Raw genomic sequence first — 65,057 nt, 5'->3', positions numbered from 1 at the left:
TAATTTGTCTCCTTCATACTTCCACTGGTGTCCAGCAGAAGAACATGGAGAAACTCAGAGTTACGAATAACTTGTTTGGTTCAGTGGTAGAGTCTGAGCATCAAATCTTCAGTCTGAGCTGAGTTCAGTCAGTGAGTTCTGCTGCTCTGTCCATACCTGAGAGTCTCCAGTCTCCAGTCTGGACTCTTCAGTCCAGCAGACAGCTTGTGTCCTGGTCCTACTGGATTATTGAAGCTCAGGTCCAGTTCTCTCAGGTGGGATGGGTTCAAAGTCAGAGCTGAGGCCAGAGAAGCACAACCTCTCTCTGAGACCCGGCACCCTGACAGACTGTAGTGAAGGATAAACAGAGTTTAAGGAGATCATGAGACCAGAAGAACCGTCCAGTTGTGAACCAGAACTGAAGAGATAAAATGATGTTCTGACCTGAGAGTCTCCAGGTGACAGTCTGGACTCTTCAGTCCAGCAGACAGAAGCTCCACTCCTGAATCCTGCAGGTTGTTGTCACTCAGGTCCAGTTGTGTCAGACTAGAGGATGGAGAGCTGAGGACTGAGGACAGAAGTGAACAACTTCTCTCCTTCAGTAAACACCCGCCCAGCCTGTGAAAAAGATGAGTTGTCATCAACAAGTGTGACTTTTTCAATTCTCTATTTGACAGTAAAAAAAATAGGATCATTAGGATTTAATAAACATGTGACAAACACATGGACAGGATGAGGGTAACAACAATGTTGAAGTTGTGTTTTATGTTAAAGATGATTCAAAGTTATTTTCCTCTCTAAAATAGTAAATATTCACTTGAAACAAACAAACAGATGTTCAAACAAACTACTGAGATGCCATTGGTTCATGTTGAATTGTTAAAAACGTTAACGAGTATCTCAGTGAACATGTTCATGTTAAGGTTGACTTGATTTGTATTGACTAGATAATATTTAAAAAATGTTTTTCCATATTAAGTTCATGAGCTGAAGTGACAAATATCAACATATCATCTACAAACAAGTAAATCTGGCTCAGATAATAAATCAACCAGGAAACAAGAGGACTGTGAAGACACTGGTCTGGTCCTCCCTAGATAAAAATATATATATATATATAGAACTGAAGACAGGAGATGATGTTCTGACCTGAGAGTCTCCAGGTGACAGTGTGGACTCTTCAGTCCAGCAGACAGCAGCTCCACTCCTGAATCCTGCAGGTTGTTGTAGCTCAGCTCCAGTTGTGTCAGACTAGAGGACGGAGAGCTGAGGACTGAGGACAGAAGTGAACAACTTCTCTCCGACAGCTGACACCTTCTCAGCCTGTGAAAGAGACGAGGGAAATGAACAAGTGTGACTTTTTCAATCATCATCTATTTGAATTTAAACATTTTTTGAAGACGACACAAATATATCTTTGGTGGTTGTGCCCAGGAATCTCAGCCATTAAAAACCGGTAAACCTTGACCACTTTCCAAGTAAAAAATCTGTGTACACACAGTGTGCAACACACAGCCAAGTTCGGCTTTAACTACTTACTGTAGAAAAATAAAGATTTGAATTCTAAACGTATTAAATATCATTTAGTCATTTTTTACTTGTAAATACTGTACCTTGAAAAAAAACCTGTACAACATTTATTAAATATCAAATGGTTATTTACATTCACATGCTTTAGGTGCCTCATTCAACCGCTTCCTTATTGGATTATTTTGTTGGAATAAAAAAACTTTAGTGACGCCAGTAGACTAAAGTGCTGATGTTTACCCAGACGGGGGACCACATTTCCCATGAGCACCCGCTAAACGTCCCAGTTTGCAGCAGTTGGACAAATTTTCTGTTTCCAGACTTCCATTGGCTGAATGAAGGATGGATATCGATGAGGTAATGAATCAGATTGTGGATAATGAAATATGATTTGCGTTACGACGGCTTTGTAAAAACATAATCTTGGTTTTTGTACCTTAGTTCACCCCTTGGCTTTTGTTAAGATCAAGTTTCAGTCTGGCTTCAGCAAACATCACTCTACAGAGACAGCTTTACTGAAAGTATCCAGTGACATCATGATGTCGGCTGATTCGGGTAAATGCACTGTTCTGGTTCTCTTGGATCTGTCCTCAGCCTTTGACACAGTTGATCACCAGGGGTTCTTGTCATACCTTTCTGGGCGCAGTCAGTGTATCTGCCAATCAAATATGGTCTGAATCAGCGGATCTGTTGTGTGGAGTCCCTCAAGGTTCTGTTTTGGTTCCTTTTTTATTTTTGATGTACTTGATTCCCCTGGGTAAAATCATTGAGCGATTTCCCAATGTTTCTTATCACATTTTTGCTGATGACATCCTGCTCTATTGCTGATTTAATCCAACTGAGCCCCAGAGAATGAACAGCTTAGTGAATTGTTTGCTAGAAATCAAAGGCAGCAGGCTTTCCCCTGATCTTCTGAGACTCCTGTGTTTGTCTTATGTGTATGTTTGTATGAAACTTTGTATTTTTTTTTATTGTTAAAGCGGTTTGTGATTCTGGTAGAAAGGGGCTTTACAAATAACCATTACTTGCTTACTTACTTAGATCAAGGTTTGTCAGTGTAGGGTCATCAATCCCGGTAGTCTCCGCCTTCATGAGACGATAATTGATTGATTGATTATCCCCTGACAGGAGCTTGGAGAATGGTGAAATCTGGTGGGTGATGGTTCCCATTTTGTGGCCATTTAGGGTTTGTGCAGTGCTTGGGTTGGTCAGTGGGATCATAGTCCCAAATGCAGAGCCACCTTATCTCTAATCAGACAGAATCTGCTCCAGAGTCGATGAGCGAGCCAAGTGTGAAAGCGATCACGGAGAAGCAGGCGGGCTTGGAGCAGGTGATGGCAAGGAAAGGAGACTCAGTTATGGAGTTTCTCCTCATCTAAGGGCGAGATCTGTCTTTTAATAAAAAGTAGGCAACAAAATGTCGTTCATCTCCACAGTACAGGCTGAGCTGGGCAAGGTGACGTCTTCTCTGTTATCTATTCACGAGGCAGCTTAGAAGTAGTTGCATTGTTTTGTTTTATTCAGTCTTGGGTTCGTAGACTTTTGTGGCCTGGCCGGATACCTCCATAATGTACCCTAGGTTTTTTCATGGCTTGTCCCCTGGCGTCATGCCTGCACTCAGAGATCAATGTGAATAGCAAGGCCTATGATGGGGTCAAGGGAGGTTGGGATCTCGTGTAACACCAGCTCATCATTTATGTGAATGGCTAGTATAAGTGCAAAGAAGATCTGGTAAAAGAGTGGATCTTCAGAAAAATGTTCATTTTCTAATGTAAATATTTAAATCACAGATAGTTTTCAACAAACAGACACATTCTGATGAATACAATAGAGGTCCAAGATCTATTTAAGATAAACTTAAATCAACACATTAGTTGTCTTTTAATGCCATGATTGATTATGTGCATTGTCACACAGAGAATTAATAATGCTTTTTTATACCTCAGTTGCTTCACCTGGCCTGGTGTAATGAAATGTTAATGTTTCAGTGATATTTAATGCCAGTGAATGGTATCCTATTTTGGAAGTTTCCCGGATACAAGACGTTTTGTCACTGAAAAAACTTGTCTGCAGCTGTGTTGAGAGTTAAGAGAAAAAATTGTTGCATTCTGCAGTGAGACATCAAGTGGTCATTTATGGGTGGAGATTTATGCTAATGACTCATTACCGTGAGCTGCTCTGACCTTTGAGATTCATCAAATATCATAAGTTATCAGCGATGGTGTAGTTTTGTCTTGTCGGAGAACTTTGTATGAAAATCTGCGCAAGTAAGGATTTACTCGCAATAATTCACATTTTTGCCTTTGATGAAATGAGACTAAGCTGGAGAAATCAAAACTGGTTCTAAAATGTATATGAAAAATCCCAAATAATGCTTTTTTCAAACTCACCTGTTTCTCTGGAAAACAATCTCTTCAATCAGAACAGAGCTCTTGAGCTGGTTACCAGTTTTAATATCTGGGATTTGGTATTGATTGGGAGCTTTCTATCAAAAATCAAGTTAGAAATTTCTGAATTAAGGGTTAGGCCTAAGTCATATTTCTCTCTCAGTTATGAAGGTACTAATATTAGCAACATATCTTCCAATAGTGGACGATGGCAGTATGGTCTACATGTGTGCCTCTAACACTGTAAACTGAAGAACCAAGGCTTTCATGTACACTCTGCCTTTAAGGCAATACACAGACAGGATGCCTCTGGTCTATCAGGTTCTTCTCGGCTTGGTTCCTACTTATTTAAGCAATTTTCTATAGCTACCCAGAATACATTTTTACTTCTGTTTCAATGACAAGTTGCACATGTCTGCTCCACCGGTTATGACCAGAATGGGAAAAAAAGCTTTCAGTTTCTTTTCTTAGAATACGCTCCAAACTAATTTTGAATGGAAAGCTTTTATTTTACTGGAAACTGAATGAATTAATGTTCAATATTAAATAAAATGTGTTACTATTTAAGAAAAATAGATCATAAGAACCACCCAGTTGTGGACCAGAACTGAAGAGAGGAAACAATGTTCTGACCTGAGAGTCTCCAGGTGACAGTGTGGACTCTTCAGTCCAGCAGACAGCATCTCCACTCCTGAATCCTGCAGCTTGTTGTCACTCAGGTCCAGTTGTGTCAGACTAGAGGACGGAGTGCTGAGGACTGAGGACAGAAGTGAACAACTTCTCCCTGACAGGAGACACAAGCTGAGCCTGTGAATGAGACGAATGTAATCAACAAGTGTCACTTTTTCTCTATATAACAAGACTTTATTTGAAGACAGACTGAATAACTATTTATATTCATAAGGAAGCTGCAGATAGAAAGGCAGGAAAATAACAACAACTTGTCCAAGCCTGTCAGGGGAAGGGATGGACAACATGGCTTATGACATTGGAAGTTGGATGAGGAGGATTCCCAGCTCAATCAGCATGGGATCTAATGGCAAAGGTTGGACTGAGAGACCACTTAAGAAAAGCAGCCGTTCCAAGGCTGGGAGAAGCATCTGAGAGAGTCTCCTGCTGGCGAGAGAGGGCACAAGCCGGAAGCCTGGCCGGGGAGGGGGCAGTAACCCGGCCATTCACTGCAAACCTGCCAACTTTATGGTGTTGTGTTAAGGGTCAAAACACCCATTGAAGGTCAGGGACCACCATATGACCTCTCTTCCAGGCCAAGGCTCAGGGGAACACTTCTTTAAGCTGCCATGTGAGAATGGGATCTCAGAGACATGTAAAACTGCACTGGCTGTGTAGAGGATTCTAGGAGGTCTTGAATCGTTCCTCTAATGGACTGCTCAATGGAATTATGGCTCTGTGTCAGCCTGGCTACAGTGCTGAATAAGAACCTGGGGTTATTCTTATTCTCTTCTATAAGTGATGACTATTAGTCGGCTTTGCCTGCCCTGAAGTGACTGACCTGATCTCAAGGTTGTATGAGACATGCTAATAACAATACTTTCAAAAGAGTTGAAATCAGATTGTGGTCCAGTAGAGGCTGATAGACATGAGTTGATGATAGCTAAGACCCCGCCTCCTCCTCCACCGAAGGAGGAGTGTCGAAGGGCATTAATGTTAATGTGGCTGGGTGGTGTTAATCGATTTAAAGATACATAATCATCTATAGACAGGTTCCCCCACCCTCCCACAAAAAAATAGCCAACACCTTATATAAATAAAGATGACTTACTTACTTACTAACTTTTGCGGGGTACCACATCGATAACCAGCGATTTAATGATAAATAGCAACTAAACGTATCATCACTGGCCATATGTTTGTGTGTAGGCACACACCGACTAAACATTTATTTTGGTGACCGTAATCGGGTGACATTGCTGACGACATGAATAATTATCCAACTGTATTTATGTTTAACTTCAGCCAGCAGCTTTAAATTTGATTCAATGTCCCCCGGGCTACTTTCTGCACCTTGGTGCCCGCGGGCACTATGTTGGTGACTACTGCTTTAGCTCAACCACCACAACAACAATACAACAATGAATCATGTTTATTTGTATTGGTTAAATTAACTTCAAAAGCTTATAGGTCATGTGACCCAAATACTCCAGACCACGAACAAATATTTTGCGTATATAAATGCAGTCGGTATTTAAGAAAATAAGACCAGATGAACATCCATATATTTGATTAATTGCCTTCTACTATCATTATCACAGACCAGAACTGATAAGAGGAGAGGATTTCCTGACCTGAGAGTCTCCAGGTGACAGTGTGGACTCTTCAGTCCAGCAGACAGCAGCTCCACTCCTGAATCATACAGCTTGTTGTCACTCAGGTCCAGTTGTGCCAGACTAGAGGACGGAGAGCTGAGGACTGAGGACAGAAGTGAACAACTTCTCTCTGACAGCTGACATCGTTTCAGTCTGGAAAAAAGTAAACCAAACTTTCATGCTGACTTCATAACATCAGAGATTTTTCAGTATTTGATCCACCTACAGAACTTTATTTGCAGCTCGGACCACCGGCATCAACCTCACAAGAACCTCCTCTGAAGCAGAGATTTTCTTCATGTCAAACACATCTAGAGGTTCCTCTGAGGACTGTAAGATGAACGCCAGGGCAGACCATTGAGCAGGAGACAGTTGACCAGTGGAGAGACATCCTGATGTTAGCTGCTGTTGAAACTCCTCCACCAGAGAAGTGTCCTTCACTTCATTGAGACAATGGAACAGATTGATGACTCTCTCTGGAGACACAGTCTCACTTATCTTCCTCTTTATAAGTACTGATGTTTCCCGATTGGTCCAGGAGCTTTTTTCTGTTTCTGTCAAAAAACCTGGAAGAAGACTCTGGCTGGTCGGCAGAGAAAGACCCAGAAGGAAACGCAGGAACAAGTCCAGATGTCCATTGCAGCTTTTTAAAGTTTCCTCTATTGCTCTCTGGTAGAACCTTTTTGTTTGATAATGGTGACTGAAGAATATTAAAAGTGTCGATGTTGGTTTTGATTCCAGCAAGTTGACTCCAGACAAGAACTTCAGATGGACATGAAGAGCAGCCAGAAACTCTTGAACACTCAGGTGTATGAAGGAGAACACCTTGTCCTGGTACAGTCCTTTCTCTTCTCTGAAGACCTGTGTGAACACTCCTGAGTAAACTGAAGCAGCTTTGACATCAATGCCACACTCTGTGACGTCTGACTCGTAGAAGATCAAGTTTCCTCTCTGCAGCTGCTCAAAAGCCAGTTTTCCCAGTAACTCGATCATCTTCTTGCTCTCAAGATCTGAAATTGCATCTGTTCCGGCTCCTCTGTCGTACTTCACCTTCTTGATTTTGGAATGAACTACAAGGAACAGTATGTACATCTCAGTCAGGGTCTTAGGCAGCTCTCCTGTCTTTTTGGTCTCCAAGATGTCCTCCAGAACTGTGGCAGTAATCCAGCAGAAGATCGGGATGTGACACATGATGTAGAGGCTTCGTGAGCTCCTGATGTGAGACATGATTCTTCTAGACTGCTCCTCATCTTTGAACCTCTTCCTGAAGTACTCCTCCTTTTGGAGGTCAGTGAACCCTCTGACCTCTGTCACCAGGTCAACACACTCAGGAGGGATCTGATTGGCTGCTGCAGGTCGTGTGGTTATCCAGATGTGAGCTGAAGTAAGCAGGTTCCCCCTGATGATGTTTGTTAGCAGGACGTTTACAGAGGTGGACTCTGTAGTTTCTGTCAGGACCGGACTGTTGAGGAAGTCCAGATCGAGACGACACTCGTCCAGGCCGTCAAAGATGAACAGAACCTGGAGTCCTTCAAAGTCACTGAGGCCTGATTCTTTGGTTTCAGGAAAGAAGAGATGAACAAGTTCCACTAAACTCAACTTCTTCTCTTTAAGCGTGTTCAGCTCTCTGAAGGTGAAAGGAAACATGTAGTGGAAGTTCTGGTGGGCTTTATCTTCAGCCCAGTCCAGAGTCAGCTTCTGTGTCAGGAGGGTCTTCCCAATGCCAGCCACGCCCTTCGTCAGGAGCGTTCTGATTGGTCGTTCTCTGTCAGGTGAGGCTTTAAAGAGGTCTTCTTGTCTGATGGTAGTTTCTGGTCTGGTCTGGTTCCTGTTTGCTGCTTCGATCTGTCGGACCTCGTGCTCCTGGTTGACCTGGTCTGTGCCCCCCTCAGTGATGTAGAGCTCAGTGTAGATCTCATTCAGAGAAGTAGACTTTCCTGCTTGAGCGACCCCCTCAGACACACTGTGGAACTTCTTCTGAAGGCTTCTCTTCAGTCGTCCTCCACACTCCGCACTATGACTTCCTGAAAAAAGAAGGAAGTTGCATGACTCAGGAGAAGAAGGTTAAGCTGGATAATGAGCGTTCTTCATCTTTTTCATTTTTGCATGTTCTTACTGCTCCACAGACACTCGCCCAGATTCTCCTGCTCCATGTTCCTCAGGAAGTGAACTGTGATCTTCATGAATTCTTCTCCACTGCTCATCTTCCTCCTCAGTCCGTGAAGGTTCTGAGTCATCTGGGCTCAGAAACCCCCAGACTCTCTTCAGCTCCTTCTGCACATAGTTGCAGATTGTTTCCTGCACTGACTGGAACGTGATCACAGAAGAGAAAGTCAGAGTGATAGTTTATCAGCTCAAGAATCACAAAAACTGTAATTTTTAACTGAAGGAACCTTTAAATCGTTCATGTACGTACCAGACGTATGGAGTTCAGATGTGGGAGATGTTGCTGAGCACTGAGATGCTCTGAATTCTGATGGTTCACTCTGAGGAAAAGAGATGAAGTCTGACTGTAAGTCTCATCTTCATGTTGAAGGTTCTAAACATCAATGTACATATCATCTAACTAGAGCAGCTGTGCCCAATACATCGGTCGTGATCAACCGGGAGATCGCTGAAGCTTTTGCTAGTAGTTGGCATGACATAATAAACTGGACTGACATGCATGACATATGCGAACCACTGCCTCTAAATCAGCCTCCATGTTTGGCCAGCACACATTACTGCAGGCCAATGATTTCACCCAGGAAACTCCCAGATGTGCTTTGTGGAGTTCTTCTACTATTCTCTTTCTTCCCTGGGTATTATCACCCTACTTCCCCACAGGATACACCCTTCTTCGACACTTAATTCTTGTTGGTGTCTGACTTATGGCTGCATCATTGGATCAGTACACACTGCGGGCCAAGAATATTGCAACAGTTATTGCTTAACTCTGGACAAAAGGTGGTCCTGTCAAGTCAACTCCTGGATCTGTTTTACTTGCAGTGGTGTGCTCCATAAGCATTACAATCTCCCCTTCACAAGGAATACTACTGGGAGTAGTTGGCAATGGAAGTCTGCTCAATGCATCCACATTGCCATGTTTACCACTTTTCTTGTACTCTAAGGTATACTCATATGCTGCCAAAACCGTATGGCACATTTGCATTCTGGCAGCTGCAAGTTGCGGTAAGGCCTGATCTCTCCTAAAAGCCCTAGCAGTGGTTTGTGATCAGTCATGATAGTAAAAGGTTTGCCAAAAAGTACTGGTGAAACTTTTTGAGACCAAAAATGATGGCTAGTGACTCCTTTTCAAGTTGGGAATAACCTCTACTCACCAGTAGCTGGTCTGATTGCAGATTTGTTTTGCAGCCTCAAATGCATAGCTTTGGTGTTTACTCCACCTCCATTTTCTCACATTCGAGATATTTTACGGAGGAGCTCATGTACCTGCTCCAATACAGTAGAGATATTGGGCAAGAACCTGTGGTAATAATTAAGCATCCCAAGAAATGCTTTCAACTCTGTCTGATTTTCTGGCTTTGGGGCAATGGCTTCAACCTCATAATTTACTGGATAAATCAGATTATCATTATTTTTGTGGCCAAGATACACAATCTCTGCTGCCATGAACACACACTTGTCTTTCTTCAGCCGGATGCCGGCCTTTGAGAGTCTCCCCAGTTCAGTAAATGGCATGTGTCGTCCTTTCCCGTCACCTGAATGTCGTCCACTCTCACCACTGCTTGTGGAAGTCCTTGTAGCCGGTCGTCCATAGTGCGCTGAAATATGCCTGGGGCCGAAGACACCCTGGTGTAATGGAAAAGTCCACGGTGTGTGTTTACCAAAATACCAGGTTGACCGGGCTGACACAAGTCTCTCAGTACTGCGTATACTTTTCCACCACATGCGCTCAGAATAATAGCTCTCTTTTGTTCTCCATGGACATGCGCAGGTGAGCAAGCAATTCTAATGACGCGATCAGTCAAAGCGCTCAGTTGTGATGATGATGTGAAGATTAAGTTTCTGATTACCAGTTTTATTCTGGTTAAACTTCATCTGAATACATTTAAAATAAGCCACTGGTCACCTCTGTAATTACAGTATTCTTGTTAATAACTTTGTATGTAACATTTACACCAGAGCTCGTCTGAATTCATTTACAACAGTGTGATTCATGTCAGAAATGTTTAAAATAAACAATCTAAACTGTTAATTCAGTTTTAATTCATGGTTTCTTTTGTTTTTTTCTGATCGTGGAGAGGAAAATATTGGGTCTGTATTTCATTTAAACATGATTTATATATTCAAATAGGTGGGGAAAGGGATGGATGGACGCATCTGTATTCTATATCATTATACGTACGTATTCTACTCTTGATTTGGATGAAAAAAAGAAAATTCGTGTCACAGATTCAAACATGAATATTTTTGTGCATCATTTTCTGGGTTTGAGTGAACGTTTGTTTTTGTTAGGAAATCCGTTTAATTCTTAGTACATAAGGCTCCTGAACTTGCCTGCAGTGGAGGATGAGATTTTAACACTACAGGCTGACACTGAGCTTAAGGCCAGGTCTCATGGACACTTTTGGAAGTTACTCTCAGAGGAAAAGTATCCAAATATGAGGAAATACTTTCTTGACTGCAGTATCGAGTTCTACTTATTTATGCAAGTCAGCCTTTTTCTGTAAAGCTGATTAAAACTCAACCCCAGACAACATTATAAAATTGTAAAAACCCTTTTATCCTATGTATTCAATAAATATACATGTGTGTGTTGCGCAGGTGAGCAACAAATTCTAATGACGCGATCAGTCAAAGCGCTCAGTAGTGATGATGATGAGAAGATTAAGTTTCTGATTACCAGTTTTATTCTGGTTAAACTGTCTTTTGAATATATTTTAAATAAACCACTGCTCACCTCTGTAATTACAGTATTCTTGTATATAACTTTGTTTGTAACATTTACACCAGAGCTCGTCTGAACTCATTTACAACAGTGTGATCCATGTCAGAAATGTTTAAAATAATCGTATCTTAACTGTTAATCCAGTTATAATTCATGAATGTCCGTTTTAGTAGGAAATCAATGCAATTCTTAGTACATAAGGCTCCTGAACTTGCCTGCAGTGGAGGATGAGATTTTAACACTACAGGCTGACACTGAGCTTAAGGCCAGGTCTCATGGACACTTTTGGAAGTTACTCTCAGAGGAAAAGTATCCAAATATGAGGAAATACTTTCTTGACTGCAGTATCGAGTTCTATTTATTTATGCAAGTCAGCCTTTTTCTTTAAAGATGATTAAATCCACACATCCTTCCATCTTGACTGATTATCAGTCCATTTAGTGTCAACAGAGTAAAGTAAGTACTTACTTAGGTTGAGCAAATTTGAATATTAAATCTTTTGGGCTTGATTATTTTAAAAGTAGCTTGCAAAGCAACAGAATGTGGGCACCCCTGGACTAGAGGGTTCCTCTCAGATCTGCATGCAGGACCATCTCAATAAGAACAGGGATCATGTCAAAGATAAAAGGTTCATGATTCCAAGATGATTAAGAGTTTGAAATGTGACTTTATCTCTCCCTACCACACTTTTAAACTCTCAACTCAAACCTGAAGACTCTGCTCTTCCTCTGAAGTCTATACCTATATCCATTGAACGATCACTCTTCAGAGACACACAGCTGGGTCCTGGTCCAGATCTTGGTCCATGTCCAGCAGGATCTGGCTGCTGCTCTGATCTTTAACACAGAAGAAAAATTAAGTGAGAATGAAGACATAGAGGACAATCTTGGAGGTCCAGGTCTCACCTCTGAGTCCTGGCCTGTTGATCATGGTCCTCACTCTGATGGTATTGAAAAGGCTATTTGTCCTCACCATCACTCTCAGCAGAGTCTTCACCTTCACACAAACAGTCTAATTTAGCTTAAAACGTTGTTCTCTCTTCATAATTTTACATTTTTATTCTGCTTTTCTTGTTCTTTTTATTTACTTCCCGTCCAAATCTTTTCAAACATTGAGTGTGAGTAGAGAAGAGGGGAAGATTTTCACAGAGACTGACGTTTCTCCTTTAAAAGGATAATCTAAGATCTAAACCAGGAAAAATAAGATTTTCTTCAGGTGTAATTTAATCTATTCATCACAATTCCCATCAGGAAGTAAAACATTTATTTTAAGTCAGATTATTACTTTCTGTTTCATCATTTCTATATTTAGCTGCTGTTGTTAAAACATCTGAAAACATCCAACAAACATCTAAATGTATTAGTTATATCTGATTAACCATGGTTTATAGTTACATTGACCTGCTGCTGACTTGTGTAGCGAGTCAGAGAGTCACTGACCTGTCCATGTTTTTCGTCCTCTCTGTGGTCTCGGGTCCATGTTGTAGCAGAGTTCAGCTTCTTCTGACCATCATTTCCTTCAACCACACGTTACTGCAGTTATAGTCGGTATTATGTTAATTTTTCTTAACTGCACTGCCCTGATTAACTGCACTGCCCTTATTTGTCCTAATATTATCTGCAGTGGATCATAATCATTTTATTAGTCATAAAGTCCAAAGTTCAATAACAGTAATGTGCTCCACTTTGTGGCAGTTGGGTTTTATATAAAACAATCTTGACAGGTTTGCATCTCTCCCTTCGATATCAGTCCTTTTACATGTATCAGGTCAGAACAATCTGTGTTTAATTTTTTAACAGTACGGAGAGAAAATAGTTACACAAACTACTTTACCTCATTGCAATCCAAATACTTTACTTTCTTTCAACACCACAAACAATCATACAACAAACTATGCATTGTTTACAATATCAGCATTTCTGCTGTTTGCTCAAATAGCAATAATAATATGGAGAACATGAATTGTTATTTTTCGTATTTTATCAACATCTCTTTTTTATAATTCATCTTTTTTCATTGTTTAATTCTATAATGGTAGCAAAAACAATTATTGTATTGTGTTTACAGCACTGGAAAGTTTTTGATTCTGATTCTGAAGTGCTCATCAAGATGAGATGTTTGAACACAGTAGAATTCAAGATACAGTAAAGTGACGGATACTGATCTTTCGCAACAAGCATTGGTGTCTCTGTGTCGTCTCAACAGGTGTTAGGTTAGTTACTTAAATGATGCTTCGCACACCTTACACATGGCCAGACCTTTATCTAACTTTATTTAGAAGCTAACCATGTTTTGGGTTTATGTCAGGGATTTTCTCCCGGACAATCGGAATGAGAACAGAGACAAGTGTTAGAATAACAAACAGAGTCAGAATCTATATTTACCACCAACAAGGAGTGGAGGCGCTTCTCACGGCTCGTCCCAAACCACTGATGTTCCTCTCTCCTTGCTGGCTTTTTATTCGAAAGCTCATAGGATGATGTTATAAGAATTTAAGTGATCAAAATGTTTGTCCCGCACAAGTCGGTGCCTCGTGACTGAAAAAACCTTTGCCGACTGATAAGACCACATACCATGACGTTTAATCAACAAACTGTAGATGGTTCTTGTCTTATTTCTGCCAACCGAAGATCAACCCCCGCCAGCGCGTGTGCTCCTTCTAATCATCGTTCATCGTATCTGTAAACCTGTTCCAGCCTGGTTGTGGCTGATGTAGCTGTGAAACTAAATAAAAAGCGGAAGGGAGACACAGATCGTTGGTATTCACTGAGATTGTTTGGGCGTGGTCTCTACGGTCTGAGTGTCTCCTCTCACGAGTAACAAGTTTTGACTCTGGTTGTTGACAAATGACAATCTTGAATACAAACAGTTTGTGCATTTCTTGGTGAGGTCACTGTATCTTAATGCACTGAGAACCGTAATTTCTCAAGAAACTAAACTCTAACTGGGCACATTCAGATTGTGCATGATGACTCGGGTATGAGGAAGTGTTGCATTGTGAGCCACAGCAAGCATGACTAGAATAAAAAGAAAAGTTTAAGATCCCTTGGAAGTACAGGTTTAATTTTTGATAAAACTTAATAAAACTTTCCCTAGTGACAGGCAGGAAAATTCGTAAATGTGTGAATAACGTTTGTGCGGACAAGAAAGCGTTTAACAAGATATATTTACAGTGTGTTAATATTTAGGTGTTTGTTAATATTTATGTGTGTGTGTAAATGTTTATGTGTGTGTAAATATTTATATGTATGTGAATGTTTATGCATTTGAAACGATCTTCCACTCTTTTTGCGCTTGATGAATTCTACTGACTCCTTTAAGAAACATCTTAAGATATTTTTATTTGTTCAGGCTTTTCCTTGATTTTCTGCAACTCCTTTGTTGTTGTCAGTATTATCTTGACCTTTAAAGTATATATTTGATTGAGGATTGTTTTGATTGTTTAGGCGCTCTGTGACCCTAGTCTGGAAATACAAATTATTTACTTACTTACTCAGGAGAAGTTTGAATTCCTTAAATGACAAAAGTGTATCCAAAACGAAAGGCTTGGTAACAAGAATGACCGGTTAGACAGGTTCACAGATCAAAACATTCATTAAGGAAATGATTCAACTGCGTGAGAAACTCTTCCGACAGACAGAGTTCCATCAGTTAAAAAGACGAACATCATCTCTTCAACATGGCCATGAGACCACAGAGAAGAAGGAGGTCTTGGACAGGTCAGTGACTCTCGTACTCTCTACACAAGTCGGCAGCCAGTTGATGAAGTTGAAGTAAATTAGACGAAGTAGGACCGGGACCCTGACATGTACTCAGAGAAAGATCAGAATATTGAACATGTGAGCCACTTCAGGTCCCTGCATGTTTGTGTTTATGTGTGTTTTAAGGTGACATGTATAACTTTGCTATTCAAAAAACAAAAACACTGAACCTTAATCAATTCTTACAGTGAATCAATGTTCATCTATATATGCATTGCATTATACATTGAAACAATGTTATCATAAAAGGGCCATTTTACATGCTCCTACTTCCTTTTTATGCTTTTAATTCATCTTAAAAATAATCACCTTTCTATTCTTGTTTCAGTTAAACAGGCAGCCAAACTATTATTTCTAAAGAGGACAATTATAAAGCTATGCTGATAGACACATTGTCATGTGTTCAACTTATGGGAAACTTAGGGAAAGGGAGTGTTTTGGTGTTAAAGAATTTATGTTGCTTATAGTTTTATCACAATAAACATGTACTCATGCTTACTGCGACTCACAATGAGCTGGAAGGAATGTCAGTTTGTACATTGTACAGTTTGTCTGTGTGTGCGGTGGAGCTGTGAGAAATGACTTATCAGTAAAAGTGTTGTTTGGTGATTAAAATGTTCTGCGAATGTGCAGTTTTGCGCAAGAAAAGAAAAAATCACGATGATCAAATGCGCCCATTTCTTGCCTCAGAAACATGATCACTTATAGGTACTGCTGTCAATTACTTATTTATGAATGTATTTACTAAACTGAAACCTCAGAGCTACAACCATACCACAACCCTATTTAGTGGAACCAAAGGATAAAAGCATAATGTTACAATAACTAGCTAGTTATCAGCTAGCATGCTTTTGAACGATAATGTTATCAAGGAAAAACTTCTGGATCCATGTGTACATTGCACGACAATAATGAAGAAAGTTAACTGTAAAACAATGACCTCCGGGTACCTGAGTGGGATAATGTTCGACTGGCCTCAAATGTCCAAATTCATGCAAAAAATGTCCCGAACCCCAACCATCTGGCTACATATTATCCCAGTTGAAACAGAAACGCATGGACAAATCAGTGTGTCCTCTCGTGTTAACAGGACATGAGCCTTAGGAAGAAGCCTTTTTTATAAAACCATCAAGAGATCAAAATGTATGAAATGATTTGGATATCAAATGTATTTTTACATCATAAGGAAAGAACACCTTTTTGCTCTTGAAAATACTCTTATAAGACTGTTTGTGTGAAGGAGAAGACTCTACTAAGACACAGAGTGAGAAAATAAATCCCTACAAGTTCTCTCAGAGTGAGGACCATGATGAACAGACCGGCACTCAGAGGTGAGACATGGACCTCCAAGATTGTCCTCTATGTCTTCATTCTCACTTTATTTTCCTTCTGTGTTAAAGATCAGAGCAGCAGCCAGAACCTGCTGGACATGAACTAAGATCTGGACAAGGACCCAAATGTGTGTCTCTGAAGAGTGATTGTTCAAAGGGGTTGGGTATGGATTTCAGAGGAAGAGCAGAGTCTTCAGGTGTGAGGTGAGAGTTTAAACTTACTTTACTCAGATGACACTGAATGGACTGATAATCAGTCATAATGGAAGGATGTGTCGATTTAATCATCTTTATAGAAAAGGCTGACTTGCATAAACCTCGTTCACGTTCACTCAAACCCAGAAAATAATGCATAAAAATATTCAGATGTTTGAATCTGTGCGTGACACGAATCCAAGCACTTTTCTTTTTTTATCCAAATCAACGTAGAATACAGATGCATCCATCCCTTTCCCCACCTATTTGAATATGTAAATCATGTTTAAATGAAATACAGACCCAAGATTCTCCTCTCCACGATCAGAAAAAAACTAAAGACATCATGATTTCAAACTGGATTAACAGATTGTTCATTTTAAACATTTCTGAAATATATCACACTGTTGTAAATTAGTTCAGACGAGATCTGGTGTAAATGTTACATACAAAGTTATTAACAAGAAAACTGTATTTACAGAGGTGAGCAGTGGCTTATTTTAAATGTATTCAGATGAAGTTTAACCAGAATAAAACTGGTAATCAGAAACGTAATCTTCTCATCATCATCACTACTAAGCGCTTTGACTGATCAATTTTATAATGTTGTCTGGGGTTGAGTTTTAATCAGCTAGTTCTGGGACCACATAAAAGGTTCTATGTTGGGGGTCCTAGGAAAGATCGCAGTGCTTGATGAGCCACACATGAAGAAGCATTGAGTTGTGACATAAATTAACATTCTGATGGATTATAAATCCTGCAGCAAGTGATTTGTCAAAACTTAACATTATTACATTGTCAACGAGGATAAACTAAACGTCTTGACTGGAAATGGCGACATAAGGCAAGATAAGCCAGTTTGATCCGGACTCTGATGACTGGCAGCAGTATGCAGAGCGTTTTGGGTTTTCTACTATGTTGCAAATAATAAAGAAGTCCATGGAGAACAAAAGAGAGCTACTATTCTGAGTGCATGTGGTGGAAAAGTATACGCAGTACTAAGACCAGGTGAACCAGGTATTTTCCTGACGATGGCTGCACTTGATGACATGCTCAGATACAGATTAATGTAAGGGGTTAATGATGACCGCATTCAAAGACTTTTGTTATCAGAGGTGGACAAAGGCATCAGTCACGTACAAAGAGCAAATGTTGTTTTGTTGGTAGTAAATAAGAATGGTCCAAACTTAGTGGGGAGAAACTGGCTGAAAGCTATTAAGCTAGACTAGAGGGCTATTTTCAGATTGCAGTTAGGGCACCAGCAGGAGGAGGACACTCTTCTGTCACTTCACAAAGATGTGTTTACGGGGAACTGGGTATTTTAGTGGGAGCAACTGCAAAAATAATGTGGGCCCAGTCGTCAAACCACTGTACTTTAAAGCCAGGCCTCTGCCATATGCCCTAATGGATAAGGTTGAGAATGAATTACACTAAAAAGGAAGGTATCATTGAGCCTGTACGTTTCAAGTGGACGGCACCCATAGTTCCCATATTGAAACAAGACAAACGTGTACAAATCTGTGGGGACTACAAAGTTACAGTGAACCGAGCTTCCAAGCTGGACAGCTACCATATTCCCAAGACGGAAGATTTATTGGCTATGTTTGGGGGGCAAACATCGATATGTCTCAGGCCTATCAGCAACTTCCGCTTGATGAAGATTCAAACAATAAACACACACCTTTGACTTTTCCATTACACCAGGCTACCCTCTAGGCCCAGGGTGTCTTCGGCCCCAGCTCCATTTTCGCGAGTAGTAGAGGACAAATACTCTTTTCAATACCTTAAGAGTGAGGACCATGATGAACAGACCAGCACTCACAGGTGAGACATGGACCTCCAAGATTGTCCTCTATGTCTTCATTCTCACTTCCTCACTCATTCTTCATCTGTGTTTAAGATCAAAGCAGCAGCCAGAACCTGACGGACCTGGACCAAGACCCAGCTGTTTGTCTCTGAAGAGTGATTGTTCAATGAATATAGGTATAGGCTTTAAAGGAAGCACAGAGTCTTCAGGTGTGAGGTGAGTTTTAAAAGGCTACCAAGTGTCACACTTTGAGTGTGACTATTACTTACTTACAGTCACACAAATTGATCCATTCTCACACCACCTGCCACACTTTACATTTCATAATACACTTAAGTACCTAAATCTGGCCAATCATGGAAGGTACCACAAAATCAGAAGCAACATAAGGCAAGTCTAATGATGTCTCATCAGATTTTAACATTGTTAATAGGTTTCGGCACATTAAAAAATGGCAATATTAAGATGCCATAAATAGCCAATACTTTCCATGATCATTGGCAGTCATAGATATGTTCAAGCAGATGTAGAATTGTATCCCAGAAACATTGATAATTAAAGACATTGTCAAAGATGATAATAATGCTTTGAATCAATAATTATCTCAGGTTACGATCAATGACTGCCTCAGATCTCTTCTAGAAGATTTAGACTAATGTCCCAAAAAACAACAAGAAAATTCAATGTTGAAAATGAAGAGAAATTAAAATAAAGTATCAAATTGGTATTAGATCATCTTGAGTCCTTGGATGTCGTCACACTCAAATCTTATTTCGACTTCTTCTCATCTTCTGAATCCTGTGAGCCCTAAGAAATATTCATTCACAACTGGGGAGAGATTGTCATGAGTCGAACAAGGCAGGAGACCCAGATGCGGAAGTGTGAATAATCCTCGGAGGAATAGTTCAGAATAAAAGTCTTTTAATAATCCAAAACGGTCGGAAAGGACCGGAACAAAAAAACAGAACAAGCGCTCGGGACGGAGGCAGGACACGGCTGGAGATCGGGGTCTCGAACATGCAACTAAAAACAAAAGGGGAAAAAGACTCACATGAGCAACTTAAAACGCTGACAATGTCAGGGGTCTTCAAAAGATAGTTCATTCAGAATTCAAGCGCGGAGCGAGATCAGAGATGCCAACCTGGTCAGGAAACTGAATACTCTGGCGAGTTCTTCCGGGTAGGGGTGCTCCTTATCAATAGGAAGAACCCGCCATACACTCATCCCCAGCCGCGCACCTGCCAGCGTCTGTCAAAAACAAAACACAGGCACGTACCAAACGGAAACACACCTTCAAAATAAAACACGAATGACAGAAACATGACAGTACCCCCCCCTCTAGGTAGCGCCTCCAGGCGTTCTACCCGGTCTTTCCGGGTGCTCCCGGTAAAAGTCTCGGAGGAGGGAGAGGTCCAGGATGAGTGAGCGGGAGATCCAGGAGCGCTCCTCTGGACCGTAGCCCTCCCAGTCTACTAGGTACTGGTAGCCCCGACCTCTGCGGCGAACCTCCAGGATCTTGTGCACTCTGTAGGCGGGGTGATCGTCAATGATGAGAGGTGGAGGTGGATGCTCGGCTGGCGAACTAAGAGGACTGGTGGTGACAGGCTTCAGGAGGGAGACGTGGAAAGTAGGGTGGACCTTAGGCGACGGAGGGAGCTTGAGGCGCATGGCAGTGGGACTTAAGATCCTCTCGATCTCAAACGGCCCAACGAACCTGGGAGCAAGCTTACGTGAGTCCACTGGAAGGGGGAGGTCCCGGGTGGAAAGCCAGACCCTCTGGCCAGGTGAGTAGTCCGGAGCTGGCACACGGTGCTTGTCAGCGAGACGTCGATTCCTGGTGGCGGTGCGGGACAAGGCCGCCCTGGTCTGGTGCCAGACAGACCGACAATGTCGTAGGTGGGCACGAACTGAGGGAACCGCTGCCTCCCTCTCCTGAGAGGGGAAGAGAGGTGGTTGATACCCGTAAGCAGCCATGAATGGTGACCTCCCAGTGGCAGATGACGTCAGGGAATTGTGAGCGTACTCCACCCAGGGGATGTGCTGACACCAGGAGGCAGGTTGACGAGCCGACACACAGCGTAGTGCTGATTCTAAGTCCTGGTTAGCCCGTTCCATCTGTCCGTTGCTCTGCGGATGGTAGCCTGACGAAAGGCTAGCCTTAGCCCCCAGGGACTTGCAGAATGCTCTCCAGACTTGCGAGGAGAACTGGGGTCCACGATCCGAGACGATGTCCACAGGGATGCCATGGAGTCTAAAAACGTGTAGGACCAGCAGGTCCGCTGTCTCCAATGCGGACGGTAACTTGATCAGGGGGATGAAGTGAACCATCTTGGAGAAGCGGTCCACTACCGTACTGTCCTACCCATGGATGGAGGAAGACCGGTGACGAAGTCCACTGAGATGTGTGACCAGGGGCGACTCGGCACAGGTAAGGGTTGAAGGAGTCCAGCTGGGGGGCGACGAGAGGACTTTCCGCGAGCACAAGTGGCACAGGCAGCCACAAACTCCTTGACGTCGCGTGCCATCTCCTGCCACCAGAATCTCTGTCTGAGAAAAGAGAGTGTCCTCGAAACGCCAGGGTGACACGCTACCCTGTGGTTGTGCCCCCACTGAAGCACTTGGGCACGAGCTGGCTGCGGAACAAAGAGTCTATCAGGCGGTCCAGAGCTGGGTCCTGGGTGACTCTCCTGAGCCTCCAGAACTACCCGCTCTATATCCCAGCTTGCCGCCCTAATAAAGCACCGCTTAGGGAGGATGGTCTCATCCGCAAGACCCTCCTGGGAAGGAGCAAACTGTCGGGATAAGGCGTCAGGCTTAATGTTCTTACCTCCTGGGTGGTAAGTCAGGGAAAAGTCAAATCGGCCCAGAAACAGGGCCCAACGGGCCTGGCGGGAGTTCAGGCGCCTGGCCTCCTGTAAATAGAGCAAGTTCTTATGATCCGTCAGAACCAGAAAAGGTACCTCTGAGCCCTCCAGCCAATGCCTCCACTCCTGAAGTGCAGCCACCACCGCAAGGAGCTCCCGGTTGCCAATGTCGTAGTCTCGCTCCACCTGAGACAGTTTCCGGGAAAAAAAGGCACAAGGATGTACTTTCTTGTCCCTAGAGCACCTCTGAGACAGCACCACTCCTATACCGGTGTCAGAGGCGTCCACCTCCACGATGAACTGACAGGCTGGGTCAGGGTGTCGTAGGATGGGTGCAGAGGAGAACAGTGACACAGCCGGTTGAAGAGTCTTCCGCCTTGGCGGACCAGAGGAAAGGACTCTTAGTGGAGGTAAGCTGGGTTAGTGGAGCGGCAACCTGGCTATAACCCCGGATAAACCTACGATAGAAGTTAGCGAATCCCAGGAACTGTTGCAACTGCTTGCGGCTAACAGGCACCGGCCACTGGGAAACTGCCTCCACCTTCATGGGATCTGGCCTCAGCTGACCCTGCCCTAATATAAAACCAAGGAAACTCACGGTGGAAACCCCAAACTCACACTTCTCCACCTTGACAAAAAGTCTGTTCTCTAACAGCCATTGGAGAACGCGGCGGACATGGCTCAGGTGTTCATAAGTGTGAATAATCCTCGGAGGAATAGTTCAGAATAAAAGTCTTTTAATAATCCAAATCGGTCGGAAAGGACCGGAACAAAAAAACAGAACAGGCGCTCGGGACGGAGGCAGGACACGGCTGGAGATCGGGGTCTCGAACAGCAACTAAAAACAAAAGGGGAAAAAGACTCACGTGAGCAACTTAAAACGCTGACAACGTCAGGGGTCTTCAAAAGATAGTTCATTCAGAATTCAAGCGCGGAGCGAGATCAGAAATGCCAACCTGGTCAGGAAACTGAATACTCTGGCGAGTTCTTCTGGGTAAGGGTGCTCCTTATCAATAGGAAGAGCCCGCCATACACTCATCCCCAGCCGCGCACCTGCCAGCGTCTGTCAAAAACAAAACACAGGCACGTACCAAACAGAAACACACCTTCAAAATAAAACACGAATGACAGAAACATGACAGAGATAATGTCACAATTCCCCATAGTCATAAATCATGTTGTCGCACTACAAGTGCAGTAAGGACATGTGAGAATTGTTTTTTCATCAGGATCAAGCAGGAGGAACCAGAATAATCTAGACTGCTGTGTGTCTTTGAACTGTGCAGGCAACATGTAGCAAAACATCACATTGAAACTAAAACATTTAGCTTTTACATGATTCATGTTTTTGTTGATATGGTTCAGTCTGTAGATCCTTATGGTTAGGTGATATCCACATCAATGTTTAGAACCTTCAAAATGTAAGAGCTCATTTAGTCAGACTTCTTCTCTTCTTCTCAGAGTGAACCATCAGAACTCAGAGCTTCTCGGTTATCAACAACATTTGTCATATCTGAACTCCATACGTCTGGTAAGTACATAAGCGTAAGGAGGTCCTTCAGATGAAAGTTTACAGTTTTTTGTGATTCTTGAGCTGATAAACTATCACTCTGACTTTCTCTTATGTGATCATGTTCCAGTCAGTGGAGGAAACGTTCTGCAACTATGTTCAGAAAGAGCTGAAGAGAGTCTGGGGGTTTCTGAGCCCAAATGACTCAGAACCTTCACGGACTGAGGAGGAAGATGAGCAGTGGAGAAGCATCGGAGAAGAATTCATGAAGATCACAGTTCACTTCCTGAGGAACATGGAGCAGGAGAATCTGGGCGAGCGTCTGTGGAGCAGTAAGAACATGCAAACATGATGACGAAGAGGAACACTTGAGAATTAGATCTGAAGATCATATTTCAGCTTTACCTACTTCTTCTGACTGTGACTTCTGTTTTCTTTCAGGAAGTCGTGGTGCAGGGTCTTGCAGACGACTGAAAAGAAGCCTTCAGAAGAAGTTCCACAGTGTGTCTGAGGGGGTCGCTCAAGCAGGAAAGTCTACGTCTCTGAATGAGATCTACACTGAGCTCTACATCACTGAGGGGGGCACAGACCAGGTCAACCAGGAGCACGAGGTCCGACAGATCGAAGCAGCAAACAGGAACCAGACCAGACCAGAAACTACCATCAGACAAAAAGACCTCTTTAAAGCCTCGCCTGACAGAGAACGACCAATCAGAACGCTTCTGACGAAGGGCGTGGCTGGCATTGGGAAGACCCTCCTGACACAGAAGCTGACTCTGGACTGGGCTGAAGATAAAGCCCACCAGAACTTCCACTTCATGTTTCCTTTCACCTTCAGAGAGCTGAACACGCTTAAAGAGAAGAAGTTGAGTTTAGTGGAACTTGTTCATCTCTTCTTTCCTGAAACCAAAGAATCAGGCAGTGACTTTGAAGGACTCCAGGTTCTGTTCATCTTTGACGGCCTGGACGAGTGTCGGCTCCCTCTGGACTTCCTCAACAGTCGGGTCCTGACAGAAATTACAGAGTCCACCTCTGTAGACGTCCTGCTAACAAACATCATCAGGGGGAACCTGCTTCCTTCAGCTCACATCTGGATAACCACACGACCTGCAGCTGCCAATCAGATCCCTCCTGAGTGTGTTGACCTGGTGACAGAGGTCAGAGGGTTCACTGACCTCCAAAAGGAGGAGTACTTCAGGAGAAGGTTCAAAGAAGAGGAGCAGTCTAGAAGAATCATGTCTCACATCAGGAGTTCACGAAGCCTCTACATCATGTGTCACATCCCGATCTTCTGCTGGATCACTGCCACAGTTCTGGAGGACACGTTGAAGAGCAAAAAGACAGGAGAGCTGCCCAAGACCCTGACTGAGATGTACATATTCTTTCTGGTGGTTCAATCCAAAATCAAGAAGGTGAAGTACGACAGAGGAGCCGGAACATTCGCAAAATCAGATCTTGAGAGAAAAATCATGATAAAGTCTCTGGGAAAACTGGCTTTTGAGCAGCTGCAGGAAGGAAACTTGATCTTCTACGAGTCAGACGTCACAGAGTGTGGCATTGATGTCAAAGATGCTTCAGTTTACTCAGGAATGTTCACACAGATGTTCAGAGAAGAGAGAGGACTGTACCAGAACAAAGTGTTCTCCTTCATCCACCTGACTGTTCAAGAGTTCATGGCTGCTCTTCATGTCCATCTGAAGTTCTTGAACTCTGGAGTCAACTTGCTGGAATCAAAACAAACTTCAAAAGTTTCAAGAATCTTCAGAAACAAGCATCAAACACAACAGTTCTACAAGAGAGCCATAGATGAAACTGTAGAAAGTCCCAATGGACATTTGGACTTGTTCTTGCGTTTCCTTCTGGGTCTTTCTCTGCCGACGAGCCAGAGTCTTCTTTCAGGTTTGTTGACACTCACTGGAAGTAGCTCGTGGACCAATCTCGACACAGCAGAGCTCATCAAGAGGAAGATAAGTGAGTCTGTGTCTCCAGAGAGAATCATCAATCTGTTCCATTGTCTCAATGAAGTGAAGGACACTTCTCTGGTGGAGGAGGTTCAACAGCAGCTAACATCAGAATGTCTCTCCACTGGTCAACTGTCTCCTGCTCAATGGTCTGCCCTGGCATTCATCTTACAGTCCTCAGAGGAACCTCTAGATGTGTTTGACCTGAATAAATACTCTGCTTCAGAGGAGGCTCTAGTGAGGATGATGCCGGTGGTCCGAGCTGCAAATGAAGTTCTGTAGGTGGATCAAATACTGAAACATCTCTGATTATATAAAGTCAAGATGAGTGTTTGATTCATTTATGTGGTCTCTTTTTTTAGACTCAGAGAATGTCAGCTGTCAGAGAGAAGTGGTTCACTTCTGTCCTCAGTCCTCAGCTCTCCATCCTCTAGTCTGACACAACTGGACCTGAGTGACAACAAGCTGCAGGATTCAGGAGTGGAGATGCTGTCTGCTGGACTGAAGAGTCCACACTGTCACCTGGAGACTCTCAGGTCAGAACATTGTCTGAATCAGAATAAGCATCATATATATATTTTGTTTCAATTGTCGATGAAGGGTACACAAACTAGGAATTTACTCTGGTTCAATCATGCAATATTTACCATTAAACATTGTACATAAGTAATAGATCAGTTTAAAAAGACTACTAGCTGGAGGTGTAGCAGTTGGTGTACACGGGCAATAGCCAGGGGGAGAGTACACAGCCCTTTCGGGATGCGATTTTGGGAGTGTCCAAAACAGTTGTCCCTAGTCTTACAGGCCAACTCTAGTCCATCAGAAAGTCTATTATGGACCTTCAGAGGTATTTGTGCACATTAAGCTGGTAAGGCTTGTCTTAGAAAACAGCATGATGTTGAAGGCAGAGCTGTAGGAGCACAAACAAAGAATCCTGGCATAGGTTCCTGGGGAGTCCAGATGTTGCAGGATACCTGTTGGCTCTGGTTAGGTACAGGAGAGGGAAGTGATTGCTTTTAGGTGTGGCAGTACCATGTGCTCAAAGGACTCCATGTCTACTGCCGACCACAGCACCTGCCTGTACTCATTCAGTTCTTTGATCCTTGATTACTTGCTGACATGAAAGGTGGTGGAGGATTGAAAGCAGGCTGGGAAAGGCCAGGACTCGAGGGACAAGATAAAGATGTCTGTTAACAACAGAGTCGGCTCACTGGCACTGGTTGGGGTCTGATCCCTGTCTTTGGGGTTTTTTGATGAAGAGGCCACAATGATAGTGTTGATGAAAGAAAGGAGTTCCTTCTGGATCAGAGCTGGCTACAACCAGTAAACCTTTACTGAACTGCCACACTTTTAATGACACTTAAAATAAAGTGTTTAAAGTCTTGTCAAATACAGAATTTAAAGAAAATCACGCTTTTTGATGACACTTTCACAGGCTGAGCAAGTGTCGGCTGTCGGAGAGAAGTGGTTCACTTCTGTCCTCAGTCCTCAGCTCTCCATCCTCTAGTCTGACACAACTGGACCTGAGTGATAACAAGCTGTATGATTCAGGAGTGAAGCTTCTGTCTGCTGGACTGAAGAGTCCACACTGTCACCTGGAGACTCTCAGGTAAGAACATCATCTCCTCTCCTCAGTTCTGGGCCACAACTGGTCAAGTTCTTCTGATCTCATTTACTTTAATGGTGACTAAGTTTATGTAGACAAGATATTTGTTGGTCTGATTGCTTGGAATCATTTGGTCACATGACACATGATTTTCTGAAATAATGTGAAAATTGTGAAACATACACTGAACAAGAACACTTTTGTTTTTGCCCCCATTTTCTATGAGAGGGAATCCAATATCTAAGACATGTTCTACATACACAAAACAACCATTTCTCCAAAATATTGTTCGCAAATCTGAGAATCTAAATATGTAATAGTGATAACTTTGCTGAGATAATCCATCCCACCTCACCTCTGGGGACCTCGAATATCAGTAAGTATCTGATCATTGTGATCTCTTACCTTAGCAAGATTTTTAAGTTGACCAAATGACGAACGTAACTTTAAATCACGGCATAAACATAGAAAATCATAAGAATGCTTTGTAAATACTGCTAACATACTTCTGACCTCTGAACTTGTTGTGTGTCCGTGTTTTTGTTTTTTTCCCTTTGAATGTATTGTTTGTTTGGATGTTGCCTGGGATGTTGATAGTAGAAGTCAGGTCTCTTGAAAGGGTTGTGAACACATTTTCTCATCACGTTTAACAAAGTTGATCTTATTTAATTCAAACCAGCTTTAAATATTGAAACAATAATATGATGATGATCTTATGAATGTAAATGGTTCAGTGTGTCTTCAAATAAAGTGTTCAAAGTCTTTTTAAATGGAGAATTGAAAAAGTCACACTTGTTGATGACACTCATTCTGTTTCACAGGCTGAGAAGGTGTCAGCTGTCAGAGAGAAGTTGTTCACTTCTGTCCTCAGTCCTCAGCTCTCCATCCTCTAGTCTGACACAACTGGACCTGAGTGAAAACAAGCTGCAGGATTCAGGAGTGGAGCTGCTGTCTGCTGGACTGAAGAGTCCACACTGTCACCTGGAGACTCTCGGGTCAGAACATCATCTCCTGTCTTCAGTTATATATATACTGTATATATATTTCTTCTTTTTTTTTATCTAGGGAGGACCAGACAAGTGTCTTCACAGTCCTCTTGTTCCTGGTTGATTTATTATCTGAGCCAGATTTATATTCATTTGTAGATGATATGTTGATATTTGTCATTTCAGCTCATGAACTAAATATGGAAAACATTTTTTAAATATTATCTAGTCAATAAAAATCAAGTCAACCTTAACATGAACATGTTCACTGAGACACTTGTTAACGTTTTTAACAATACAACATGAACCAATGGCATCTCAGTAGTTTGTTTGAACATCTTTTTGTTTGTTTCAAGTGAATATTTACTATTTTAGAGAGGAAAATAACTATGAATGATCTTTAACATAAAACACAACTTCAACAATGTTGTTAGCCTCATCCTGTCCATGTGTTTGTCACATGTTTATTAAATCCTAATGATCCTATTTTTTTTACTGTCAAATAGAGAATTGAAAAAGTCACACTTGTTGATGACAACTCATCGTTTTCACAGGCTGAGCGGGTGTTTACTGATGGAGAGAAGTTGTTCACTTCTGTCCTCAGTCCTCAGCTCTCCATCCTCTAGTCTGACACAACTGGACCTGATTGACAACAACCTGCAGGATTCAGGAGTGGAGCTTCTGTCTGCTGGACTGAAGAGTCCAAACTGTCACCTGGAGACTCTCGGGTCAGAACATCATCTCTTCTCTTCAGTTCTGGTTCACAACTGGACGGTTCTTCTGGTCTCATGATCTCCTTAAACTCTGTTTATCCTTCACTACAGTCTGTCAGGGTGTCGGGTCTCAGAGAGAGGTTGTGCTTCTCTGGCCTCAGCTCTGACTTTGAACCCATCCCACCTGAGAGAACTGGACCTGAGCTACAATGATCCAGTAGGACCAGGACTGGACCTGCTGTCTGCTGGACTGAAGAGTCCAGACTGGAGGCTGGACACTCTAAGGTATGGAGAGAGTTTGAAGTGTGAAGGAGACAAATTAAGACTGAACAGTCTGTTTATAGATCCATCTCTGGTGTCATTTACACTGACTGAGTTGTCTACTAGAATGAAACAATAGTCATAAAACATCTTCATTAATTGAATCTGACCTTCTGACTCTTTCTTCCTCCAGGCTGGAGGAGTGTGGACCATAGATCATCTGGATCAAAGAAGGGTAAGTCTGATTTGATTGATTCATCACAAACTCCTCGACTCTGTCAGCTTCTACTGGAGCAGTTGTGATGTTGGTGACATCCTTTCACTCTTGAATCTGCTGCTGGAACTTCCTCACCAAGTCCACTGCCCAGATCACTGGTCACTGAATGGTGTCCAGCAGCAGCCGGTGACGGCTTGTGCAGATCTAAGAGCGACAATGACATGTCTCTTCTCCTCTCAGTCCTCGCTCTAAATGGACTCAGACACAACACACCGACCACTTCTACTGCCCAACAACAACAGAATGGTGGATCAGGATCTTGATGAAGGATCAGGATTACCTGGAATGACCTTTAAAACTACACTGTTGCCAGCTCTGACAGATATATCTTGAGACATGTTCTCTTATATTTTGCACTTTCAGCTCCTCTGACACCTCTGTCATATCAATGTTTGTATCTATGGATGCGCTGAATGATTTGCCAGCCCTAACTGCATCCATTCAACCTGAATCTTTTCTAATGCATGCCTTTATTCCCACATCCAAATGCACATTTTTATACACGTCGCAATGACCAAAGAAAATCCAAAATGGATCTCAGTGGGATGTGTATTAAAAGGTTAAGAAGGTTAAAAATGACTTTGTTTTCACTACATGGTCACCTCTTCGCTCGTAAGACGGTTCTGCACCAAAACAGATTTTTACAGATGCATCAGAGGAGCTGATCTATATTTTAGTCTAGGACTAAAATCTATACTTTATTGTCATTGCACGCAAAAAACAGGAGCAGAAATTTTCTTTGGAATGAAATGTCATTTCTTGGTCACTAGAGAGTTGTAATTGTATTGTACTATTCTGTATAAATAAAAATATTAGGGCGATGAACTTCCAAGAAAGTGGTGTATTTGACATTTCAACGTTTTTTTTTAATGATTTCTCCTCCCTCCTACAATTTCCAGCAAACTCTCAAAAAAGTCCAATTCAAAACACAACAATCCAGTCATAGCATGTCTGGTTAGGTCTGTATTGAAAGAGCGTACAAACAAAATATCTGACCATTACAGCTAACAAACCAGATTGAATTGAAAGTTGGAGAAATCATTTATAGTCTTTCTTTTAAAACAATAATTTTTGGTTCTTTTTATGAAATATGTCATGACAGTCTTGAACTTTGTGTGAGACAAGATTTTTGATCTTCTTTATTTCTGTAGATTGTACATCTTTGGCCAAATATTTTTTATTTGAATGTTTTTCTTCGCCTGACCCCGGGCAGTAAGAGTGGTTTCAACCAATATTTTTTTACACTCCTTTAAATCACAATCTTGTCATCCGCCTCTATCATGTGACGGTAGCGTGACAAGACACTCTGTAAATTCCATTTAAATGACTGTAAATGTCATCGGTCAGATGATGAATATAATTAAGTATGTAGCGCTGAATGGATGACTAATAAAATAAAAAAATTACTTTAAGAAATATGAACTACTGCTGAATGGCTCTTTATTTGCATTGCACAACCTATATTACTTAAATGTTATTTAAAACTCAACTTATAAACCTGTCAACACACAAAAAAGATTGATGACATCAACTCCTTACCAAATGTACATAGCAAAAGTATTTCTACATTCAACAAACAAAACATTTATTTTTATTTTCACAATGACATTTTGTTAAGGTCTTTTAAGCTCTAGGAATTATGATCGATTAGTTAATTGACTATATACAAATAAATACATTTAATTGATATATATATATATATATATATATATAAAATTGACGGCTGCATATAATTTAATGCTTTAATTAAAAATATCACTTGCAAATGTTAACTAAACTCTAATTTTCTAACAACTATCATAAATGGAAAAACGCTTTTTTCATGTGAGCGTACCTTTGTGTTTGTTCTCTCAATAGTAAACGTGTTTTTTTTGGTTTACGTATTTACAATCAATTTAGATACAGTTTAAAGAATATACAGTATGTCAAAATTAACGAGTCCAACAGTAGAGGGCAGTGTTGGCCAATAGACTTGTGAGGGGCGTGTGAGGGTCCTTCCATCAGAGGAGGGGCGGAAGATCAAGTGTTTATTTCTTCCAGGCTGGTACTGCTATGTTATATCCTGCTCTGACAACGATTACTCTTCTCAGTGCTGAAACAAGTGTGTGACGTGCGAGTGTGAGCCAGGTGAGGGGCGTGGCTACGTGCAGGTTGCGCGTGACGATGCGTCACTTTGACAACGTCACTGCGTATCGATGATAATGCCTATTTTTCATTATTTTGATCCCTGAAGATTAATTTGATGTCCTTAGCTTAGGAATTTAAATTTTAAATAAAATCGTTATTAGAGTATAGACGTTTTTAACTTTTGTAACCGATTCTAAACACTTTTAAAATCTTTATTTGCGTTTAATGGTTTGTTTTAGTTGTCCTCTGCTTTTCATGAGTGCAAACCTGCAGATATGATGCACATGTTATGGACTGGCAGGATTGCTAAAATACTTGTCTTTTTACACCTAGAGTATTGTTACTGTCACTACAAATTGTGCTTCTCTTCTTATGACATGTTCATTTACCACTTCATCAAATACTTGATTCAGAATTTGCTCAACATGCTTTAAATCAGACAATGCAACAGGTATTAATTGTTTTTGTTCCTCCCTGGTCTTGTGCAAACTTGCTTTTTTTACCTGAACGGTTAGCAGCCATGTTGGTTGAAACAGAAACATAAAGATCTTGATTCCAGGTTTTGCTGGAAAACAACAGGATGAGCGGAGGATGGATAGACCTGCAGCACAGCGAGCTCTCATTGGTCCACACAGCCGTTTTTTGAACCCAGGGAACCTCCTGGAGCCATCATTGTAAGGCTACTCCACTTTAGCGTATGTTGACAACATTTTGTGACGGGCAAATGAGGGCAGACCGGCAGTTGGGGACACGCCGATGTTTTCAGACTAGACCACCAAAGTGTCTCACTTTTTAATCGTACAAGCCCATGATCGGTCGAAACCGATTACACTGAAAATTACCTTGTCTTCTACCATTATTATCACTATTGTTAAGATGCAAAAAAAGGCCTTGAATGGAAAATGTCTGCATTGATCGTTGTTCTACATTGAATGACTGTGTATTTTTTTTTCATATTCAACCTGTACCAGTTTTATTCTGTAATACGTGGACATTCAAATTGGGATGAGACCAAAAAAACAAACTTGAGCTCGGGTTTAAGAAAAATTATCTCGTTAGCATGACAATAACAACCCAAACTCTTAAAATATAAAGAAATTCTTAAGACTTTAATGTAAACTTCCACTAGATTCTGATCCATGATTATATTAATAATAAGTAAGTTAGTAATATAACCATTTATTTTGTTGATCTGACCAAGATAAAGCTCATATTCTGTATTGTTCGAATGTCTGTTGTATTGCTGTCATTCCCAGGAACCTCAGAAACCATTTTCTCTCCATTCATATGGAATGAAATGACAATAAAAAAAAACATTGGAGGTGTTGCTTGCTTGCTGGTGTGGACCATCAAAGCCATAAATCAACAGGACCTCTTCCAATATTTTGATGTAGGATGGATGATCCTCCAACCCTGGTGAGTGAGAGAAACATTTCCATACCATAATTCTTGCACCACCATGCTTTACCGTCTGTTTAAGAGTCGACTGCAGAAACCACCCAAACAAAACAATCTTACCATTATTAGTCCACTTTCCACGTAGTTGACAGGATTCATTTTTCTAAATGAACACTTTCACGGATATACCCAGAAACAGAAGATACTGGTGCGTTTCAGTAACGATTGTCTTTTGGGATGTATGATCTTCATTTGGTCTAAAAAATGGCATTCGTTCTGGCATATATATTAACCGTCTTAGGAAACTAAACTATAGCTATAACCACTTGCAATTTGTGTCGTCAGACCTACTTTTATGATTGCTCAACAACGCCTACTTCTGCTTTAGAAATCTGTGAGAGATGTGTATTTTCACTGAAATATGAAAAGTAAATAATTGTTCAATGAAACAATCAACACATTGTTCACAGAACTTTAGGAGCACTTCCCGTCATACTTTTAAAGCATTGTCAGCTGTACCGGACTTAGTAATGGTTTACCTCACAGTTTATTTTATTCAGCATTGTTTAATCAAACAAACAAAATTAACATGTTGAGACAGCTTTTGATTCATGTTAAAGTTGCGACATGAATGCAGCCTTTATTTGTCTTCTTGTCTCATATGTCTGATCGTTGATGATAAATAAGTATATTTAGGTAGAAAAGTCAATTCATTGATTTACTTTTGGATACGTGTTGGTTTCAAAACGACAACCTCATTCGTCACATGGGTTGGCAACACGACCAACGAACAGCAGTGTGTTGATGGTGGACTCCCTGATGATGAGCAGGAAAGGACGATCCGCCAGGAAAATCTCACGGTCCAAGTTGAAGGAGCGACCGATGGCCACGACAGCAGTGGATGCAGCCGCCTCGCTGCCCTCCTCGTTCACCTGCAGAGCAACAACAAGTGATGTCAATCACAAACACAAACAAAAATATTCCATTGTTTAAAAAAACAGGTGCGTCTCACACACCTCAAGGAAAGCCTTGTGGTAGGCTTCTGAAATATAAAGACCAATGTTCCCGTCCTCCAGCATTCCTGCAAGATAAACGGTGTTTACTTTCCTAAAGCAGGCGTGGCTTTTACATTCTGTTCTCACCTGGCAGGCTGGCCGTGTCTGGGTCGAACAGGTCTTTCAGTCCCATGTTCCTCAGCTTATCCTTCAGACTAAAGCTGTCCTCCACTCGAAAGCGAGGGATGTGGACAGAGACAGTGGTTTCTTTTATGCCGTCCATCCAGCGGTTGATTGTCTTCACGTCCAGATTGGCCTCTACCTACACAAAAACAGAAAGGTGTACAAAACATATCATGACAGAAAAGTTGCTCACAGGCCTCAACGCGTCTTTCACACAAATTATATATCCTTCTTGTATCCAACCATTTAGATAATCTTCTGATGACTGTCTGTGACCATTACGCTTTTCTATATTCAATCCCTGAGAGTGACTTATACCTGCTTGGGCTTGTCCTGCCCGAAGTCAAGGTCTCCAAAGGAGAACACTGGTGCACAGACCTTCAGTCCAAATAGCTTCCTCACTGCAACATCGTGAAGGTCCTCCATAACATAATTTCTCTCAATTTCTATGTCAATTTTTCCCTTTGTCTCTGGTTAAGGGATTCCTGCACACTGAGCTCATATTATTTTTTAACTGAGGGCGCCACCTACTGGACTTCAATATAGGAGACGGTCCGTCACTACCTTAAAAACTGTAACATAAAGTAACTGAAAGATTACTAAGAAAAGTAAACAAGGTTACCTCTGTTAGTGTTGTGTCTCTGCTGGGCAGGAGGAGCACCATAGTGATGTCATCGCCCAGATATGGCATCTCCAGCAGCTGCACCTTGTCCTCTTGGAAGTTCATGTATCTGAACTTGGTCTCCTGGTACATCATGTTGACCGAGCATCGTTTCCCGGCATTGACGTGAAAGTCGGAGGTGAAAACGTCTTCTTTGTTGAACTTGTTCTTCCACTGACCCTGAAGGCAAAACAAGTAGATTTTAAACATTTTAAACTAATATTTTTTTTAAAGGGACTGAGCTGGAGAGCTTTGGCCTCTCAATGTCATCATGTTATGCAAGTCTGAAATCAGACGATTAGCTCTGATCCAAGGTCGAGTACATGCTTCTTAGTTGTCTCTGGTCAGCTGTCAGTTCTGGTCTCATTAAACCACTTTAAATAAAAGTATGGGATTTAAGTGTTGCGGTCTTTATGCCGATTGTCACTCACAAGAAGAGGAAAAAAAAGTGATAGTGTTTTATAAATATCATCAACTAATCCAGTATTTCTACTTCTACTCAGAGGTCTTCAATGCTGGTACACGTTAAATAGCTCAAGTATTTGTGTTGGTACCTTGAAGTAGATTGTATTGACCAGTACAAGAACAGTGTTGGAGTCCAAAGCTCCTTCAGGAAGAGTCTCCTGGATGCGGTTTTGCGTCTTGTTGGAGATCCAGTCGTTGATGGTGACCCGGGCCGCGTCTGGGTTTTCCTTTCAGAGAGAACGCGAGTCAGTAAATCTAGACTGTGGTCAAGGAATTCTAATGAGACAGACCTTAAAGCTGAGTGGCATCAGTTTGGCTCCATACACAGTCTCGCTGATGTTCTGGTACGTCTCGTTGAAGTTCAGAGACTTTTCTCCAAAGAGTCGGTTTGCAGAGGTCAACACCGTCTTCACGTCCTTCTTCCTGTAGAGGCGACAGTTGAGTTTGGCGAAGAAGAAGTGGATTTGATCAGAGGTTTTCTCTTTGACCGAGTCAAACTGAAAGACCTGCAGAAGGAAGAAAACTTCAATTAAACTTGAAGATGAAGATTCACACGTTTGTTCTCTTACCTTCATGATCTGCTCCAGTGTCTGGTCGCACGCCCCGAGCTTGGTCATGGCGAACGCCGTAGAAATACTGATCGGGGACATGAAGATGTTGGACTCTGGGGTTCTGCTGTTGGCCATCTCTTTGAAGATGGACAGGGCAAAGCGGCTGTTGGCCTTGGACAGCTCCCACACTCTGGGGTTGGTATTATCAGGCGCCGGCTCTTCTGTCGGGCCGTCGGGTTCCTGGCTGCGGTATATGCAGCGTGGCTCGAGCGGGATGCCTTTGGGCCTGGCATCGCAAATGTCCAACCCAGAGGTCACGGCAACGAGTGGCAAAAGTGCCAAGAACCAGTGACAGAGTTTCTTTCTGCTGCAATTCATGTTTAAAACAGGTCCCTGTGAATGGCAAAAACACACTTTTAGGTAAGAGGGACATTTTCACACAATTTGAAATATCAAATCAAAGCTTTCGCTGTTGCTTCACTGATATGAAATTAAGTTCAATTATCTTCCTTTGTTCATTTCTTCATCAAGGATGGCAACGGTCAAGTCATTCGCCTTCAGCTGTTTGGATAAAGGGCAAATAATGTAAAAACCCCGGTTGCACAGTTTTTGTTGTGGGACGAACAAAACGTATGTTTAACAAACTAACTTTAACATCCACCTTTCCTAAATATCTCTGTGTTCGTTGCTTTACCAAACACTACCATCAAATTCCTTCATATCATTGTTTTACTCCGCTTAGCCCAGACAAATATTGTGATTACTCAACAAAATCAATGAGAACATCATCCACCAGGGCGGCAAACATCAAATCACTTGCCAAAATTTGGCCCCCAGGCCTCGAGTTTGACAGATGTGCTTTAGACCCTTAATAGCCTTTAGTGTGAAATAGTCCAGTTAAAAGTCTTTCTTCCCGACCTCATGTAGTTGGTGGCGTGTGAGGATCGAAACATTATCATTTTAAAACGTTTTACATTTGTGAGTTTTGAGCCTCAGAATGACAGTCAAGTGAACTGCTCACTGACATCTACTACAGACTTGAAGTAGCTTGAACCAAAATAAATGTCTGTAACATCAGTGTTATAATAACTATATGCATTTTTTCATGAATACAGTCTAAATGTGCTTTCTTTTTTTTTAATCATTTTTATGTATTGTGTACTGTACACCATTAAAATAATGCACATAAATAATCCTAAAGATCCCGGTATGATGTTTGTGGGGTAGATTTGTTAAAGAAGTTTGGGCAAAAATATTGTTTGGTGCAACAACAACAAATAAATAACAATAAAAGAGCTAATAAGAAGCAAACTTGATGAAAGCTGAAGTGATAAATCAATTGATATTTGTCATATTCTATTTTGAAATTGGATTCAGTTCTCGGCGTCAATTCATGTCAGATAGATATACTTTATTGTTCACCCAGAGGGGGAATTCTTTAACTGGACTGGTTAAGAAACTTAAAACAAGGTCAGTTAATTTTAATCCAAATGATAAAAGTGTCTTACCTTAGCAGCGTTGAGATGTGTGCATGTGTGCCAGGTCAGTGTCCTGCAGAGCAGGGAGGCGAGCAGGTGACCTTTGTATCTTCGATCTGTTTATCAGTCATTTGATTTGCTGGAGATTCAACGCACAACCTACAGATGGCGCTACCTAGTAACCTCATGCTAACAGGTTATTTTAAATGTCCCAATTTACTTCTTCTATATAATGACATTCATGTTTGTTTTTGACAAAATGTTTCTTATTAATCCAACAATTTTAGCAAAGACTGAAAAGTTGTCAAACTCATTAGCTAATGTAATCACCTACAAACTAATGTTTTGACTAACTAGCTGACGTTGGTTTGAGCCGATTTCAAGGCTAAGGATGTCTATGGTCAGATTTTAACACCTGGACTTCAGAAATAACATCATAGTTGTCATTAGTTAGGAATCAAACATTCTTGAGGCAAAAGCTAAAAGCATTATCACATTTATTGGTAGAATCATAAATATAAAAACATGTGCAAACAAAACACAAATATTAAAAAAAACGTTGATCTAAAACAGTCTCCATCAGTGCAGCTGAAGACGTTACTGTAGTCGGTCGAGCTTTAAATAAAAGTCTATAAAATCAAACTTAAACTGAGGTCAGAAGAGTTTGGGCAGCTGTCTGAGGCGGCTCAGGTCCAGGATGTTTCCCACCGACCCCTCCGTCTGCAGGCTGCCCACCCTCGCCGATAGTGGACGCCTGTTAGGACTGTTCTCCTTCCCTCTGCTGGACCTGCCTCCCCCCGTCAGCAGCTGCATTTTGGGTCTCAGGTCCCTGATAAGCTCACTCTGGCCAGGAAGTCTTATGTTCTGGGATTGAGCGAGGGGCTGCTGATGCAGGGTCAGAGGGAAATCTTCCTCACTTTCCTCCTCCTCGTCCTCCTCCTCCTCTATGAGACCGTACCTCCTCATGTACTTCCTGGTGGCGATTGACATGTTGCTAGGAGACAGGAGGGACTCTGTGGAGGAGGTCGGGGCGACAGGTGCGGGTGGGTGTCCTTCGAGTGAGAGTCTGCTGAGCTGGGCGTCATTCAAGTAGCGCAGGGCAATGGCATTGGCCTCCAGACTAAGATCCACACTTCCTCCTGGGAACAAGAGGCTTCCTGGTTGTTCGGATACGCCCAGTCTGGACAGAACCGCTGCTGGGTTGATGCACGCGAGAGTACTGGGGATCACAAGACGGGTCAGAGTGAGACTCGACTAACTTTCAATTGAACTTTTTTACGAAACTTTATCGATATTTAACAGCACTGTATAAATATTAAAATAATATATACACACTTTGTTTGGGCTTTCAAATCATATTTCTTTAATGTTTTGATTTAAATGAACGTGCTAAAATAAATAACAAATATTCACAGCGTTTTTTTATTTTTGTGTTGCAATTAAACTTTCAGCTGCTAGATAGTAGCAGTCCGTATGTCCGCCGCAGCTAAAGAAACAATAAAGTTCTGCCTGGCATGACTGAGGACCAGAGGATACAGTTGACTGCAGCAGCTTTTAAAGCTGATGTTTGGACATATTTTGGTTAAAAAAAAAAGAAGAAGAAGTTACGAGTTCATCAAGAGTAATGTGGTCTGTAAATTCTGCAACACAAGAGTCAAGTACTCGACAATACTACAAATATATCCTTGTTCCTACAGTATCACAATATATCAAAAATGTTGTCTTGTTGTACATGTATCGTGATGCGTATTGTATTACCAGATTTTTACAAATACACACACTACTCAAGAACGTACAAACCACATCAGTTAAAAGATCGTACCTGGTGCTCTCCACCGTTTTCTGGATCCTTCTGTCAGAGTCCAAGATGTCCTCTCTGTCCACACTGACGCCGAGCTGCTGCAGCCGCCGCAGAGTGGCACTGACCACCGGGTCATCCTGGTGATTCTTCTGCTTCTTCCTGGTTGACTGTGACACAACCGGCAGACTCCTCCTCCCTAGTGGTTCTGGTTCCCCCCTGCTCTCCTTCTCCTGCGGTTGACGGTCCGGGTGGTTATGAGGACTGTCGGGCTCCTGCAGCCGACTGGTGAGCTGAGTCTGTGGTCCAACATAAGGAGGTGGTCAGATTGTCGGCCCTTCTGTCCACTAACAAGTGTGTGTGTGAGTGTGTGTCGTCACCATGAGGTCTTGGTAGAAGTTTGGTTGCTGGACTTCAGGATTGTACATGCTGGCACTCTCTCCCAGAACTGGACTCTGTAGCCCTTCAAAGCTGGACCAAAACAGAGTTCAAATAAACTTTGATCAAAAACCTCAGCATTCTCACATTTCATCAGAAGAAGTGAAACACACGAAAATATAGCTCTTGATAAAACACTAACCCTGTTATAGTCTCACCTGAAAGTGCTGGACTGAGGCCCCTGGACTGCGTCGTCTCTGTCCTCAGTGCCAACTTGTGTGTGAGTGAAGAAGCGTGGACTGGAGGAGGTGGAAGGAGCTGGAGGGGTGGAGGCGGGACCAGAGGAAGGGGGCGTCAAAGAAGGTCGAGCAGTGAAGGGGGGCTCCGGACTGGAACATGCAGCACGGTTTCGTGGAGTGGAAGGAGGAGTCTGGGTTTCTGCTCGACTCCTCGTGACCTCCCGAGGCTGACCCGGATCTGTCCAGCACAAACTGGCACCTGGACGCCACAAAAAAACGAGAGTCAGCACCCGGATATCAGCAGAGACTTCATTGTGGGTCTCACCCGTTCCCACGGCGACGCTGACTGTGCTCCTCGGGGTCTGAGTGTCTGCCTGCTGCTGACTGGACGGGAGTCTGCTCTGAGCCTCCAGCAGCATCTGGACCTGCAAATCATCAAATGGTCACAATCCAGTGCTGCAGAAAATGAAATATCATTTTTACCATCAAGTTGCCAATCCTGAGAACTGTCATTAACAGATCCTACCGAATTGTCTTTGGACACGAAGCATATTATGTTGCGCTGAGAATAAGTCTTGCTTTTAAGGTATTTAACGTACTTGCATATACAGTACGTAAGCAGAACCATCTTCAAAACAGATTTCCCAAAAAGTTATACACATAAACATAACTTGGATTTTTGATTTTATATTATTATTATATTAAGTGTCAGAAACAATCTACATTGAATTGACTGTATCCACTCGTCCTCATTTATTGCCATTATAATGTTTAGATTGCAGAAGTAATTACGTCCTCCACAGCTTAATAGAGGCCGGAAGTTTAATTGCGACACAAAGAATGTAGGCTGTGAATATTTAAATTCTAAATAAAATAATTTTATATACACTTATTTGAAATGTAAATCATAAAAGAATATAAAAATCGAATATGATTAGAACCCCGATCCCCCAAAAACTAAAGATATAGTTAATTTAAATGATACAATGCAGTCGAATATCAATAAGTATGTATCGATATACGTATTTTCACGTATTGAGAAAATAATGTTTGCGATATTTAACTTTCTCACACAGCTTGTTTGGGTTTTATGACGTATATATATATTCGTTTTTTCATTTTTTTTTAATAAGATGCACGTAAATGTGTAGTTACCCACCTGGGCCTGCAGGAGGCGCAGCTGCTGGTCCTGTTGCAGAAGCAGCTGACGGACGTCTGAATGAACCACCTGATGCTGCTGAGAGAAGACTGGGTGGCATGGGGGAGAGGCTGGGTGAGGCGAGGGAGAGGAGTCCCCACACCATGGCACTGGAGAGGGATGACTCCAGTAACAAGGGGCAGCCGTGGTGGCGGCAGAGGGGGGAGGAAGGGAGCGAGGAGGGGAAGATTTATGGGAGAGATGAGAAGCAGAGTTGCTATGTGAGGAGGGAGTGCTGCGAGTGGTGGGGGGAGCGAAACCTGGGAGAGGCGAGGGATGGATGGAAGGAGCTGAGGTGAGATGACAAGAAGAAGGAAGATGAGGTTGAAGAAAGGGATCATGGGAAGACGGGGGAGCATTATGGGGATCATGGGAAGACGGGGGAGCATTATGGGGGAGGATGGTGGTGCAGTTGTGTGGGGGGGAGGCGGAGGAGGAGGAGCAACAGGCGCAGGACTGCTGGGCATTAGAGTTGGGAGTGCTGTGGTAGTGGCGAGGAGGATTCGGAGCCGAGGGCGGCGGGGGAGGCACCGACCGCCTGCGCGGGGGAGGAGGGTGATGTGTGTGGGAGGAGCTAGCTTCCTGCCATGGCGTTTGATTGGACGAGGTTATGGAGTCGTCGACCAGCAGAGAGAGTTCGGGGACAGACGGTTGAACTCTGCGGCACTGAAAACACAAACCATCTACGGTCGAAACAGAAACTTCCAAAAGAAGAACTAAATCTACCTTTGCTTGTATGCTCTTTATCATCACTTGAGTCTATGTTATTGAACTCATATTTAAAGTAGACACAAATATTTATCTTTAGTTTTATGACTTGTTTGTGTGCGAGTCTCATCATCGATACCACTTAAGCCTATGATTCTGGGCTGACCTGTTGAGCAGGAAGGTGAGGACTCGGCGACGGACGAGGAGACAAATCTTCATCTTCCACTCCCGAGTCCTGGTCGTTGATGAGCGACGTGGCGCCTGGTTGAGCCGTGCTGAGGCGAAATATCTTCACATTATTTTTACAACTACTTTTTTCAAATTTAAACGGATTTTAATTAAGTTGTTTAAGCACCCTTTGAAGGATCTCTGGGCCTCCCGGAACACTTGCATCCGTCTGCTCTGCAGCTCTGACATCAACACACACTGCACTGTCTGACCGTCCACCGGCGCCACCTATTGTCAACACGGGCCATTAGTAAAGAGAAGGCCTGGCTCAGACGGAAGATAAGGGGGTCGATAACAGACCTGGTAGAGGGTGAAGGACTGAGAGGCGCTCAGCAGCTGGTAGTCCAGCTGTGCTGCACCTGGTTTGGGTCCTCGACACTGAAAGAACTGGGGGGCTCGGTGGGTCGACCCAAACATGACCAGCAAGAAGCAGCCGCTTTCTGACAAAACTCTAGAAAGACAACAGAGTCAACCTCTGAGGTGTAAACGCCGCAAAGTTGAGGGCTCCCCACCTGTCCTGCAGGGCGGCGCTATAGAGGAAGCGTAAGCACCACAACCACACCTGAGGGTTGCACACTTGGGTGACTCCACTAATCCAGCTGTGAAACACAGGAGAGTCAGTCAGTACAGCACGAAAAAATTAATCTTGGAGTTTATGCTACAAGTGTTTGTGTGTATTTGTGCTACTTACAGTCCCACCACTGGTAGGTTGGATACTTTAGGATCTGATTCCAGCAGCAACAGAAGCTTCCTGGTTTGATCCATCGTTAGAAACCTGTGGACGCAAACACAAAAAGAAGCCACCACATTACTACTTGGATTCAACTACATGGTCACATAAGGAAGAGGAGGTGGTGGTGGTGGTCTCACCCTCTCTGGTGATTGACAGACCGGGGCGGGGGTCTCCCCAGACTTGTTAGACTCCGGACCAGCGCTGTGGGAATGATGGGAACCGGTCGCACCGGCTGAACCTCGATACCAACCGCCGGAGCGACTGCAGACCAGCTGACCGTGAAGGCCGCCGCGTCAGACTGCGGCCTGCAAAGCACATGACCTTTGACCTTGAGCAGTTGAGACAGATCCAGCGTCTGTCTGCTGCTCACATACTGCTGCAGCACCTGAAACATGACAATAGATAACAATTCAAGATTAGTCTAGGAACAAGTGATAGAATCAAACAGCTATTGGATGTTTTATGTATCATTTCGGAGGAAGCAGAGACCACTGAGCTACAGTCGCTAAATTAAAATGAACATAGATTTGTGTCTAAACAGGAACAGATTACTCTGAAATTAATACCAAACCTTAGTCGAAATGAGAGTGAGTAGAAAGGTATGAACGATGCATTTGACAATAGAAAAAACAACGAAAGTTACATAACATTATGAAAATAACGTTAAATAAAGTTGTGATAATTGGAGGTTCAATCATGTTCTATACATTTTATTTAAAGATAAATCCTTTTTAAACATGTAAAAGTGTAAATATAGTAGAAAAGTTACTTAAAAAAAATACAAATTTGTATTTTGACTTTTGGAAAATATGGACAAAATTGATAAAGGAAATGATGGAAAAAAGAGAGAAACTAAACCAACTATAGTTTCAATGTTATATTTACAGTTGAAGCAGTGATGAATAAGAAAAAATAACTAAAAAGTCAAATTATTAGCATGTACTGCATTTCTAGTCCCGTTTTAGTCAAATCCTCACAAGGGCTGCAGCATCACTAGCCGCGTGCGCCCTCTAGTGGCTAGTGAGTACATTTAAAGAAATCAATATTAATAAAACAAATAAATGTTTGACATGTTAACAATACATGTCCAACAAAATTCACCTTGAAGCAAAGATGAAGGTCAGCCTCAGTCTGGACCACAGTGTCAGACACACTGTCGCTCTGTGAGGAGAAGAAACAGGGAACCAGGACATCTCCTGGAAGAAGGGCAGACGGAACTCTGGCAGAAGCCCCCGACTGGTCACGACCTGGATCGAACCGGTCCAGCGAGATAGTGACACCTTCCTCATCTGGAAAATGGAGACAAGATACAACAACCATGTTTTATTACTCAGGATGAATAAAGGAAAACCCATAACCATTATTTATAAGTCAAAAATTTGGACTTCACCTGAGTCCACCGACACAGAGCCCAGAAAAAAGCAGTGAAGTTGTGGTTTGTTGCTGTGGCGAGCATGACGCTGAGCCAGACGCAGCGCTTTCTCCAGCAGCTGCACACGAGGTTTCCTGCCACAAGCAGATCAATTCAATACATCAATTTGCGTAATCATTTCAGTTTTTAAAATGCTTTGCTGCCATATTAATGGAATATAATATTTACCTCTGTGAGCAGAGCTGGAGGTGAAGCGACTCTCCTGTCGTGCTGCCGTCCCACAAGGCAGTTCTGGATTTTGGGAAACTCATTGTAGTGTGATTGTTTCCGGAATGTCTGATGGTTAAAGAACAATGTAGCATCAGTTTTACAGACTTTTAAGAAGAAAATCTGCAAATATGTACAGCAAAGATTCTACTGTGGACGGATTCTATTGCTAATTTTGTGTGTCATCTTATTTAATTCTTTTCTGTACTGACACCACAAACAAATCCTGTTTAGTTTACAACACCTGCAACAAAAGTGTCTGATTCTGAATTGTCAAAAACAAAACGGCAAAGCAGCAATGGGGTCGATCCCGATGTAAACCCTTGTTTATTAGGGCTCAAAATTGGACGTCAGGATGAAAACTTTAGTCATTTAACTTTTACATGGACACTTTAAAGACTGACAATAAACCTTTTCTGATTCTAATGTGGCAACAACATGTTATCATATTAATGATAAAACTGATAAAAAGAATGGCTTTCTGTAGTCATATATGCACTGTGACAGCAATTGAGCTCAAACTGTTGAATTATAAACAGCACTATCTTATTTTACTATAAAATATGTAAACTGAAAAGGTTTCTAATTGAAGAAATTGAAAAAAAAGAGTTTACTTTCCCCCCACATTGAACAAGTTTCTCAATGACAGAAGTAACTATTATTATCATCATCATCATCATTATTATTATTATTCCACCTTTAAATCTCATGACTTGTTCCAAATAGAAGCCAGGAAAGCAACATTAGAAATATGGAGTTATGAGAGACATAGTTAAATCTTTTATGTTACATTGTTAAAATGTCTACTCCCGTCGTAGTTCATTTTTAAAGCTCGCTGACGTAATAATATAAGCTTTTACTACACAATCTAGTGTGTAAACAAAATAAAATGAGTGCAGTTTAGCATTTTCAAATGAATCAACTAATGTTTCTCCAGTTCGCCAATTTTCTTTATTAAAAATGGACAAGCTCACCGTTCTCTCGTATTGTCTGGATTAAAAACCTCTTGGAACACACCAGCGGGTAACGCCTGAAGGTTCACCGGGTAGCTCATGTCGACGAGGGCCGGAGAAGCGACCAAGACCTCGGCAGCTTTCACTGACAACACCCGCTAACGTTAGCTAGCCGAGTTAGCTTCCAGGTCTCCCCGTGTCCGCTTGAACTTCCATACAAGTCGCTAAGATCGACTATCCTTCACTGAAAGATGTAACTCGATCAGTACTAGTAAATTGTCGATCACTTTTCCTCCTGGTAAATTATTAAGTTTAAACAAGTTGACCGGAGTTCAATTATGGCGCTGTTTCTCGTCTGCGGTGGCGGGGCGATTGTTCCAGCCAATAGAAAGCTGCGCTGAAAACGCGCCAGCCAATCAGTTGCTATTCCGGGTTCCTCCTCTTCATGTGTTTGTCCTGTTCGTGGCAGATAAACTAGTGGAACTGGCAACAGCGCCACTTCGTGGTGTATGTATGAACTGCACAAACATCAGTCCGCGTACAGCACGCCATTATTGGAGCCACGCATGGACCAATGATCGGTGATAGAGTTGTCATAGATAGATTCATTATAATTTTCCCTAAACTTTCAGCATTCATTCATATTATTTTTTAAATAAGCGTTGATTTCTGTTTGATTTATAATATAGATAATTTAATCATAACGCTGAAAATCAAACTTAAAACAATCATGACTGAGGTACCCGAAATACGATGAAGTTGAGGATTAGATAATACTTTAATAGTAGGCGTATTTATTGAAATACTGATGAAATAGTTTCTGATGTATTATTATATTTAAAAAAAGTTGTTTATATATATATATATATATACTTATAAAGCGTGTTATGGCCTCTCTTATGTAAAGCCAAATCCAAAATAAGTCTTTATTCAAAAATATTCAGTTTGACACATGACATTTAGGAAGATGGTGTGAAAACTACTTTCGGGCAGCAATTGATTTATTGTAGTTACTCTTTCATCCTGTCTTTGGTAAGATTTCAAATATAACAAATTACATAACTTCAGTCATAATGGATATGAAATTGAAGTTTGTTATGAATACATTTTAAGTACAAGCAATATAAACACAATTAAACCAGACTTTTCTTGGTGGAGCTGCATCCTCCTCTCACTCATGAACAACATCAGCAGCAAGAGCCAGGGAAGTAATATTAAGGCCATTCTTATTCTTATAGTCTTCTTGAACAAAACAAATGACAAGCTTAGACCTGGTTAGATTTTTTAGATTTTTTACTAGCAAAGCTTAGGAGATTATGACTAGCCCTGGATCACATTTATTTCGTTTTCAAATGATGTTACTGAAATGTTTCTATAAGAAAATGATTTTCTCCTCCATGTTTCACATTATTCTCAAAATGAACTCCACTTTTATGACATACACTTATAAGCATCATAGGTGTCACTTTTAGATTGACAGCTCAGGTTATATCCATTTAATGTCTGTATGCAAATTGAAAGTGTGACAGTGAAGAAAAACTTTCTTTGGGACTCGTTGGAATTGTCTTGCTGGGTGATGGAAAATTGAACTAGCGTGGTTGGTGAGCGTGTGTGTGTGATTTATTATTTATGGTCAGGCAAGTGGATCAGCTTTCAACACACACAAAGTAATTTCCTGAAAAGCAGCATGAGGAGGAATAATTCATCAGTGTGTTACTGGACACTGAGGCAAGCAGAAGCCGCCTGCCTGAGGCGAGCGTTGTCCTATATGATGGACTCCGAACATATTCCACACCTCACCACAGCTAATGACCTGCAGAACCACCATGTGACATCGTTAAAATAACAAATATCACAGAAAACACAAATACATACAAGGAGCATGCATATCAGATGTGACTGTCTTTTAGATAGCTCCAACAACCCTGGCTAGCTGGGAAAAGTAAGATGTGCAGTAATTCAATGAAAGACTTAGTTTATATGTACATAATTGTTAATAATTATTGCAGTTAGCAAACATTAAACATTGCATTGGAATTATAGCCGCTTTTTTTAATAGTATTGTTGAGTCTTGAGGGAAGTCCGACCTTTTGAATGAAGATCTTGAAATACCTAAAGGTATAATCTAGAAATGTTTCAGACAACCTTCTAAATTGTCTGCTGGTATTATTTCAACAATTTCATTTGTACTTATTTTTAGCTGTCATAATGATTACAATTCTAATAAAAATAATGTTCTATCATAATCATTTTAACAACTGTGCATTGACGGACCCTAAAAACACTGTATAGTGAAATGCCTCTCAACATTATTGACATATGATTTATAAGAATCTTAAAATAAAATCTAGTATAAAATGTAGTGATCATAGGACCCAGAACTATTTGGACCACCTTGTGACCAGAGGCAGAGAGACTTGAATATGCTCTGTCATTTCGTTATTGTTACTAACTCCTTATATCACTGATCTGATCCAGCCTTACACCCCAGCTCGGGCTCTGAGGTCTGTGGATCAGAATCTACTTATGGTTCCACGCACACGGTTCAGGACCAGAGGAGAGAAATCCTTCCAGACTGTTGATCCTAAGCTTTGAAACGATCTTTCTCTCCCTCTGTGTTTGATGAATCTACTGACTCCTTTAAGAAACATCTTAAGACGTTTTTATTTGTTTGCTTTTCCTTGATTTTCTGGAACTCCTGTTGTGTTATCAGTTTTATCTTGACCTGTAAAGTATTTACTTTATTGAGTATTGTTTTGATCGTTTAAGCGCTTTGTGTCCCTGGTCTAGAAAAGCGCTATACAAATAAAAATTACTTACTTACTTACTTATTTTATTATTATTATTTTTATAGTAAGTATTTTCTTGTTTAGTCTTGTCATACATTTGTTTATTTATTTTTTTATTCCCTTGATGTGGTTGGGAGGGACCAATGCAGAGCAGCAGGCTCTCAAAATCGAAAGGTGACGGTTGAGGTGTCATAAGCATCATTTTAGGATGTCTCCTAGACGCCCCCTAGTGAGTTGTTCAGCGCTTGTATAACAGAGAGGAGGCCTCGGGGCAGACCCAGCACCATCGAGAGGTCATATCAATCTGGGTTCTTCCAAAAAGAGCTGTAGGAAGTTTCTGAGGCGGGAGAGTAGTCTTTATATTGGCCTGATCGAGGATGAAGAAAATAGAAATGACCATGTTAAGCATACAGACAGTAAATAGTTATATGTGGTGTATATGCGTTAATTGATTAAATGTGTGCATAGCGAGTAAATATAGCCATGTTTACAGTTTTAAACGTTAAAAAGGTTCTGACCACGCCCACCCCTTGTCTTTGATCGCTGGAATCTCAGTCTTTGTTGCTGTCCTGTCAGCCTATCAGCTGACCACCCTTGTGGGAAACGCCCACTTTCCCGAGCGCCCGTCCAATCAGGGCGTTCCTTTGCCTCGACGCCATTTTGTCAGTCTATAACAGGAGCTGCTGGTCGGCTGGCAGGAAACCTGTTGCTCCGCAGTTCCGTGTTGTGCAATGGACGGGTGAGTTCTGCTGCTGACTTCACGCCCACTATTGCGTCCAGTTTCTGTACCTTTTGGCTGCCTTTCCGCAAAAATACGTTACGTATGCGTCGTTGTCAGGATTCCTCTGGTGCCGCTGATGTCATAGCGCTTTATGAAGCTCGAGGTTTGTCTTGTGTTTTGATGGTAACTGGGAGCTAAGCTAGCTTAGCCGTGTCGTCGGAGAGGGCCGACGTCTCCCCCCGCCAGGCTCGTAAACATATGACGGTTTTTAAACGCCAAGGTTGTCTTGTACATGCGACGAATCCCCAAAATCTGCAATAATTGGTTATTCTTCAGACATATTGATGTTTTTTTGATTCGTGCTTTAATTCCGATCCCTCGATCTAATAAAAATAATGTTCGTTCTGCTGCGGCAAATATGTTTTATACTTGTTACGTCACGAATAATGCATCAGCATGAAAATGCAAACATACTACTTTTTGTTCATGTATAAGAAACTGAGTGGAATGAATTGGATCTTGACTTTTTTTTTTTTTTTTTTTTAACTGATGTCATTCTAAAAAAAAGAAAAAGAAAAGGAAAATCATTATTTTCTTCAAAGTACTGAAATAATAGTAATTCTAAATTACTATTCAGTTTATTTTGCTACTAATTCTTCTAACACCTATACATACCAAAGAATAATAGCACATAACGCTATAATTTTCAATGGATTGTTGGTTTGCAGCGTTTTAACCGGTGAGTTCCACTTTCCAATGATAGAGATCATTTATTGTGTACTCTGTCTACACCTGTTGCTTTATTTGCTCTGGTGTTAAGACGGAAGCATCGATTCCACGGTTGTTGTCTCAGGGAGGAAACTGCCATCCAACCAGTTTGTTTAGCACTTGTTTAAGGTCCCTCCTGATTCCTTTTAAGTGAACTAAACAATCACCCTCTTTGTCTTGGACTTTTATTTCTCAAACATTCTTGCAAAGATATAACGGGCTGTCCTTAAGGTTCAGCCTTGATAAAAGCTACCCTTGTAGCTGCATCAGAGTTTCCTGTCCTGGATTCTTGTGCTTCGTCAGGACTCATTCATACCCTGAGGGGTCCTCTTCCATCTGGTTTACAGTCGCGCCAGCCTGACCAGCCGGTTTTTCTTTCGCTTGAGCTACTATTGTCATTTACACACACAGTAAAGTGGTATCACGCCAGCACTAAATATTCAACTTGCTACTCAACATTTATGCAGGATGGATGATGTAATGGTTCTTCTGGGTAATTCACAGCATTGCTCACCGGCCTCTCTTTCATGAAAACACTAAAAACCTATGTTAGATTACAGTTGTATGTCGTGTGATAATGTGTATACCTACCCAGCAGACCCTGCTTATTCCTTCCAATGACATTTGCTCCTGTTTTTGTATGCTTGGCTAAGTGGTTAGAGCTTAAGTGGTAAATGATAAATAAATGAGTGAGTAAATGTAAGTGCTCAAGTAAATTGTTGTAAATATAATTCTATAGGTCCTCATAGCTATGTGTTTGTAGTTGTGGTCGATGTGGTTCAGATATTTTGCCGGCATTGGGTATTACAGGCTTGTCCTTTGTCCTGGCACTTCCCGAAGACTCTTTGGTCCACGTTGCGTTGGGCGACCTCCTAATTTAAGCCTTTTCCACAATCGTGTTTAAAGCGGCTGCAGAACTTCTTCCTCGTCAGTGTTCACTTAGGACCCTTGCCCCAGTGTCACAACAGTGTAACTGCAATGTCATGCAACCTCTGTTGCGCTGTTCCCACATACCCCAAGAACATGTGTTTACAAACGGTGGGAAATGCTATGGTTCTGTCGATTTACCGTCATCTTACTGCTCTCAGTATTGGGTGCCCTTGAAACTATTGTTAATACATGGAATTGGTTTTTATCCTTTGCAAGAATTCTGGGAATTTGTGAAGAGGAAAGCAGCAGAGTTCAGCTAAAGCTAGCTATAGCTATTAACTTGCGTTTTAAGTTACCTACGTATTAATAACTATAAGAATTTTCTAGAATCTTAAATTTAAATGTCCATTCTTTGAATTATTAATGTAAATGATCATAGTCTATAAGAATAATTATACAAATATTTTCAAAGCCTCCATATACTTAATGCAAGTTATTGTAAATGGAAAGACTTCTAATATATCACACGTTTATATTTCAATTTTGTCTTAGTTGCTGGTTGAATATAAGTCTTTAAGTATTTATTTATTTTCTGCCGCCTATGCCCAGTAAACAAAGTTAACTGTTGAAAAGAACTACATTTATGAACTTAATGAAACTCATTTAGCATTTTATTACAAGATAATGAAGGCTTCAGTAATCTGGTTAGAAATACGATTGTGTGACGACACTAGTTCTAAACCGTTGTCTTATTGGTTGTGAAAATGTTGGCCTTTCTGGACCCAACAATTAAAGTAATTAAATATAGAACTTCTGCTTGTATTCATTTATCTCGCATACTTGTTATCCAGCTGTATAGATGAGGTGACATTCTTGAAACGCTTGCTTCAAGGTAGTTGAATGTTGGGTGAATTACGTGTGAATATAGATAGATGGATGAATAAACTTTATTAATCCCTCTGGAGATCTGAATATTGGATGATGTGTACATATTGTTGCAAAGGGAAGGAATGGATTTAAATGAAGGAAATTTGTAGCTTCTTTGCGGTTTCGCTTTGCGATTAATTGACAATTTAAATTTAGATGTTGTTCATTAAACATGCAATTACCAACAATACAAGTCATGAATTCAACTTATATATTCTTGCATTTTAACAATGACAAATAAAAGTGGTTGGTAGTTGACGTCGAACTGTCTCTGACATTTAACAGTAAACAAGGCGGCGGCAAACTGCTCTTTATTTGACGGTGTACATATTAGTGACACATTTCTAGTAGAACTGCACCAGTTCCTTCATTGCTGCACCTGTTGTCAGTTAGTATGTAGATGACCTGCACGGATGCAAATGTTCCCTAGTGGTGCCAGATAAATGTACAAGAAAAGGGAAAAACTTGTTGTGGAACTCCACACAATGGGGGGGGAAAAAAATAGAACCAATAATTATTTTAAATGATTTTTCAGTGTTACTTGGGTTCATGTGTGTGTTGAACTAGGTAGTGTTGTATCATGCTTGGTGTGTCACGATGCCTTCCTGTGAATTTCAAGCATCCGGTTATCTGTGAAGCAGAAGGGATCACACATGGCAGCCACTGTAGATGAGTGACGGGCTGCGTTTCAGAAGTGAGAATGTGAAGATGTCTCCGTTGAGCATCTAAATTCCTGTAGAAATGTTCAACCTTTGTCTTACTCTTGAGTTTAAATTTAAAATGGACTAGGAATGAAATCTCAGACTGACGATTTAAATCGAATGCTTTTTATTGGTGTACATCTTACGATGTTGTGGTTATTTCCCTCCAGTTCCTGACTGTCACGTTTCTCTTGCCTTTTAATCCTATAGTTTTGGAAAGTTGTATAAATCCTCGCTGCTTCTGCTAACCCGGCTGTCTTTTCTTCACAGCAGTGTCCAGCAAGATATAACAGTTGGTACTAAGGTAGGCACCTCCTCTGCTTCCTCCTCTGCTTCCTCCTACTCCTCTTTGTCTTCGCTTCTGGCTGCTGGTGTGTTTGCTGCTGCTGCTGCTGGTGATGTGAGCATCGGAGTCACTTCGCTCCTCGCCGTGTTTGTTTCTTGGCTTTGGAGTCGACGGCATCTGGAACAATTCGGAGGTTTGTCTTTAATTAGGGTGGCGGTCTGAAAGGTCACTCCTCTGGCAGGAAACCAGAGCGGCTTTTTTGTCACATTCCACAAAAAACTCGGTGCATAATCTGATTAGTTAACGACAAACACTTTGGCCTTAAAGGGACACCCGCTGTTTTTACAGCTTCCCACCGACATCAATCAGTCTTTTATTAAAGTGATTGAGTGATGGCGTTTAGTTAATTGGCAAAGCAGATGCCAATTTAAAGAAGGCTTCTGCATTACATGAGCCTTGGATGCACAAATGCATGTATGTTAGAAAGGCTGCTTTGAATTAGGCAAATAGTGCAGTCACATCTGGACTGTTTTAGGATGTGGGCTAGTGCACTAAACTTATTTTTATTTTTTTCCGACTTGGTATTGAAAGGCTCATTATGAAATTTAGGTTAGGTAAAACTTCATTTATCTAATTAATACAATTTTAAATAAAACATTTAACTTCAAAGCACCCCAAAACTGTTAATAAATGTACCGTAGCTGGATTTACCACCTAGAGGGGTTGCTTTTGCTCACTTCTATCTAGCTTGTTTTGTGGAAATAATCCACTTTAGTTGTTGTTTGAAATATTTGGGAATCTGTTAAACCCCCCCCCCCCCTCCAATGCCCCTTATTTCTTTGGACTTCCTGGTGCACAGAAGCCATCTACAGTCGATTGTTTTACTCAAATTTTGCAAGTTCTCTTATGACCAATTACTTGTCAGTTACTTTTCTACCGATATGGCTTTTGATTTGCTGAATACTGGATATTTGTGCAATCTTGATTGTATTTGTCAATTCTACAGTAGATTTTTATCATCCCACATAATGTCTGATGACAGTGCATAGTAATTTTAAAAGTATATCACACTGAAAGCACAGGAACTCTGGTTGTGAACTGGTGTTTTTACACTGATTAAAAAAAAAAAAGGGAAAAAGTAATCTTCTCTATGATGTAATAAAAGTCTTTGATTGATGAGTCATTGGTTAAAAACGCTCTATGTGACGGAATTAGAATCAGAATAGCCTTTATTGTCATTGTAAAATGGAACAAAATGGAATGTCAACCATCTTGTTGTGTAGAAACCAGCTCAAAGGCTTGTGCAGTTTCACCAGCGTTGTGGTGAGATGTCCCTTTTTATGCCCTGTATATACACTTCATTAAACTGGCTCCTGGTTTAAAAACAGTTGGGGACTCCTGTCTTAATAAATGTATTTTCCTAACCAAAACATGACGCCATCTGTCTATGTTAATCCGTCGATAGAACTCAAATGGATTTATCCGTTGAAACTGTTCGATAATGATATTTATATCAATACCTTTAATATAATGCCTGTACAAAAGATCCATGGTAAACATCTTGAGTTTTCCACTTTGGCAAATTTCAAATTCAAGCCGTTTCATTTGAGAGAATTGTGTGGTTTGTCGGTAGTGTGTGAACAACTAGAGCATAGTTTGCGATCAAGACTGGTTGAGGCAGATGTTTAAAGGCATTGACTGTGGAAGATGATGCTATTCTAGGATTGTTTTAAAGTTTTACAACAGAATTAATTAAAAGTTGTAAAGGGGGCTAGATTCACACAATGTGTGTAATTTTTATCATGAAATATGACTTTAAAGCTTGTTTCTCCACCTAAGTCCTAGTTGATCGAAGCTTACAGTTTGAGATCTTTGTGGTCAGTGGTGCTTGGATTCATCGGCTGTAAACATCTGCACTGGATAAGTGACCCTTCTCTTCTGTTGGCATTACAGGAAGCTGTCAACTAAATCTGTGCTGCTCATCAAGCAATTTGAGATGTTCCCACAAAAATGAGTCGCTCTGACCGAACTTCTCTCTTTACTACGCCACACTGTCGGTACACTGCTTATAATATGATATAATACTCGTATGATGCAAGTCTGCTTATCCATCTATATCCAAAAGATGTTTTGCTCATTGTGACATAATCCTATCGACCCTCTCGATGCTTGGTGATTGCATGTTGGTACCGAAGCTCGTCTGTCTCCTGGTGAACCTTGTTTGTGGGACATTTTTTTTTCTCTGCTATTTTCAATTATTCATGTATAGGTTGAATGTTCTCCCTGTTTCACTTGATGGTAAACTGAATACTTTCTGGGTTTTAGACTGTTGGTCGGACAAACGTGAGTTTTGAAGACTTCGGCTTTGATGCAGGTAAATAAAAACAAGGCATTACTCATCATTCGCTCATTCACAGTCATCCAAGTGTCCTCCATGATCACTTTTTATTTTTATATAGAAGTATGTGATTGCAACGTTGTACCTACTTTCTAGTTTTTCATTTCGGTCATTGATGTAAATCAATTACAAAATGTGTTGCAGACAAATGTATTTTATTTTTGTTTTTTGTTCTGACGGTAGAAACGTAAAAAACATTAAAAACTTTGGAAGGTTTCGCTCAATATTTTGGCCATTTGATCTGCCAAAACATTGAGCGAAACCTTCCAAAGTTTAATTTTAAGGACCCCCCCAAGAATTGAAAAAAAAATAGTTTATACAGTATTTTTAGAAGTCACTGATAAAGGAGCATTTCACGATTTTGTGTTATTATTGGGGTCGAGGTGACCCAAAGGCCCGACAGAGGTATCACTTGTGTTGTCTCCAATTCAAGGTCAACAATCTTGCATAAGTGCATATGCAGTGCCGAAGGTCATTGACCTTGATCCAGAAGTAACACAAAGGATACCATTTGTTTTCGGGTCACCTCGAGATAACGCGGGGGTTGAGGGAGACACCTTGAAAAGATGTAGGCTTCAATTATCTGCAGCAAGATGTTGTTAAAATGACTAACTATAATTTGAGTCAAACTGCATTAGCTTGGTTCAACTTGTGCAGAGTTACCAGAACCGAAAAAAAAGAAAATCTCCTGGATGATTTTAGTTAACAATAAGTTGTTTGGGTTTAAAAGATTAATTACCTTTTTATTTTTTTATTATTATACAAAATTGACACGATACAGAACAATTTGTGAATGAATTGGTCCTCGTCCTCTTGAAGCCATTGGTTGGTTGTTTTTTTTGCATAAAAAAAATCAATATATCCCGAGGTGAAAGTTGATGGCTGAATAACAGCCATAGAGTAGATAAGTTGATGTATGAAAAAAAAGTTGACTGTATTGATTTATTTTTATTCCTTTTTTTTCAAAACGGTTTAGTTAATAGTTTTGCTTTTTCTAGATGTTTTTATCGTTTTTCTAGTGACGATACTACGACTATATCCTTGTTCCTTCAGTTTCTCAACATATCCTATTGTTGCCCCTGAATACGTATTGTATGGTCAGATTCTTGCCAGTACACACCCCAAGTAGAAATGGTTGAGACCATTTAACACCTCCCCGTTTAGTTATGATATTCAACAAATTCTTACAGTTTGTTATCTAGCTGCACATCTGGGTGTTTTTTAAAAAGGTTTAAATTTATTATTTAAACCATGTTCAGTCCGTTTGACTATATTCTTGTATTACTACTGTAACTAATTTCTATAATTGATCTGTCCTTAAATAGATCGGGGTCTTGTATAGATCTCATAGATCTAACATTCTGAAACTCTTGATCTATTGAGGCAGTGGCCTGCAGGACTTTCTGATGTAAACAGTCTTTTCCTCATTATGTCCTAAATATTTGTAAAACAAAATCATGGCACATCTGTTTGCAGTTGTGTTTCAAAGAAATTGAAATCAGGATACTACAGAAGACCATTGTTTGATCTAAAGATGCATAAGAGCAAAAGATGTTGGTAGATGTGAAGACAATGGTATACCGTCACTGACACTGATCACAGACCATCGAAGCTCCTGTTTCCAAATACGACCTCAGGCCAGTCACCGGACTCTAGTTTCAGGCAGGAGGGAGCAATGCTACCTTTCTTAGTCTGTTCTTTTATTTAAACATTTAAAGCTGTCTGGTTCCTGACGCTGAAATGACTTGTATCTCGTCCAAGAACCGGATACATTTGTGTCTAGTTTGACCTTCAAGATGTGACTGTATAAAGCATAATAGTGAAAAGATATTTACTCATAACTAACTTTGCTGAAAAATTCTTTACATAAGTATATTTAATAACCAATTCCCTATTTTTGCTGGTCAGATGGATTGATCTATAGATTGTACTTTAACGTAGCCCATAATTGAGGGCTGAGGATGGAAATGGGAGTGTTATAATGTAATCATGGCTAATGATTTTTCGACATCATGTTTGCTGTTGAGTGGATGGAAGACCTAATGTTTGTACTGAGACAAACTGGTTCTGCTGCTCGGAGCCAGAGTCCGCCTCCTGCTACTAGAGAACAAATGACAAGTTTAAGGAAATGGGAAGACTATGTAAACAAGTCTGCAGTGTGGAGACACAAGCTGCCCACAGATCTTGGGTAATCTCGTTTGCTCTCCGCCGTCGTGGTCTTGGGACGAGGCCGGTCCGTCAGCAGCTGTCAGACGGCAGCTCGGAATCGCCGCTCCAGTTTCACTTCCATTATTCATGCGAGGATCCGTAAGCAGATCTTTGCTGCTTTGTTCGGGAGAAACTGCTGCTCTGGTTCCAGCGACGCGAACACACAAACGTTACTGAGCAACTGAACAGCTGAGAAGCACGTCTTAGTGTTGTTGTGGACCTGCGGGGCACAGAGGAACACTGTCGCCCTCATAACAAGGCACTAGTCTTCATACCTGACTTTTGCTAGAGTTCAGAATACTGTTGCTAATTTCCATTACCAGTGACAAGACTCTTGTCTCCTTGACTTAGAAAAGGTCATGGCGATGTTCTTAAAGTATTTGAAAGGTGAATTCAATCATACAATTGAAAGGAACTTGTGAATTTACTACTTTAAAAAAAAGTAACTGACATTTGACGGGTGTTATTTCTTGAAAGGTCTCATTGTGTTCACTGCAGCTCCGTGTGAGGTATGTTAGCTGCGACATCTATCAACACTGTTGCTAACGGAACACCTGACTCTAAACTTTCTCTCGTTTCTTTTTCTTCTTCAAAGATCATAAGCTTCCCGTTGTTATGATTAGAAATCTTAACATGCGCATATATTAATCACCGAACCTACACATTGTTTATTTACAATAGCACATATTTATATTAAAATATTATATATTAAGGCATATGTTTGAATTGATGCAAAAATTGTGTTTAATTATAATTTAGCTGCATCTATTTAAAGTCACTACACATTTTATTGTTTAAGGGTTAAAATTAGACATTCATCATTTTTACCAAGCAGCGAACCAATAAATAAATACAGAATATAATGGGTTTGCACGTGTTTAACATTCATATTTGCATTAGTTTCTCATTCATAAACCATGCATCTGATTTTTGAGCGTATGCATTAGTGCATCAATCTTGTAGACCATACTGGCTTGAGTGAGTCTCTCTATGCCACACGGATTGATCAGTCGCTACAGGAAACCGCCGCACAACGAGCACCCTGTGTTGTTGCTAAAACATTTTATATTGATGCATTATATTCATATTTTACTATTGTCGCAACCTCATTTCAACCCTCATCTTTTCCGACTCCCGTCTGATCCTACTCTGACTCAATGTTTTCAAAGTATAAACCGTGTGTTTGCACAGCCAAAACCATCCTCTTGTCTTCACATCCTGTCGGTTGGCTAGAGTTGTGAGTCTGTTGCTGTGTGTTTCAGAGAGGATCTGAAGAGCTTTTCCCCAGCATCTCCAGCAGCCCGTATATCATGAACACCACAGGTAACCCTTGCTATTATGGTGCTAAAAGTCTCAATTTGAAAACAATCTTGACCTTTTTGTCTCCTTTTCAAGCCAATGGCAACGACAGCAAGAAGTTTAAAAGTGACCTGGGAGGACCGCGGACGCCATCCAGGGTCATCCACCTCCGTAAGCTCCCCAATGATGTGACAGAAGCCGACGTGATCACACTCGGCCTGCCCTTCGGAGACGTCACCAACCTGCTCATGCTAAAAGCCAAAAGTCAGGTGAGGCTGAACATCTCCATGTCCAATGGAATTAAAGGGGCCTCCAGATCACACCCATGGCCCGGGGGCAAAATCTGGCCAGCCAAGTCATTTTATGTGGCCCATTGGATGGTTGACTTAAAATGAATGTTCATGTTAATATGTTGACAGTGTTTAAGACAAGTTGAGGGACATATTTGATGGATGTCAACAACGTAGTAAAAGTGGATTTTATTCGAAGTAAAACAAACACAGAGATAATTAAGATTGATGAATAACCATATCTTAATCCGACTTCCTTTGTTAAATACACATTTATTTTGGCCTGCGACTTTGGTTGCTGAAAGAATTTGGCCCCTTGGGTGATTGAGGTTGACCCATTGATTAATTGCTGCAGAATGTGTAGTTGTTTGTCTTTTACACTATCTGCAGGTAAAAGGACCAGAAAGAGAACATTAGCGTTAATCTTACACAAACCTAAATATGTTTAAGAGAGCTGGTCAACTATGGATTAATCTTGTGTTTTAATTGAATTAACTAAGATGAATCTGCTGATAAGGCAGGCTTCCAGCAAGTTGCTATGGTAACGGTGAGCGGAGCAGCGTTTGCTCAGAGATTAGAGCATTCATTTTGTCATGTCGAGCTAAATCAGGAAGTTTCCTGTGGATATTTAATTTGATATGGTTGTGTGTTTTCTCTGGTCTTCGGGTAGCTTGGAAACCTTGACATACATTTGGGAAGGTCCGTGAAGACAGTACTTTAGTCATCTGCACTCGTCCCTTCGTCTGATAGCTGAAGCATGTCTTGATCCACCCTGATGTAAAAGAGGACAGTATATTCTTGGCTCCTGGTTTTCACAGATGGTCTCTTCTTTTTCTTTTCCGGCCCAGGCCTTTCTAGAGATGAACTCAGAAGAAGCTGCTCAGAACATGTTGGGCTACTACTCCAACGTAGTTCCCTTCATCAGGAGCCAGCCGGTCTATGTGCAGTTCTCCAACCACAAGGAGCTGAAGACGGACCATTCTCCCAACCAGGAGGTGAGGCGACACCCTCATCTGACCCCCCCCTTGTTTTGAGTCTTACTGTATTTAATGATGAACCTCTGGTCCTCTCAGCGAGCCCAGGCTGCTCTTAGGGCTCTCAACTCCAGCCATCTAGACCCAAACGCGGTCATACCGAGTACAGTCCTGCGGGTGGTGGTGGAGAACCTGCTGTATCCCGTCAGTCTGGACGCCCTCTGTCAGGTACTATAATTAATATATAATACTTGTTATAATACTTATTATAATATATAATTATACTTATTATATATAAGTACTTACTAATAATAAACTGACACATGAAATGATCAATGAAATGAGAGAAAATCAAGGTCAACAGAGTCGGCTCGTTGATAATTATTATGATAATTATTATTATTATTATTATTATTATTTGTTCAGTTATTTGTTCACCATTTGTTATTTATATAATGGTTCTTATGTTGAACCGTGAGCTTGACACTTTGTATATTGTTATTTCGCCATTTGTCCACAGGGTGGCAGAAACTATACTATGGAAGTACAGCAGCACCATCAGAATATTGAATGGTTAAATGTTGTGGAAACTGAATTATTGTTTTATAACCATTGAATAATTTTAATAAATCGATGTATTAAGAGGGCTTTTTTCTTTTTAATTGAACTTTTTAAAAAGGAACATTTTCAAAATGAACACTTTCTTCACTTGAATTATTGTCTTTAAAGTATCAAACTGTATGTGTAAATATTCCAACTTCAAATTAAATTATTTGAAAAAAATCAAACTTCCAATTGGAATGTATTGTTCAATTAATCAACTGAATAATTAAAGTAGATAATTAATAATTATATTATAAAACTTGGTTTCAGCATTTGAATGTAAAATTCATACTTCTATACAATTCTGCTGATTCAGTGAACACACTTCCACACAAACACACACACACATAAAAGTGTTAAACTTTTGAAGGGTCTTGTCACTAAAGTCATAGAACGGTAAATTGACATTTGCCTAAATCCCTACAGATCTTCTCCAAGTTCGGCACTGTGCTGAGGATCATCGTCTTCACCAAGAACAGTCAGTTCCAGGCTCTACTTCAGTATCAAGAGGGTGCGTCGGCTCAAACTGCAAAACTGGTGAGTGTCTCCCCCTGCTGTCCTTCCACAGCAGCTGCACCCTCGGTTCACACCGGCATCTGTTTCAGTCTCTGGACGGTCAGAACATCTACAATGGCTGCTGCACGCTGAGGATCAGCTTCTCCAAACTCACCACTCTCAACGTCAAGTACAACAACGAGAAGAGCCGCGACTTCACCAGACCGGACCTGCCCAGCGGGGACAGCCAGCAGGTCATGGAGCACCCAGCGATGGCCACGGCGTTTAGTGAGTCTCCTTTACAAGCAACTGTCTCAAACCAAGCTCTCAGATGGTTCTCTGTTCTCGACAGCTCCGGGAATTATCTCCGCTGCTCCCTACGGTGGAGCCAATCACGCTTTCCCTCACGCCTTCACACTGCAGCCGGCAGGTGAGTCTCCCGACATCCCATATTGTCCTTCTAAAAATCCCAAATATCTCAATGAACGCCACATATATGACTCACCTCTCTCACCTCTCGCAGTCTCCTCCCCTTATACCGGCCTGACGGTCCCGGCGCTGCCCGGAGCTCTGGCCTCCCTGTCTTTCCCGGGAGCTGCTCGCCTGGGCTTCCAACATATCCCAGAAGGCCACTCGGTCGTGCTTGTCAGCAACCTCAACACAGAAGTGAGTCCCTCAGTCTCCAAATGATGACATCATCACTGTGCTGATTCTCTGGGCTGTCTGTAGAAACACACGCGACATTAAATGCATGTAAACACAAGTGTAGCTTCTTAGTGCAACAGTGATTAAATATTTGTTGTTGTATGTATATATAAAAAAAAGAATAATACATTTAAATCCAGAACTAGCAAAGAAAATGGTATACAAGATAAATTGCTTTAACAGTAAATAAATTCACATTCATATGATTAATGCTTATGTTAAAAACACAATCAAACACCACCACAGGATATTTCTAATACTCAGTTTGGCTCTGACCCCAGATCTGACTTACTTACTTATAATATCCACCAGGGAGCAGAAAAAAAATAAAAATTTAATGATTTATCTCACTTCTAGTTCTGTTGTAAAACATTTTAAGCGTCCCCCCCCCCCCCACACACACACACATGTCGTGTCAAATGTGAAATAGTCCTCCTTGTGTTGAATTGACCTGCCCCTCCTCTCCTGAGGTAATTAACCTTCTGATTGACTCCACATCTGTCTCTCTTTTGTTTTTGTTTTGTTTAATTTGTTGCCATGGAAACGCCTCGGACCCTCCACCTGTCCTGCCCTCCCACCTTTACCTGTCCTGTCCCTCCGCTGCCTTCTCTGCTGTCTTTAAAGAGAGTTACGCCCCACTGCCTCTTTATTCTCTTCGGTATGTTGCCACTAGCAATTATTATTTTGAATCCATTATCAGCTGGTTGTTCTGATTTTTACACTTCTGTTTGATTTAATTTTTTTCCTCGTCTGGGAAAAAAATAATATTTAAGGAGATAACTACTGATTTTTGTCAATGTTTGTGTGTTGATTTGAGTTTATTCACAACATTTGCAGCTTCTGCTTGAATTCGAGTTCAGGGCCAAATGATTTAAAAGCTTCATTACATTATAAAGATTTGAGTTTTATAACTTTTATTTGAATAACTCATCTCAACTTTAACCTATAGTGCATAACTTTCTACTCTTAAATCTATTAATTTACCTTTGGCAAGTAGAAATGACAAACTTTGATTTGAGTCCATGCCTGTGATCTGAATTATTGGGTCCAAAGATTACTTTATATCAGAGATCTGGACTTCTTCCAATTGTATGTGTGAAGCTAAAAGTCTAGAAACTGCAGGACCAACTAGTCCCACTCATGGAAACATGAGTCCCTTAAACAGAAAATTATTTTCTTGTCCTGTAAATTTTCAAAGTTTTGCAGCGAAGATTCCAAATCTTTGAATTGCAACGACTGACTTAATTAGATTCTTTTTTCTTTTTTTTTTAAAGAAAAAAAAATGCATTAGTCGCTCAAATCTTTCACCAGGTTTAACGTGTGCACTTAAACACTTTGATAATGTTTAAATTCATTTATTATTTATTTATTTGTTTATGTTGTTATATGCCAACCATCCGTCGGGGGCACAATGACATGGCCTTATATTGCACCTGGGCCATGAGTTGGACAGGAGTCGTGTGACTCGCCTGCGTTAAAAATGAAAACAAACATTGGACTTCATATTGGGAATGCCAAGCTGCGTCTGTCGTGTTTGAACTCCAGTCGACAGATTTTGAGTTTGCATGTCTGGTTTCTCTCAGTTTGCATGACTTTGGTGCTGAATCAGCTGTTCCCATGATTCATAGCGGTTTACATGACGTAATCTGCCCTGACCGTTAATTTCCTCACTTGTGCTTCCAGCGTTTATTCTACTTCTACTGCGAACATTTTAGTTTGAACGACACGGTCGCAGCTTTACTTTGGAAACACTAGGATGAAAATGAGGTCAAGGGTCAGTGGTCTGTTTCGCGAGACAGTCGCAAATGAAAGTCTTTCTCCGACTGTCCCTGAAGGTGTGTACGGTGACGTGATGAGGGTGAAGATCCTCTTCAACAAGAAGGAAAACGCTCTGGTGCAGATGTGCGACGCCACGCAGGCTCAGCTAGGTAACACAGCCCGGCACAGGCTTCGGTTCCCTCCTCGACCCCGTCCATGAACTCTTGACCTCTGTCGGCAGCCATGAACCACCTGAGTGGTCAGCGGCTGCACGGGAAGCAGCTGCGCATCACGCTGTCCAAGCACACCAGCGTCCAGCTTCCCCGCGAAGGCCACGAGGACCAGGGTCTGACCAAAGACTACAGCAACTCTCCGCTGCACCGCTTCAAGAAGCCCGGCTCTAAAAACTACTCCAACATCTTCCCCCCGTCGGCCACGCTGCACCTCTCCAACATCCCGTGAGTCTGGCGCCGCCGCCGCGCTCCACCTGCTCTTCGCTAACATTTGTTTGTGTCTGCAGTCCTTCTGTGGTGGAAGACGACCTGAAGATGTTGTTCTCCAGCTCAGGAGCTCTGGTCAAAGCCTTCAAGTTCTTCCAGTAAGTCGGGCCAGAACATCGGTCTGATGGTTCTGATCATGTCATTCTTGATGACTCTGTGTTAACTCTGACTCTTTTTCCTCCCTCGTTCTCTTAACATTCGTCTTGATCATGACCGTCTTATAAAGCTTCTCTTAGATTTTTCTGCTACTCTGACATCACAGCTGCTACACCTGTTCCACCCTGACTGCACTCTCTTCTTCTCCTCCCTCGGTTATTGCTGTCAAATGCCTAAAATAAGAAAAACATGGTACCGGTCCATGATTTGTAACCAGGCGAAGAAAAAAAAAAAAATTGTAATTTCTGTTCCCTTGACCATTACTTTCTGAAAGGTGTCGAGACACTTTTTTAAAGTAAAGTTTACTCCAAAAATAAACGGGTACCCTAGTTAAAATGGGTGAAAACACAAACTCTATATGGTTCAATTTGACTTGTGAGTATAATGCCAACATTAAACCGTTTGTTGGACTCAAATACCACAAGGGTGCCCAAGTTTGACCCTGAATCGAACCACTAAAATAATAACATTTGCTAATAGACAGACTTATGCATTTTAAAGACTTGGATATGTAGATATTCAAAAATAAAATGCTACAAATAAAAAACTATGTAAAAGTGAGAAGTGTGAATATTAAACATTTGGGCACAAATGCGAGAAATAATTCAAAAATAAACATCACGGCCACTACAGGGGTTAAAAGCATTATGAATCGAACACGTATTTAGACTCTTGCCTTAGAACTTGACTTGCAAAAGGAAGTGAGAAATAAACATTTAGTCAGAAGTTCATTAACTTTTTGTTAGTAGTTTTTTTTTTTTATTCATTAAAATTTGACTTGGTACGTAATAACTTGGCTCCTGTGGAACAGTTTTGACACTTATTTATTATAGACACGAAAATACTGTTTAATTTGTGTGTGTGTATATATACTGGCCACTCAAGTGTTTTCAGTGTTTTGATTCAGAAACAAAGACACTCATGCTCCTAATTTTAAGTTTGTTTTTGTTTTTTAAACTACAAGGTCTAAAATATTATTCGTGCACAGAATACATTTTTTATATTCGGGTAGAAACACTGACGGATACACGTTTGTTCTACACATGCACGTTATGACACTTTTTCTTGCCTCATACAAGTTACTTTTGGTGCATCACAACGCCACACGCAGGCCACACATGTGTACTACACCCTTTAAAATAGTTTTTAGTGGATCCGTTTTGCAACACATTTTTCTATTTCACTCAAACGCATCCTGAGTGACAGCCTTGGTCAAACATGTTATTTGCCCTCCACAGGAAGGACCACAAGATGGCGCTGATCCAGATGGGCTCCGTAGAGGAAGCCATCGAGTGTTTGATTGAGTTCCACAACCACGACTTGGGCGAGAACCACCACCTGCGAGTCTCCTTCTCCAAGTCGTCGATCTGAGCCGCGGCGCCGCCGGACGCGTCCACTACACTCCCGTCATTCCAAGACAGAACCACAGCTGGTGTGAAATTTAAATTATTAAAAAGGAACTCCTTTTAGGTTTCGCCTCCAAAGGGTTTTAAGGTCACTTTAGAAGATTCTGGGGCTCCCAGATTATCCTCAGAATTCTCTAGTCGTTCAAAAGAAATCAGGAAGTCGAGTCCGTGCGTTTCTTCTGCCTTCTCGTCGTTACATCGTCGCCACATTTGCCTTTGGACTTAAAAGAAAAAATTCTTCTGGTCGTCAAATTCCGACTCTCGCTAATTCTGTCTCTAATCTCCGATCCCAGTCCCTGTGGCCTTAATCCCCTTTTCCAGCTTCTCTTTGTGTTACCGATCAGTTTGTAGAGGAGTCGGGCCTTCAGACGATCCCTGTGCCTTAACCCTGGACCACCAGGACCACCTCGACTTGTAAAGGAATTCCCTTCATGCCTCTGGATTGGCAGGTTTACAGGCGATGACGGTTTACTGATGAGCTGTACTGACGCATATTTACTTCTATATATAGATCGCCTATGTATCCATCATTGTTTTGTTTGTTCTGCTGGTTACTGTAGCAACAAGGATGTGAACTGTTGTAGCGGGTCTGCTGGGTCTTTAGATGCAATGTTGATTTCCTCGTATGCAATCATTTTTTTTTTTTTTTTTTTAGAACTTCAAATCAGATATTGTAGCAATATTTTAATCATTCCTGAAACTCTTCTTCGCGACGTTTCGTTCCTCTTTCGTGGTTTTATTTATGAGTGTTGTGATCCACTACAGCTGAAACCAAAAACGGCCTTCTAGATGCAAAACAAACGCACCTGCCTCAGGTTTCTGGTGAACTGGTTCAGGCTTCGTTTTTTCCTTCTCCCGGGGCCGCGGCACCGGACTCGACTCAGCGGTGCGACTTCATTGCACAACAGATGTAAAGCGGAGTGCCTTCAACACATTCGTACATCAGGACTTGATTCCTTCAGATTATGAGATGGAGGTCTGGGTGGCCCGTCACCCCCTCCCCCCGCCCCCCCGTAGAAGATGCTGGTTCGATGGATGCATGTCTTAATGTTGCTTGTGTCTCCTGCGCCGCCTCCGTCTGTCCGTGGTCC

At 41.4% G+C, this 65,057-nt stretch overlaps 5 protein-coding genes and 1 long non-coding RNA gene across 17 annotated transcripts in view; 2 read left to right on the top strand and 4 right to left on the bottom strand.

The window, feature by feature from the left end:
• Positions 1 to 8,524, bottom strand: part of LOC148086591 (protein NLRC3-like) — an 8,702-nt gene extending 178 nt beyond the window's left edge. The window contains exons 1-7 of one of the 4 annotated variants that reach the window (XM_087784720.1): positions 8,334 to 8,523; positions 6,444 to 8,241; positions 6,197 to 6,370; positions 4,527 to 4,700; positions 1,129 to 1,302; positions 424 to 597; positions 157 to 327 (exon numbers count right to left, since the gene is read on the bottom strand). In XM_087784720.1, coding sequence (XP_087640846.1) covers positions 157 to 327; positions 424 to 597; positions 1,129 to 1,302; positions 4,527 to 4,700; positions 6,197 to 6,370; positions 6,444 to 8,241; positions 8,334 to 8,454 — 2,786 coding nt within the window. In that variant the 5' untranslated portion in view covers positions 8,455 to 8,523. Of the gene's footprint in view, positions 1 to 156; positions 328 to 423; positions 598 to 1,128; positions 1,303 to 4,526; positions 4,701 to 6,196; positions 6,371 to 6,443; positions 8,242 to 8,333 lie in introns of all 4 variants that reach the window. The other 3 variants (XM_087784722.1, XM_087784721.1, XM_087784723.1) reach the window with 3 other exon arrangements.
• A 3,057-nt stretch (positions 8,525 to 11,581) lies between these two features.
• Positions 11,582 to 12,622, bottom strand: LOC148086590 (uncharacterized). Its single transcript, XR_015710540.1, has 3 exons — positions 12,548 to 12,622; positions 12,014 to 12,104; positions 11,582 to 11,944 (listed from the first exon to the last, which is right to left on the bottom strand). It is a non-coding gene; the product is annotated as an uncharacterized LOC148086590 (long non-coding RNA).
• Positions 12,623 to 14,705: 2,083 nt separating this feature from the next.
• On the top strand, positions 14,706 to 29,802 carry LOC148086589 (NLR family CARD domain-containing protein 3-like). 4 transcript variants are annotated; one of them, XM_087784714.1, is made up of 15 exons: positions 14,706 to 14,827; positions 16,110 to 16,200; positions 16,270 to 16,404; positions 18,100 to 18,219; positions 18,296 to 18,418; positions 22,528 to 22,597; positions 22,707 to 22,908; positions 23,018 to 24,815; positions 24,900 to 25,073; positions 25,973 to 26,146; positions 26,965 to 27,138; positions 27,684 to 27,857; positions 27,954 to 28,127; positions 28,297 to 28,338; positions 28,561 to 29,802. In XM_087784714.1, exons 1-14 carry the CDS (start codon positions 14,788 to 14,790, stop codon positions 28,316 to 28,318), a joined length of 3,471 nt encoding a protein of 1,156 aa, XP_087640840.1. In that variant the 5' UTR covers positions 14,706 to 14,787; the 3' UTR covers positions 28,319 to 28,338; positions 28,561 to 29,802. The 4 variants fall into 4 exon arrangements, with proteins under 4 accessions (XP_087640840.1, XP_087640841.1, XP_087640842.1 ...); XM_087784715.1 differs by lacking the exon at positions 27,684 to 27,857; XM_087784716.1 differs by lacking the exons at positions 26,965 to 27,138; positions 27,684 to 27,857.
• A 2,631-nt stretch (positions 29,803 to 32,433) lies between these two features.
• On the bottom strand, positions 32,434 to 36,325 carry serpinc1 (serpin peptidase inhibitor, clade C (antithrombin), member 1). The gene is made up of 8 exons (XM_087784736.1): positions 36,269 to 36,325; positions 34,779 to 35,153; positions 34,500 to 34,715; positions 34,299 to 34,436; positions 33,706 to 33,924; positions 33,048 to 33,222; positions 32,922 to 32,986; positions 32,434 to 32,837 (listed from the first exon to the last, which is right to left on the bottom strand). Exons 2-8 carry the CDS (start codon positions 35,136 to 35,138, stop codon positions 32,661 to 32,663), a joined length of 1,350 nt encoding a protein of 449 aa, XP_087640862.1. The 5' UTR covers positions 35,139 to 35,153; positions 36,269 to 36,325; the 3' UTR covers positions 32,434 to 32,660.
• Positions 36,326 to 36,718: 393 nt separating this feature from the next.
• stil (STIL centriolar assembly protein) lies at positions 36,719 to 44,437 on the bottom strand. Its single transcript, XM_087784718.1, has 16 exons — positions 44,134 to 44,437; positions 43,121 to 43,228; positions 42,911 to 43,026; positions 42,622 to 42,809; positions 41,658 to 41,905; positions 41,479 to 41,562; positions 41,300 to 41,386; positions 41,088 to 41,238; positions 40,915 to 41,015; positions 40,726 to 40,834; positions 39,813 to 40,517; positions 38,979 to 39,078; positions 38,633 to 38,912; positions 38,417 to 38,507; positions 38,061 to 38,335; positions 36,719 to 37,457 (listed from the first exon to the last, which is right to left on the bottom strand). Exons 1-16 carry the CDS (start codon positions 44,211 to 44,213, stop codon positions 36,893 to 36,895), a joined length of 3,288 nt encoding a protein of 1,095 aa, XP_087640844.1. The 5' UTR covers positions 44,214 to 44,437; the 3' UTR covers positions 36,719 to 36,892.
• A 3,133-nt stretch (positions 44,438 to 47,570) lies between these two features.
• Positions 47,571 to 64,666, top strand: ptbp1b (polypyrimidine tract binding protein 1b). Of its 6 annotated transcripts, none has more exons than XM_087784730.1 (17): positions 47,586 to 47,640; positions 51,159 to 51,192; positions 53,500 to 53,548; positions 56,258 to 56,289; positions 57,043 to 57,103; positions 57,176 to 57,348; positions 58,218 to 58,364; positions 58,443 to 58,571; positions 59,373 to 59,483; positions 59,552 to 59,729; positions 59,794 to 59,871; positions 59,965 to 60,107; positions 60,771 to 60,804; positions 61,982 to 62,074; positions 62,146 to 62,362; positions 62,425 to 62,502; positions 63,799 to 64,666. In XM_087784730.1, the coding sequence occupies exons 1-17, from the start codon at positions 47,633 to 47,635 to the stop codon at positions 63,929 to 63,931; spliced, it is 1,698 nt and encodes a 565-aa protein (XP_087640856.1). In that variant the 5' UTR covers positions 47,586 to 47,632; the 3' UTR covers positions 63,932 to 64,666. The 6 variants fall into 6 exon arrangements, with proteins under 6 accessions (XP_087640858.1, XP_087640857.1, XP_087640854.1 ...); XM_087784727.1 differs by having other exon boundaries at positions 47,587 to 47,640; positions 59,773 to 59,871; XM_087784732.1 differs by lacking the exons at positions 53,500 to 53,548; positions 56,258 to 56,289 and having other exon boundaries at positions 47,571 to 47,640.
• The last annotated feature ends 391 nt before the right edge of the window (positions 64,667 to 65,057 follow it).

The sequence above is a fragment of the Callionymus lyra genome, chromosome 2 (genome assembly GCF_982586985.1).
Source record: "Callionymus lyra chromosome 2, fCalLyr1.hap1.1, whole genome shotgun sequence".
Lineage (NCBI taxonomy): Eukaryota > Metazoa > Chordata > Actinopteri > Syngnathiformes > Callionymidae > Callionymus > Callionymus lyra.
This window is presented reverse-complemented; position numbering and strand designations above follow the sequence as displayed.

Bases quoted from the DNA above. Each gene is read 5' to 3' on its own strand.
- LOC148086589 (XM_087784714.1), top strand. From the start codon at position 14,788: ATGGCCATGAGACCACAGAGAAGAAGGAGGTCTTGGACAG. The intron at 18,220-18,295 runs GTGAGACATGGA...TCTGTGTTTAAG, and splicing joins GAACAGACCAGCACTCACAG to ATCAAAGCAGCAGCCAGAAC. The intron at 26,147-26,964 runs GTAAGAACATCA...TCTGTTTCACAG, and splicing joins TGTCACCTGGAGACTCTCAG to GCTGAGAAGGTGTCAGCTGT.
- serpinc1 (XM_087784736.1), bottom strand. From the start codon at position 35,138: ATGAATTGCAGCAGAAAGAAACTCTGTCACTGGTTCTTGGCACTTTTG. The intron at 34,716-34,778 runs GTAAGAGAACAA...TTCCTTCTGCAG, and splicing joins CACTGGAGCAGATCATGAAG to GTCTTTCAGTTTGACTCGGT. The intron at 33,925-34,298 runs GTACCAACACAA...TTTTGCCTTCAG, and splicing joins TCAATACAATCTACTTCAAG to GGTCAGTGGAAGAACAAGTT.
- stil (XM_087784718.1), bottom strand. From the start codon at position 44,213: ATGAGCTACCCGGTGAACCTTCAGGCGTTACCCGCTGGTGTGTTCCAA. The intron at 41,563-41,657 runs GTGAGACCACCA...TTGCGTCCACAG, and splicing joins TCTGTCAATCACCAGAGAGG to GTTTCTAACGATGGATCAAA. The intron at 39,079-39,812 runs GTGGGTAACTAC...GATGATTTGCAG, and splicing joins TGCGCCTCCTGCAGGCCCAG to GTCCAGATGCTGCTGGAGGC.
- ptbp1b (XM_087784727.1), top strand. The intron at 51,193-53,499 runs GTAGGCACCTCC...TCTGGGTTTTAG, and splicing joins ATATAACAGTTGGTACTAAG to ACTGTTGGTCGGACAAACGT. The intron at 62,503-63,798 runs GTAAGTCGGGCC...TGCCCTCCACAG, and splicing joins AAAGCCTTCAAGTTCTTCCA to GAAGGACCACAAGATGGCGC.